Raw genomic sequence first — 72089 nt, 5'->3', positions numbered from 1 at the left:
GGGTAATCATCTAGGGATGTACTGAGCATTTTGATCCCGCAGGTGTTTAATAGATTGTATTAGAATGAGGCAGTGAAAATGAAAAAAAAATTTTTTTTCCACAAGGAGTAATAGGAGAAAAAACAATACATAATTTGTTACCCAATTTCTCCCGAGCACGGCAATACCCCATGTGTGGCCCTAAACTGCTGTTTGGGCACATGGCAGAGCTCAAAATGGAAGGAGTGCCATGTGGCTTTTAGAGCACAGATTTTGCTGGACTGGTGTATGGGCGCCATGTCGCATTTGCAGAGCTCCCTTAGGTACCAGAGTAGAATGTAAAACCATGAGAAGTGACCCCATTTTGTAAACTACATCCCTCAAGGCATTTATAATTTGCCTGGACATATGACAGGGCTTAGGAGTGAACGGCGCATGTGAGACCTATTTTGGTGATTTTCACAGCATTAGCCCACAATGGCAGGGCTCTGGGGTCAAATAGTAAAACAAACCCCCAAGTAGTGACCCCCATTTTGGAAACTGCACCCCTGATGCATTTTATTAACGGGTGTAGTGAGCATTTTGACCACACAGGTTTTTTTTTTCTATAATAAATGAATGCTCAGTGGATGGTGCAAAGTGAAAATTGCAAATTTCCACAGGTATATGCCATTTTAGTGCACAATATTTTGTGCCCAGTTCATGCCACTGAAGACAAATACCTCAAACTGTTAAGCGGGTTCTCCCGGGTATGGCGAAGCCATATATGTGGTCATAAACTGCCCGTTGGGCACGCTGCAGGGCTCAGAAGGGAGGGAGCGCCATTTGGCTTTTGGAGCGCAGATTTTGGCTAGTGGTAGTTTTGTTTGGGGTTTTGCTGGTATTTCAGTTTATGATGTGGGGGCGTATGTAAGCTGTGCGGAGTACATCAGGGGCATAATAAGAGGGTATAATAATGGGGTGAATAAATAATAATTCATAGATATGTGGCCGTGTCGCACTGATAAATGGTGCCAGATCTTATCCGCTTTTGGAACACTCTGCACATTTTGCATCACCATATTCTGAGAGCCAGAACTGTAGTTTTCATTGGTACCATTTTGGGGTACATGCGATTTTTTTGATCACTTTGTATTTAATTTTTTTTGGCAAGCAGGGTAACCAAAAACCTGCAATTCTGATGTTTTTTATAAAAAAAATTTTACGGCGTTCGCCATGCGCTATGGCAATTTTACTTTATTCTGGGGGTCGGTACAATTACGGCAGTACCAGATGTATATAGTTTCTCTTATGCTTTGCAGCGTCTGCACAATAAAATCACTTTTGTTTCAAATAATGAATTTTTTGTGTCACCATATTCTGAGAGCCGTAACTTTTTTATTTTTCCGTCAAAAAAGCTGCGGGAGGGCTTGTTTTTTGCGGGACAGGCTGCAGATTTTAATGGTATAATTTTGGGGTACATGCAACTTTTAGATCCCTTTTTTTATTCTGTTTTGCGAGGGGTAGTGACTAACAAACAGCGATTCTGGAATAGTTTTTTATAAAAAATTTTATGGTGTTCACCGTACGGGTAAAATAGCGTGATATTTTTATAGTTTGGGTCGTTACGGACGCGGGGATACCACATATGTGTACTTTTTTTTATATTTTTTTGTTTTTCCTATAATAAAAGACTTATAGGAAAAAAGGCTGTTATAGTGTTTTTTTAAACGTATTTTTTTCATGAAACTTATTTTTTTTTACTTTTTTACAACATTTTTATTATCTTGTTTTAACTTTTTTTGTGTCCCACTAGGGAACTTGAAGGCATGAAGCCCTGATCGCTATTCTAATACACTGCACTACCTACATAGTGCAGTGTATTAGAGCTGTCAGCTATTCACTGACAGCCAGCCTATTAGGCTTCGCCTCCCGGCGGGGCTTAATAGGCTTCCGTACTAGGAAGCGATAGTTAGGCTACGGTTCCCATAGCAACCATCAGAACACCCGATGGTTGTCATTAGCAACAATAGCGTGCAATCTAATAACTTAGATGCAGCGATAGCTGCATCTAAGGGGTTAATCGGCCTGATCGGAGCCTAGCTCCGGTCCTGGCCGTTAGAGTACGATGTCAGCTGTGACAAACAGCTGACACCCGCGCCCGTGGCAACCATCGTGGTTGCCGACAGGCTACAAGACACTTCGATGCATCGATCGCGTTGATCGATGCATCAAAGGAGTTAATCGGCCGGATCGGATCCTAGCTCCGGTCCTGGCCGTTGCAGAGGGGTGCCGGACAGCTGATTACATGGCGGTGATAGCGCTGGCTCAAGCTGAGCCAGCGCCATCACATACACCACGTCATGGAGCTGTGATTGGTCCCCTGCCGTCTTACTGTGCCGGTCAACTGTCATAAACAGTTGACGGCACAGTTCTGTCACCTTGTCCTTTGACAGGGTAACAGTTTTTAGCCAGGACGCACCGGTACGCCCTGGTGCCTTAAAGCACTTTAATGCAGGACGTACCGGTGCGTCCTGGTGCGGTAAGGGGTTTAATAGGTTGCTGGAAGTATTATTAAAAAAGCATTACTAACCTGTTAGGGTATGTGCACACAACCTTTTTGTCAGACGTAATTCAGGCGTTTTACGCCTGAAAAGATGGCCCCAATAAGTCTGCAAACATCTGCCCATTGCTTGCAATGGGTCTGACGATGTTCTGTTTAGACGAGGTGTAATTTTACGCGTCGCTGTCAAAAGACGGCGCGTAAAATTATGCCTGCATCAAAGAAGTGCAGGACACTTCTTGGGACGTTTTTGGAGCCGTTTTTCATTGACTTCAATGAAGAACAGCTCCAATTACGTCCGTAAAAGACGCCGCGAAAAACGCGAGTACATGCAAAAACGTCTGAAATTCAGGAGCTGTGTTCGCCTGAAAACAAATCCGTAATTTCAGACGTATTTTGCGTGGTCATGTGAACATACCCTAACTCTAATGCCTTACTTTGTCGGCGGACACACATCAGCCCCGCAGGGGCAAGGATGCTCATGAAACTCGCTGCTAATCAGCGGGGGACGCCCTTGGCACAGGGGAGAGTCTCTCTCTGTGTGCGGCCGCTTCACACTACCACGGATGAAAGAAATAAATTCATAAAGAAGAGGGGGAATGAATGTGAAAGCACAGCAGGTATTTGCATTGGGGGGGCGCAATCACCAGCAGCCTCCCTCCTTACCGATTGACTGCAGCGGTCATGTGGCTGTATGGTATGTCATCGCTCCAGGAAAATAAAGACCGTCAGGGACCATCGAGCAGTGGTGCTGGAGCGGCAGGGGTTGTCTTTTCACTGTGGTCATTAAGGGGCTTATTCTAGGCCGCTGCTATTTCATGGTGGCCTAACATAAGTCCTGCACGGCTGTACCGTGCAGGCTGGAGCAGGGCTCCTGCTCCAATGGTAGTGATTGAAGTTTCCTTAGATCACGACTGTTTAACCCTTCAGATGCCGCGGCCATTAGCGACTGCTGCATCTGAGTAGTTTACAGAGGGAGGGAGCTCCCTCTGTCACCCATCGGCGGCTTGCAAATGCGATTGTGGGCCGCCGATGTGTTGCCATGGCAGCCGGAGGCCTAACAAAGGCCTCCCCTGGCTGTTTGCCAATTAGGCTGTGCCAGAAGCATGGCCTGATAGATGCCCATCAGTTTTACACTGACAGGCAATAATGCTTTGGTATACTAAGTATACCAAAACATTATATAAGCGATCAAAAGTCCCTAGTGGGACTAAAAAAAGAATTAATGTAAAATAAAAATTATTAATAAAGGTACACAGAAAAAAATAAAACAATTTTTTTCCATAAAACATGGTTTTATTTTGTAAAAATGTAAAAAAGAAATTAAAAATACACATATCTGGTATCGACGTAATCGTAATGACACAAAAAATAAACCTTGCATATTATTTAAACCGCAAGGTGAACGCCGTAAAAAAAAAAACAACGCAAAAACCAACGGCAACATTTCTTTTTTTTCCATCCCCCCCCCCAAAAAAAACAATAATAAAAGTTAATTAATAAGTCCCATGTACCCTAAAATGGTAGCAATGAAGTCCCGCAAAAAAGAAGCCCCCATAGGCAACATCGATGGAAAAAGTTATGGTTTTTGGAAAGCGGCGATGCAAAATAAAAGTATTTTGGAATAATATTTTGAAACCTCGTAATTTTACGGCCACAGAATAAAGATAGCATAATATTTACGCTGCATGGTGAACGGTGTAAATTTATAATGCATAGAACAATGGCTAAACTGCTGTTTTTTTATACACCCCCCAAAAAAAAAAGTTCATAAAAAAATTCTATATACAGTAAACCCGAAGCGGTGCAATTGGAAAATACAACCCATCCTGCAAAAAACAAGTCCTTAAGCAGCCATGTCAACGGGAAAATTAAAAAGTAATAGCTCTTTGAATGTGACGATGGAAAAACAAAAAATTGCTTGGTGATTAAGGCCCAGAATGAATGCAGGGGGAAGGGGTTAATATCTGAAACTCTCGGATAACCCATCTAACAACATTTACTGGCAACTGCATACCTACCAACTGTCCGGGATCCGGCGGGACAGTCCCGGTTTCTCACCGCTGTCCCGGGCGGTCTGCAAAATGTCCCACTGGGTGTTGCATCAAAACAGCTGATCGATCAGAAGAAGGCAGGAATGTTGCGGCGTTGTTCTCACTAGGATCGATGCCGGCCCGGGAGTGGACCCCTGACCTGTCATCTGACCTCGCCGGTCAGGTGACTGGACTGGTCCACTGCTGGGACTCCTTCCTTCTTCTGACGGTGAGTGATTTCAAAGCAGAGCGGAGAGTGGCAGCAATAGGGCCAGCTACCACTACCGCTCTCCGCACTGGCGACAATGTGGCACAAAGTATAAGGGGGCTGTGTGTGGCGCTATCTACAGGGCGGCTGTGTGTGGCGCTATCTACAGGGGGGTTGTGTGTGGCGCTATCTACAGGGGGCTGTGTGTGGAGCTATCTACAGGGGGTTGTGTGTGGCGCTATTTACAGGGGGCTGTGTGTAGTTCTATCTACAGGGGGCTGTGTGTGGAGCTATCTACAGGGGGGGCTGTGTGTGGCGCTATCTACAGGGGAGCTGTGTGTGGCGCTATCTACAGGGTGCTGTGTGTGGCGCTATCCACAGGGGGCTGTGTGTGGCGCTATCTACAGGGGGCTGTGTGTGGCACTATCTACAGAGGGGCTGTGTGCGGCGCTATCTACAGGGGGCTGTGTGTGGCACTATCTACAGGGGGCTGTGTGTGGCGCTATCTACAGGGGGGCTGTGTGTGGCGCTATCTACAGGTAAGCTGTGTGTGGCATTATCTACAGGGAGCTGTGTGTGGCGTTATCTACAGAGGGCTGTATGTAGCACTATCTACAGGGGGCTGTGTGTGATGCTATCTACAGGGGGGCTATGTGTGGCGTTATCTAAAGGGGGCTGTGTGTGGCGCTATATACAGGAGGGCTGTGTTTGGCGTTATCTACAGGGGGCTGTGTGTGGCGCTATTTACAGGGGGCTGTGTGTGGTGCTATCTACAGGGGGTTGTGTGTGGCGCTATCTACAGGGCATTCTGTGTGGCGCTATCTACAGGGGGCTGTGTGTGGAGCTATCTACAGGGGGCTGTGTGTGGAGCTATCTACAGGGGGGCTGTGTGTGGAGCTATGTACAGGGGGCTGTATCTGGCGCTATGTACAGGGGGGCTGTGTGTGGAGCTATGTACAGGGGGCTGTGTGTGGCTCTATCTACAGGGGGCTGTGTGGTGCTATATACAGGGGGGCTGTGTTTGGCGTTATCTACAGGGGGCTGTGTGTGGCGCTATCTACAGGGGGCTGTGTGTGGCGCTATTTACAGGGGGCTGTGTGTGGCGCTATCTACAGGGGGCTGTGTGTGGAGCTATCTACAGGGGGGCTGTGTGTGGAGCTATGTACAGGGGGCTGTATCTGGCGCTATGTACAGGGGGGCTGTATGTGGTGCAATCTACAGGGGGCTGTGTGTGGAGCTATCTACAGGGGGCTGTGTGTGGAGCTATCTACAGGGGGGCTGTGTGTGGAGCTATGTACAGGGGGCTGTATCTGGCGCTATGTACAGGGGGGCTGTGTGTGGAGCTATGTACAGGGGGCTGTGTGTGGCTCTATCTACAGGGGGCTGTGTGGTGCTATATACAGGGGGGCTGTGTTTGGCGTTATCTACAGGGGGCTGTGTGTGGCGCTATCTACAGGGGGCTGTGTGTGGCGCTATTTACAGGGGGCTGTGTGTGGCGCTATCTACAGGGGGCTGTGTGTGGAGCTATCTACAGGGGGGCTGTGTGTGGAGCTATGTACAGGGGGCTGTATCTGGCGCTATGTACAGGGGGGCTGTATGTGGTGCAATCTACAGGGGGACTGTGTGTGGAGCAATCTACAGGGGGGCTGTGTGGAGCTATGTACAGGGGGCTGTGTGTGGAGCTATCTACAGGGGGGCTGTGTGGAGCTATGTACAGGGGGCTGTGTGTGGAGCTATCTACAGGGGGGCTGTGTGTGGCGTTATCTACAGGGGGGCTGTGTGTGCAGCTATCTAAATGGGGCTGTGTGTGGCGTTATCTACAGGGGGGGCTGTGTGTGGAGCTATCTACAGGGGGCTGTGTGTGGAGCTATCTACAGGAGGTTGTGTGTGGTGCTATCTACAGGGTGTTCTGTGTGGCGCTATCTAAAGGGGGCTGTGTGTGGAGCTATCTACAGGGGACTGTGTGTGGAGCTATCTACAGGGGGGCTGTGTGTTGAGCTATCTACAGGGGGCTGTGTGTGGAGCTATCTACAGGGGGGCTGTGTGTGGAGCTATGTACAGGGGGCTGTGTGTGGCTCTATCTACAGGGGGCTGTGTGGCGCTATATACAGGGGGGATGTGTTTGGCGTTATCTACAGGGGGCTGTCTGTGGCGCTATCTACAGGGGGCTGTGTGTGGCGCTATTTACAGGGGGCTGTGTGTGGCGCTATCTACAGGGGGTTGTGTGTGGCGCTATCTACAGGGCGTTCTGTGTGGCGCTATCTACAGGGGGCTGTGTGTGGAGCTATCTACAGGGGGGCTGTGTGTGGAGCTATGTACAGGGGGCTGTGTGTGGCTCTATCTACAGGGGGCTGTGTGGTGCTATATACAGGGGGGCTGTGTTTGGCGTTATCTACAGGGGGCTGTGTGTGGCGCTATCTACAGGGGGCTGTGTGTGGCGCTATTTACAGGGGGCTGTGTGTGGCGCTATCTACAGGGGGTGCTGTGTGGCGCTATCTACAGGGCGTTCTGTATGGCGCTATCTACAGGGGGCTGTGTGTGGAGCTATCTACAGGGGGCTGTGTGTGGAGCTATCTACAGGGGGGCTGTGTGTGGAGCTATGTACAGGGGGCTGTGTGTGGAGCTATGTACAGGGGACTGTATCTGGCGCTATGTACAGGGGGGCTGTATGTGGAGCTATGTACAGGGGGCTGTGTGTGGAGCTACGTACAGGGGCCTGTATCTGGTGCTATGTACAGGGGGGCTGTGTGTGTGGCGCTATGTACGGGGGGCTGTGTGTGGCGCTATCTACAGGGGGCTGTGTGTGGCGCTATCTACAGGGGGCTGTATCTGGCGCTATGTACAGGGGGGCTGTGTCTGGTGCTATGTATAGGGGGCTGTGTCTGGCGCTATGTATAGGGGGCTGTGTCTGGCGCTATGTACCGGGGGGCTGTGTGTGGCGCTATCTACAAGGGGGATAATTTTTCCATTGACCGGTAGCAGAGTTACACAACTGGGAAATAAAGAAAAACCCCATCATGTAACTCTGCTACCTGTCAGCTGAAAAGTCATCCGCCGCAGGGTCTCCTTCTTGAGTTTCATTGTTCTCAGTCTTTTGGTTTGTCCTGCAGCTGCTGCCATGATGAGCAAATGTTAGGGTATGTGCACACACACTAATTACGTCCGTAATATACGGACGTATTTCGGCCGCAAGTTCCGGATCGAACTCAGTGCAGGGAGCCGGGCTCCTAGCATCACAGTTATGTACGATGCTAGGAGTCCCTGCCTCGCTGCAGGACAACTGTCCCGTACTGTAATCATGTTTTCAGTACGTGACAGTTGTCCTGCAGCGAGGCAGGGACTCCTAGCATCGTACATAACTATGATGCTAGGAGCCCGGCTCCCTGCACTGAGTTCGGTCCGGGACTTGCGGCCGAAATACGTCCGTCAATTACGGACGTAATTAGTGTGTGTGCACATACCCTTATACCCAAGATAGGAAAAGTAACACAAAGACGATATAACCTGATCCATAATATCTGTGATATCCAGACAGTCTAGAGATCCGCAGTGAGAATGTGCGCGCGTTATTTGCAGAAGGACCTGGCCGTGATTTGATGTGTTGATGCGGGATATTGGGCGTGGTTAGGGGCGTGGCTTAAAATTTCCCTCTTTTCCGAATTCAAAAGTTGGGAGGTATGCAACTGACCTACATAAACTCTGAACAATTGTATAGTAAGCACATAATTCTGCTCACATACCTCTCTTATAGTGCATGAGGCCCCTGTAACAGTAGAATTAGTCCTATGTAATGCATCCACAGGCTAAATGAATATGACTAAACATGGCGTCAGACATTTGACCCCCTCCCTACGCACATCATGTGACCCCGAGAATTCAGTTAGGAACAGGGTTACATGACATACATGTGTGGGAGCCACATAGAGGACACATCCATGGGCAAAGTGTATAGGACTAATGGTGGTATAATGACGAACAACTACTTCACTGTGCCTGTATTCACTGTCTCTAGATGATGTTTAAAATGGATGTTGTTAACCCCTTAATGACCAGCCTATTTTAAACCTTAATGCCCAAGCCATTTTTTTAATTTTTCCATCGTCGCATTCCAAGAGCTATAACCTTTTTATTTTTGCGTCAACATAGCTGTATAAGGTCTTGTTTTTTGCGGGACAAGTTGTATTTTTTAATAGCACCATTTTGGGGGACATAATATTTATTGATTAACTTTTATTAACTTTTATTTTGGGGGAAATAGAAAAAAAACTGAAATTTCGCCACTCTTTTTCGCGTCTTAAATCTACGCCGTTTACCATGTGATATAAATAACACAATATCTTTATTCAGCGGGTTGTTACAATTGCAACAATACCAAATTTGTATAGTTTTTGTATGTTTTACTACTTTTACACAGTAAAAACGCTTTTTTTTCAAAATTATTTGTTTTTGTGTCTCCATATTTGAAGAGCCGTAACGTTTTTATTTTTTCGCCGATGCGGTTGTATGAGGGCTTTTTTTTGCGAGAAGACTTGTAGTTTTTATTGGTACCATTTAGGAGTAGATGCGACTTTTTGATCACTTTTTATTAAATTTTTTTAAAGTCAGGATTCACAGAAAACAGCAATTTTTCCATCGTTTTTTATTACATTTTTTACGGCGTTCACCGTGCGGGTTAAATAATGTAATAGATTTATAGTCGGGGTCGTTACGGACGCGGCAATACCAAATATGTGTAACTTTTTAACTTTATTTTGTTTTTTTAATAGTAAAGCATTTTGTAAGGGGAAAAGCTGGGTTTTTCATTTTTTTTCACTTTTTTTTAAAATTAACTTTATTAAACTTTTTTTTTACTTTTTGACTAGTCCCACTAGGGGACTATAATATGCGATTCTGCGATCGCATTTGTAATACACTGCAATACTTTTGTATTGCAGTGTATTACTGCCTGTCCGTTTAAAACGGACAGGCATCTGCTAGGTCATGCCAGAGACATGACCTAGCAGGCATTCATTACAGGCAGACCTGGGGGCCTTTATTAGGCCCCCGGCTGCCATGGGAGACACAGACACTCGGCGATCGTATCGCCGGGTGTCGGTGGGGGAGAGAGGGAGCTCCCTCCCTCTCTCCAAAACCACTCAGATGCGGTGCACGCTATTGAGCACCGCATCTCATGGGTTAAACGGGTGAGATCGATACTAATATCGATCTCACACGGCAGAGCAGGGACGCCCCCAGCCCTCAGCTACCTCTGGCAGCTGAGAGCAGGGAGATTTGACAGCTCCCTGCTCTGTTTACTTATTCCGATGCCGCAACGAAAAAAGTCTATGGCATCGGAATAAGGCCCGTTAGTGACCTACGTAAAAAGACTATGGGCCGGTCACTAACGGGCTAATAAAGTTGAATATTAAAAAAACAACAACAACAACAACAGACTGGGGAGACATAGGGAAGAATGTAGGAGCTGCTCCTCACATACACTGACAGACATCATGAGATGTTGCTGTAGGTAGAAATACTTTATAACTTCTGCTCCTCAATAACCTATTATTCACTTGTTATATACCTGGACAGTGTTACCTGAATGCCAGGGGTCACATGATGTGGGTCACATGACTGCCGTATCTGTAGTCCATTCAGTTATCCTATGGATACATTTCTACGGAGGAATCTGTGGGCTGTACCAGTTCTTTATTTATTTTTGACAGAGGCAACTGCACTGATATAAGAAGGGTATGTGATCCGAATATTAACCCCTACACGTCGCTGCAGCTGATACCCCGTGCTTCAGAGTGTATTCATGTGGGAGTGCTAATCGCCAGCAGCCTGGTGTAGGAGTATTGTTAGGGACTTCCCCTATCATAACGGAACAAATTGGTTTTGTTATCATCACCATTATAAATTAACTATTTATTATGATCACAGTGATTTGAATACTACTTCTGAATCGCGATGTGATTGCGCTGTTAGAAGCAGTTCAGCGCCAGCTCCTCCATGCAGGGCTAATGTCAGGGCTGATCAGTCAGTGTGTTCAGTGTAACTTCATTGGGCCTGTTCATATCAGTCGACTGTGCTATTGATTCCGTCGAAAAACGAAAACCTGCTGGAATGGTGACAAACGGAAACCATTAGCAAAGTTTCCGTCACCATTGATATCAATGGTGATGCAAATGGAAGCTAAGGTTTCCATTTTACTTTCCGTTGAGGGGTTCCACGACAGAAACCTCTGACGGAACCCCTCAACGGAAAGCCAATGCTGATGTGAACCGGCCCTTTATTAGTTTTTATTAAAAATGTATTTTACGTTTTTAGATACAGCTTTTCTTGATATTCCAGGAGTAAGGACACGAGCGTTGTCCGAAACGCGTAGGCACAACTATTATTGGAAACCACCCCTGTATTATGGAATATTAAAACAACCTTTTTTTAAATAAAATTGGAACTTTTTGCTTCCTTTTAAAATGATTTGGCGCTGGATCAGTTTTCTCTAGTTCTTCGATACAGCTGTTCTCTATTCTCTATACAGAACAGCTGTATCTAGCCCTAACTCTGGTTCCCGTCAGCGCTAACTCCGGTTTCCGTAAGGTCCGCGTTCAGTGAGAGCGGGTCCTGCGTGTCTCTGGCACATTTTTAACTTAACAACCAAGAAACAAAGGGGACATAGCACCCAATATATATACCTATGAATGTATAACTGACACGTATCTTCATAAAATATATAAATCTTTATTGGTACATAATGAATAACGATACGTGATAACAGAAATATTGACAATGGTAAAATAAGTCAGATTCCAAGAACAGCATCAGAGTGGTATAGATGTAATAATACCTGAGGGTATACCGAAAAACCTATCCAGAGAAAATGATGCCAAAATCACATAGACACCATGTAATATAAAGGACATGTGCAGCTGTAAAAACCAGCATGAATACACAGCCCAAGCAAAAGTTGTAACTATAGGTAAGTATAAATATGTAACTACAGCCCTATATTGAAAGCTATCAAATAGGGAAAAGGCATATCACCAAGGAGAATAAAGCATACCTATAGACATAGTGGAAGGAGATGGACATCAGCCTGGATATGGCACAGAAACAAAAGCACCTCGACGCGGGTTTCCAGGCGATATGGTATATGGGGTACAAAGATAGTGGGGCCATTCTTCATCAATGGAAACCTCAAGGCCACGGAATATCTGAAATTGCTACATGATGATGTGTTTCCCTCTTTATGCACTGAAGCTGGCACGTTCCCTGAGTTTTTCCAGCAAGATGGTGCACCACCACATTATGGGTGTCAGGTCCGAGCATTCCTAGATGAACAGTTTCCTGGAAAGTTGATTGGTCGTCGTGGGCCAGTTGAATGGCCCCCTAGGTCTCCCGATCTGACCCCCTTAGACTTTTATCTTTGGGGTCATCTGAAGGCAATTGTCTATGCTGTGAAGATACGAGATGTGCAGCAACTGAAACTACGGATACTGGAAGCCTGTGCTAGCATTTCTTCTGCGGTGTTGCTATCAGTGTGTAAAGAGTGGGAGAAGAGGGTTGCATTGACAATCCAACACAATGGGCAGCACTTTGAACACATTTTATAAGTGGTCAGAAACTTGTAAATAACTCATGAAAGAATAAAGTAACATTAAAACCAAGCACACCATTGTTTTTCTTGTGAAATTCTCGATAAGTTTGATGTGTCACATGACCCTCTTCCCATTGAAAAAACTAACGTTGGATACAAAATGGCCGAATTCAAAATGGCCACCATGGTCAACACCCAGCTTGAAAAGTTTCCCCCCTCCCATATACTAATGTGCCACTAACAGGACGTTAATATCACCAACCATTCCCATTTTATTTAGGTGTTGTAATGACGGGGGTGGGGAGACAGACAAGTGAGCCCTAATCTACCCGCCACTCAGTCCCTGCCTACTTGCAACGACCCGCCCTAGACGACGGGGTACAACTGGGCGACGGTCCCTATGCTCAATGAGTGCACGACAGACAAACAGACAAGGGTACACAGAGCTAGGGGGAGAAAGGGGCTGTAATGGCAGGGGGTTGGGAGACGGACAAGTGAGCCCTAATCTACCCGCCACTCTGTCCCTGCCTACTTGCAACGACCCGCCCTAGGGGACGGGGTACAACTGGGCGGCGGTCCCTGCGCTTAATTGTGCACGACAAACACGACAAACATACAAAGGAACACAAGCAAGGAAAAGGGGCCGTTGCCCACGGCAACACCGTGAGCAACCAGAGTGGTGAACGAGCCGAGTCAAGCCAGGAGTGTGCGAGGTACAAAACGAAAAGCAGAAGAGTAGTCGGTAAGCCAGGGTCTGTATGGAGCAGGATCAAAAATAGCAGGAGCTGTAGCTGGGCCAGGAAACCACAAGGAAAGAATCACAAGCACCGAGGGACAGGAAGGGCAGGCTTAAATAGACCGAGGGCGGCAGCTAGCTGAGTCTGGCCAGGTTACGATAGGCTCTCCCACTCCTAAGCCTGCCAGCCTGAATGGTGGAAGCAGGAGTCAGTCTCAGGGATGTATTCTCAGGTGCTGACTGATTAGTTCTGGGAGTTAACCCCGAAGCTGTGCCTGGCAGATCCTTTACAGTACCCCCCCTTTTATGAGGGTCCACCGGACCCTTTCTAAGTGGACCTGGCTTACTGGGGAAACGCAGGTGGAACCTCCTGACCAATACCCCAGCGTGAACATCCCGGGCGGGTACCCAAGTCCTCTCCTCGGGCCCGTATCCTCTCCAATGGACCAGGTACTGGAGGGAGCCTTGGACCATCTTGCTGTCCACAATCCTGGCCACCTCGAATTCCACCCCCTCAGGGGTGAGGATGGGAACAGGAGGTCTCCTCGAGGGAGCCAAGGACGGGGAGCAGCGTTTGAGGAGGGAGGCATGAAACACGTCGTGTATCCGAAAAGACGGGGGTAACTCCAGCCGGAAGGAGACAGGATTGAGGACCTCAATGACCTTATACGGCCCAATAAACCGGGGAGCAAACTTCTTGGACGGAACCTTGAGACGCAAGTTCCTAGACGACAACCACACCAGATCCCCGACCATAAACAGGGGGTTAGCAGAACGTTTTTTATCAGCCTGAGTTTTTTGTACGCTCTGGGACATCTCTAGGTTTTTCTGAACCTGGGCCCAGACTGTGCCCAGTTCCCGATGAACGACCTCTACCTCGGGATTGTTGGAACTACCAGGTGAAACGGAGGAAAACCGTGGATTAAACCCAAAATTACAAAAAAAAGGAGAGACCCCTGACGAGTTACTGACCCGGTTATTAAGGGAAAATTCGGCGAGGGGAATGAAAGAGACCCAATCAAATTGACAGTCAGAGACAAAACACCTTAAGTATTGTTCTAGAGATTGATTAGTCCTCTCCGTTTGGCCATTGGTTTCAGGATGGAAGGCAGAGGAGAAGGACAGATCAATCCCCAACTTCATACAGAAGGCTCTCCAAAACAATGAAACAAATTGTACCCCTCTGTCCGAAACAATATTGACAGGGACCCCATGGAGACGCAGGATGTGTTTGACAAACAAGGTAGCCAACGTTTTGGCGTTGGGTAGTTTCTTGAGGGGCACAAAGTGGCACATCTTACTGAAGCGGTCCACCACCACCCACACCACCGACTTGCCTTGGGATGGAGGCAAATCGGTGATAAAATCCATGGAGATATGTGTCCAAGGTCTCTGGGGAATGGGCAACGAACGCAGTAAGCCCGCTGGTCGGGACCTGGGAGTCTTGGACCTAGCACAAACCTCACAAGCAGCGACGTAGGCCTTAACGTCTTTAGGCAACCCAGGCCACCAATAATTTCTGGTAATGAGGTGTTTGGTACCCAGGATGCCTGGATGGCCAGATAGTGCGGAGTCATGATTTTCCCTAAGTACCCTTAGCCGGAATTGCAGGGGAACAAACAGCTTGTTCTCAGGAAGGTTCCCGGGAGCTGCACCTTGATCAGCAGCAATATCAGAGACTAAATCAGAATCGATCGAGGAAATAATTATACCTGGAGGCAAAATACAAGCAGGATCTTCCTCCGAAGGAGGGCTGGCCATGAAGCTATGCGACAGTGCATCAGCCTTAATATTTTTAGACCCAGCCCTATAGGTAACCAAAAAATTTAATCTGGTAAAAAATAACGCCCATCGAGCTTGTCTCGGGTTTAGCCTCCGGGCAGATTCTAGGAAAACCAGATTCTTGTGGTCGGTAAGGACCGTTACCTGGTGCCTAGCCCCCTCCAGGAAGTGGCGCCACTCTTCAAATGCCCATTTAATGGCTAAGAGTTCGCGGTTGCCAATATCATAGTTACTTTCAGTTGGCGAAAACTTCCTAGAGAAGTAGGCACAGGGGCGGAGATGGGTGAGGGACCTGGTACCCTGGGACAAGACAGCCCCCACTCCTACCTCAGATGCGTCAACTTCCACGATAAATGGCTCCATTTGGTTGGGCTGAACCAGCACCGGGGCCGAGACAAAGCACTTCTTAAGGACCTCAAAAGCCTGGACAGCCTCAGGAGGCCAGTGGAGGAGATCAGCACCTTTGCGAGTGAGGTCCGTAAGGGGCTTAGCGATGACCGAGAAGTTAGCAATAAATCTCCTGTAATAATTAGCGAACCCCAAAAAACACTGTAACGCCTTCAGAGAGGCAGGTTGGACCCATTCCGCCACAGCCTGAACCTTGGCGGGGTCCATGCGGAATTCAAGAGGAGTGAGGATTTGACCCAAAAATGGAATCTCCTCTACCCCAAACACACATTTTTCGGTTTTGGCAAACAGTTTGTTTTCCCGAAGGACCTGGAGCACCTTCCTGACATGCTCAATGTGGGAGGACCAGTCCTTGGAAAACACCAGTATGTCATCAAGGTACACTACCAGAAAAATCCCCAGGTAATTTCTCAAAATCTCATTTATGAAATTCTGGAAGACCGCAGGGGCATTACACAACCCAAAGGGCATGACGAGGTATTCGAAATGGCCTTCGGGCGTGTTAAACGCAGTCTTCCACTCATCCCCCTCTTTGATGCGAATAAGGTTATACGCCCCCCGTAGATCCAATTTAGAAAACCATTGGGCCCCCTGAACCTGATTAAAGAGATCAGGAATCAAAGGAAGGGGATACTGGTTCCTTACCGTGACCTTATTCAGGCTACGGTAGTCAATGCATGGCCTAAGACCACCATCCTTCTTCCCCACGAAGAAGAAGCCAGCACCTACCGGAGAAGAAGAGGGACGAATGTAACCCTTGGCCAGGGATTCCTGGATATACACTCTCATAGCTTCACGTTCGGGACAAGAAAGATTAAATATCCTACCCTTAGGAAGCTTAGCTCCTGGTACCAATTCGATAGCGCAATCGTATTCTCTATGAGGAGGTAACACTTCGGAGGCCTCCCTAGAGAAAACATCAGCGAAGTCCTGAACAAACTCGGGTAGCGTATTCGCCTCCTTAGGGGGAGAAATAGAATTAACAGAAAAACATGACGTACAACATTCATTACCCCATTTGGTTAGCTCCCCAGTATTCCAGTCAAACGTGGGATTATGCAACTGCAACCAGGGAAGACCTAGAACCAAATCGTACGATAATCCCTGCATCAACAGTACAGAGCATTGCTCCAAATGCATGGAGCCAACAAGGAGTTCAAAAACAGGGGTATGCTGTGTAAAATAACCATTAGCAAGAGGAGTGGAGTCGATACCCACTACCGGGACAGGTTTAGGCAAATCAATCAGAGGCATAGCAAGGGACATAGCAAATTCCACAGACATGATATTAGTAGAGAACCCTGAATCCACGAAGGCACTGCCGGTAGCAGACCTACCACCAAAAGAGACCTGAAAGGGAAGCAAGATCTTAGTACGTTTCATATTTACGGGAAATACCTGTGCGCCCAAGTGACCTCTCCGATGATCACTTAGACGCGGAAGTTCTCTGGCTGCAATCTTACGCTTAGGACAGTTGTTCACTTGATGCTTGTCGTCCCCACAGTAGAAGCAGAGACCATTCTTCCTGCGAAATTCTCTACGTTGTTGGGGGGACACGGAGGCCCCGAGTTGCATAGGTATCTCTGAATCTTTCGCGGAGGAACGAAGCAACGGAGCTTCGGGAGGCATCATGGGGGAGTCGGAGGAGAAAACACATAAACGTTCACGTTGTCGTTCCCTGAGACGTCGGTCAAGTCGTACCGCTAAAGCCATAACCTGGTCTAGGGAGTCAGAATAGGGATAGCTAACTAGCAGGTCTTTCAGGGCATTTGACAGACCCAACATAAACTGGCACCTTAAGGCAGGGTCATTCCACCGAGAAGCTACGCACCACTTCCGAAAGTCAGAGCAATACTCCTCAACAGGTCTCTTACCCTGACTTAAGGTCACCAGCTGACTCTCGGCAAAGGCAGTCCTGTCAGTCTCGTCATAAATAAGTCCGAGAGCAGAAAAGAAACAATCAACGGAGGAAAGTTCAGGGGCGTCAGGAGCCAAGGAGAAGGCCCACTCTTGGGGCCCTTCCTGGAGCCGGGACATAATTATACCCACCCGCTGGCTCTCAGAACCTGAGGAATGAGGCTTTAAACGAAAGTAAAGCCTACAACTCTCCCGAAAGGAGAGAAAAGCCCTCCGGTCCCCTGAAAACCGGTTGGGCAACTTGAGGTGGGGTTCAAGAGGTGCGGTGAGGGGAACTACCAGGGTAGCATCAGGCTGGTTGACCCTCTGAGCCAGGGCCTGGACCTGTAGGCAGAGACCCTGCATTTGCTGAGCCAGGGTCTCACGGGGATCCATAGTGGTGTCAGGGACCAGGGGTAGACTAGGTATGGGCTTGTGATTATGTAATGGCAGGGGGTAGGGAGACGGACAAGTGAGCCCTAATCTACCCGCCACTCTGTCCCTGCCTACTTGCAACGACCCTAGGCGACGGGGTACAACTGGGCGGCGGTCCCTGCGCTCAGTAAGTGCACGACAAACACGACAAACATACAAAGGAACACAAGCAAGGAAAAGGGGCCGTTGCCCACGGCAACACCGTGAGCAACCAGAGTGGTGAATGAGCCGAGTCAAGCCAGGAGTGTGCGAGGTACAAAACGAAAAGCAGAAGAGTAGTCGGTAAGCCAGGGTCTGTATGGAGCAGGATTAAAAATAGCAGGAGCTGTAGCTGGGCCAGGAAACCACAAGGAAAGAATCACAAGCACCGAGGGACAGGAAGGGCAGGCTTAAATAGACCGAGGGCGGGAGCTAGCTGAGTCTGGCCAGGTTACGATAGGCTCTCCCACTCCTAAGCCTGCCAGCCTGAATGGTGGAAGCAGGAGTCAGTCTCAGGGATGTATTCTCAGGTGCTGACTGATTAGTTCTGGGACTTAACCCCGAAGCTGTGCCTGGCAGATCCTTTACAGGGGCAGTTGCCCACGGCAACACCGTGAGCAACAAGAGAAGTGAACAAGCCGAGTCAAACCAGGAGAGTACGAGGTGCCAAACGCAGAGCAGAAGAGTAGTAAACAAGCCGAGTAAAACCCGGAGTGTTCGAGGTACCAAACACAGAGCAGGAGAGTAGTCAGCAAGCCGGGGTCAATATGAAGCAAGGACAATAGTACAAGAAGCTGCAGCAGGGCCAGGAAACCAAACGAGAAGAATCACAAGCAAAGGAGGAACAGGAAAGGCAGGTATAAATAGACAGAGGGCGGGAGCTAGCTCCATCTGGCCAGGCTCTGATAGGTTCTCCCACTCCTAAGCCTGCCACCCTGAGTGGTGGAAGATGGAGTCAGTCTCACAGACATAGAAGCAGGTGCAGACTGATTATCTATGGGCGTTAACCCCGTAGCTGTGCCTGGCAGATCCTTTACAGTACCCCCCCTTTTATGAGGGGCCACCGGACCCTTTCTAAGTGGACCTGGTTTACTGGGGAAACGAAGGTGAAACCTCCTGACCAATATCCCAGCGTGAACATCCCGAGTGGGTACCCAAGTCCTCTCCTCAGGCCCGTATCCTCTCCAATGGACCAGGTACTGGAGGGAGCCTTGGACCATCCTGCTGTCCACAATCTTGGCCACCTCGAATTTTGCCCCCTCAGGGGTGAGAACAGGGACCGGAGGTTTCCTCGAGGGAGCCAAGGACGGGGAGCAGCGTTTAGGGAGGGAGGCATGGAACACGTCGTGTACTCGAAAAGATGGGGGCAACCCCAGTCGGAAGGAGACAGGATTGAGGACTTCAATGGCCTTGTACGGCCCTATAAACCGGGGAGCAAACTTCTTGGACGGGACCTTAAGGCGCAAATTTTTAGACGATAGCCTCAGCAGATCCCCGACCATAAACAAGGGGTTAGCAGAACGTTTTCTATCTGCCTGAGTTTTTTGTATGCTCTGGGACGCTTCTAGGTTCTTCTGAACCTGAGCAGCGTTTGAGGAGGGAGGCATGAAACACGTCGTGTATCCGAAAACACGGGGGTAACTCCAGCCGGAAGGAGACAGGATTGAGGACCTCAATGACCTTATACGGCCCAATAAACCGGGGAGCAAACTTCTTGGACGGAACCTTGAGACGCAAGTTCCTAGACGACAACCACACCAGATCCCCGACCATAAACAGGGGGTTAGCAGAACGTTTTTTATCAGCCTGAGTATTTTGTACGCTCTGGGACACCTCTAGGTTTTTCTGAACCTGGGCCCAGACTGTGCACAGTTCTCGATGAACGACCCCTACCTCGGGATTGTTGGAACTACCAGGTGAAACGGAAGAGAACCGTGGATTAAACCCAAAATTACAGAAAAAGGGGGAGACCCCTGACGAGTTACTGACCCGGTTACTAAGGGAAAATTTGGCGAGGGGAATGAATGAGACCCAATCATATTGACAGTCAGAGATAAAACACCTTAAATATTGTTCTAGAGACTGATTAGTCCTCTCAGTTTGGCCATTAGTTTCAGGATGGAAGGCAGAGGAGAAGGACAGATCAATCTCCAACTCTTTACAGAAGGCTCTCCAAAACAATGAAACAAATTGTACCCCTCTATCAGAAACAATATTGACAGGGACCCCATGGAGACGCAGAATGTGTTTGACAAACAAGGTAGCTAACGTCTTAGCATTGGGTAGTTTCTTGACGGGCACAAAATGGCACATCTTACTGAAGCGGTCTACTACAACCCACACCACCGACTTGCCTTGAGATGGAGGCAAATCGGTGATAAAATCCATGGAGATATGGGTCCAAGGTCTCTGGGGAATGGGCAAAGAACATAGTAAGCCTGCTGGTCAGGACCTGGGAGTCTTGGACCTAGCACGAACTTCGCAAGAGGCGACGTAGGCCTTAACGTCTTTATGCAACACAGGCCACCAATAGTTTCTGCCAATGAGGTGCTTGGTACCCAGGATGCCTGGATGGCCAGATAGTGCAGAGTCATGATTTTCCCTAAGTACCCTTAGCCGGAATTGCAGGGGAACAAACAGCTTGTTCTCAGGAAGGCTCCCGGGAGCTGAACCTTGATCAGCCGCAATTTCAGAGACTAAATCAGAATCAATAGCGGAAATGATTATACCTGGAGGCAAAATACAAGCAGGATCTTCCTCCGAAGGAGGGCTGGCCATGAAGCTACGTGACAGTGCATCAGCCTTAACATTTTTAGACCCAGCCATATCGGTAACCACAAAGTTTAATCTGGTAAAAAATAACGCCCAACGAGCTTGTCTCGGGTTTAGCCTACGGGCAGATTCTAGGAAAACCAGATTCTTGTGGTCGGTAAGGACCGTTACCTGGTGCCTAGCCCCCTCCAGGAAGTGGCGCCACTCTTCAAATGCCCATTTAATGGCTAAGAGTTTGCGGTTGCCAATATCATAGTTACTCTCAGTGGGTGAAAACTTCCTGGAGAAGTAGGCACAGGGATGGAGATGGGTGAGGGACCTGGTACCCTGGGACAAGACAGCCCCCACTCCCACCTCGGACGCGTCAACCTCCACGATAAATGGCTCCATTTGGTTGGGCTGAACCAGCACCAGGGCCGAGATAAAGCACTTCTTAAGGACCTCAAAAGCCTGGACAGCCTCAGGAGGCCAGTGGAGGAGATCAGCACCTTTGCGAGTGAGATCCGTAAGAGGCTTAGCGATGACCGAGAAGTTAGCAATAAACCTCCTGTAATAATTAGCGAACCCCAGGAAGCATTGTAACGCCTTCAGGGAGGCAGGTTGGACCTATTCCGCCACAGCCTGGACCTTGGCAGGGTCCATGCGGAATTCATGAGGAGTGAGGATTTGGGCCAAAAATGGTATCTCCTGTACCCCAAACACACATTTTTCGGTCTTCGCAAACAGTTTGTTTTCTCGAAGGACCTGGAGCACTTTCCTGACATGCTCAATGTGGGAGGACCAGTCCTTGGAAAACACAAGTATGTCATCAAGGTACACTACAAGAAATACCCCCAGGTAGTCTCTTAAAATCTAATTTATGAAATTCTGGAAGACCGCGGGAGCATTACACAACCCAAAGGGCATGACAAGGTATTCGAAATGACCTTCGGGCATGTTAAACGCAGTCTTCCACTCATCCCCCTCTTTGATGCGGATAAGGTTATACGCCCCCCGTAGATCAAACTTAGAGAACCATTGGGCTCCCTGAACCTGATTAAAGAGATCAGGAATCAGAGGAAGGGGATACTGGTTCCTTACAGTGACCTTATTCAAGCTTCGGTAGTCAATGCATGGCCTAAGACCACCATCCTTCTTCCCTACGAAGAAGAAGCCAGCACCTACCGGAGAAGTAGAGGGGCGAATGTAACCCTTGGCCAGGCATTCCTGGATATACTCTCTCATGGCTTCACGTTCAGGACAAGAGAGATTAAATATCCTACCCTTAGGGAGCTTAGCTCCTGGTACCAAATTGATTGCGCAATCATATTCTCTATGAGGAGGTAACACTTCGGAGGCCTCCTTAGAGAAAACATCGGCGAAGTCCTGAACAAACTCAGGTAGCGTGTTCACCGCCTCAGGGGGAGATATAGAATTAACAGAAAAACATGACGTCAAGCATTCATTACCCCACTTGGTAAGGTCCCCAGAATTCCAGTCAAACGTGGGATTATGCAACTGCAACCAGGGGAGGCCTAAAACCAAATCGGACGATAATCCCTGCATAAACAGTACAGAGCACTGCTCCAAATGCATGGAGCCAACAAGGAGTTCAAAAACAGGGGTATGCTGTGTAAAATAACCATTACCAAGAGGAGTGGAGTCGATACCCACTACCGGGACAGGTTTAGGCAAATCAATCAAAGGCATAGCTAGAGACATAGCAAATTCCACAGACATGATATTAGCAGAAGACCCTGAATCCACGAAGGCACTGCCGGTAGCAGACCTACCACCAAAAGAGACCTGAAAGGGAAGCAAGATTTTATTACGTTTCATATTTTCGGGAAATACCTGTGCGCCCAAGTGACCTCCCTGATGATCACTTAGGCGCGGAAGTTCTCCGGCTGCATTCTTACGCTTAGGACAGTTGTTCACTTGATGCTTGACATCCCCACAGTAGAAGCAGAGACCATTCTTCCTGCGGAAATCTCTACGTTGTTGGGGGGACACGGAGGCCCCGAGTTGCATAGGTACCTCCGAGTCTTCCGGGGAGGAACGAAGCAACGGAACCTCTGGAGGCATCATGGGGGAGTCAGAGGAGAAAACATCAAGACGCTCAAGTCGTCGTTCCCTGAGACGTCGGTCAAGTCGTACCGCTAAAGCCATAACCTGGTCTAGGGAGTCAGAAGAGGGATAACTAACTAGCAGATCTTTCAGGGCGTTCGACAGACCCAACCTAAACTGGCACCTTAAGGCGGGGTCATTCCACCGAGAAGCTACGCACCACTTCCTAAAGTCAGAGCAATACTCCTCAACAGGTCTCTTACCCTGACGTAAGGTCACCAGCTGACTCTCGGCAAAAGCAGTCTTGTCAGTCTCGTCATGGATGAGTCCGAGAGCAGAAAAGAAAAGATCAACGGAGGAAAGTTCAGGGGCGTCAGGAGCCAAGGAGAAGGCCCATTCTTGGGGCCCTTCCTGGAGCCGGGACATAATTATACCCACCCGCTGGCTCTCAGAACCTGAGGAGTGGGGCTTCAAATGAAAATAGAGCCTACAACTCTCCCGAAAGGAGAGAAATGTCTTCCGGTCCCCTGAGAACCGGTCGGGCAACTTGAGGTGGGGTTCAAGAGGTGAGGTGAGGGGGACTACCATGTTAGCATCAGGCTGGTTGACCCTCTGAGCCAGGGCCTGGACCTGTAGGGAGAGACCCTGCATTTGCTGAGCCAGGGTCTCCAGGGCGTCCATAGTAGTGTCAGGGACCAGGGTAGACTAGGTATGGGCTTGTGATTATGTAATGACGGGGGTGGGGAGACAGACAAGTGAGCCCTAATCTACCCGCCACTCAGTCCCTGCCTACTTGCAACGACCCGCCCTAGGTGACGGGGTACAACTGGGCGACGGTCCCTACGCTCAATGTGTGCACGACAGACAAACAGACAAGGGTACACAGAGCTAGGGGGAGAAAGGGGCAGTTGCCCACGGCAACACCGTGAGCAACAAGAGAAGTGAACAAGGCGAGTCAAACCGGGAGAGTACGAGGTGCCAAACGCAGAGCAGAAGAGTAGTAAACAAGCCGAGTAAAACAAGGAGTGTACGAGGTACCAAACGCAGAGCAGGAGAGTAGTCAGCAAGCCGGGGTCAATATGAAGCAAGGACAATAGTACAAGAAACTGCAGCAGGGCCAGGAAACCAAAGGAGAAGAATCACAAGCAAAGGAGGAACAGGAAAGGCAGGTATAAATAGACAGAGGGCGGGAGCTAGCTCCGTCTGGCCAGGCTGTGATAGGTTCTCCCACTCCTAAGCCTGCCACCCTGAGTGGTGGAAGATGGAGTCAGTCTCACAGACATAGAAGCAGGTGCAGACTGATTATCTATGGGCGTTAACCCCGAAGCTGTGCCTGGCAGATCCTTTACAGGTGTATCCATATAAATGGCCCACCCTGTATGTATACACAGTGTATATATATATATATACACAGTATATATATATATATATATATATATATATATATATACACTAAATATACAGTGCAATACACTGTATCCTCCCTGTTCCACTTTTTTCAATATATACCTTAAAGTATACCCTGGGATGTCAATTTTCCTCGTTGGTGGATTTTTTGGACAGATTCGGATGTTTTACCACCATTGGTTAATTGCAAAGTCACTAAGGGGTCAAACAGCTGCGTAACTAGGAAACACTGGGCCCCGTAGCAAACTTTTGACTGGGCCCCCCTCCCCTGAATGCAACACACAGCCCACCCTTGTAGATAGTGCCCCCCTGTAGATAGGGCAATACAACCCCCCTCTTGTAGATTGTGCCATACAGCCCCCTGTAAACAGTGCTATACAGCCCCCTGTAGGCAGTGCTATACAGCCCTCCCTGTAGACAGTGCTATACAGCTCCCCCTGTAGACAGTGCTATACAGCCCCCCATGTAGACAGTTCTATACAGCCCCCCTGTAGACAGTGCTATACAGCCCTCCTGTAGACAGGGCTATACAGCGCCTCCTGTAGACAGTTCTATACAGTCTCCCCATACAATGCAATACAGCCCCCCTGTAGACAGTGCTACACTTTCAAGTAACACACAGAGGGACAACCAATGCGGCGCGCAGCACGTCATGGCAATTTTTTTTTACAAATTTTAAGCCACACCTCTAATACCACCAATCCCCACCCATACACACCGGTTCAGCCCACACAGTATCATGCTTCCATAGTGCCTCCCACACAGTAATACCAAACCACACAGTATAATGCCCTCTAGCTGCCACCATACAATATAATGGCCCCATAGCTGCCACTATACAGTATACTGACCCATAGATGCCCCATACAGTATAAGGCCAACACAGATGCCCCATACAGTATAATTCCCACGCAGATGCCTCATACAGTGTTATGCCCACACAGATGCCCCCATACAGCATAATGGCCCATAGCTGCCCCCATGCAGCGTAATGCCCTCCATAGCTACCCCATGCAATATAATGCCCCTATAGCTGACCCATACAGTATAATGCCTCATAGCTGCCCCATACAGTATAATACCAAATACCTGCCCAACACAGTATAATGCCCTCTAGCTGCCACCATACAGTATACTGACCCATAGATGCCCCATACAGTATAACACAAACACAGATGCCCCATACAGTATAATTCCCACGCAGATGCCCCAAACAGTATGATGGCCACAGATGCCACCATACAGTATAATGCCCACACAGATGCCCCCATACACCGTAATGTCCCATAGCTGCCCCATGCAGCGTAATGCCCCCCATAGCTACCCCATACAGTATAATGCCCCATAGCTGCCCCATACAGTATAATGCCTCCTAGCTGCCCCATACAGCTTAATGCCCCCAAAGCTGGCCCCATGCAGCTTAATGCCCCCAAAGCTGCTCCAATAGGGTATAATGCCCCCTAGCTGCCCTTATGCAGTATAATGCCTCCTTAGCTACCCCTAGTGCCAGTGCCCTTCTAGATAGTGCCCCTATATAGTGCCACAGTGTCTATGTAGATAGTGCCACACCCCCTTGAAAATAGTGCCACACTCCCGCCCATAGATAGTGCCATTGGGACTTCCTCTAGGAGCGGAATCCACAGCCAGAGCATAGGCCGGGGATTCCTAGAGGGAATATATGGACAGTGACGTCAGTGGCTACTCCTTGAGCGGAATCCCCGTTGCTGACTCTGGCTCCAGGAGGAGCCCCTGACGTCACTGTTCATATATGGACAGTGACCTCAGGGGTTTCTTCTAGGAGCGGAATCCCCAGCCAGATCATCGGCAATTGGGATACCGCTCTAGGAGTAGCCACTGACGTCACTGTCCATATATGGACAATTACATCAGGGCTTCCCCGAGCACATCGCTTAAAGTAGTGCTGTGCCCGGGGAGTCCTCGGCGAGCGGCGGAGCTCCCTCTACTCCTCCGCTCTGAATTAATTCTGAAGCAGGGAGCTGATGGTTCCCTGCTTCAGAATTGAGTTCAACTTAATCTGCGTCCTGAGGACACAGGTACAGTTGACAGCCGGAAATACCCCTGGCCGGGACACCCCGCAGGACGGTTGGGAGGTATGTGTACCCTATGAGAGAGCAGGGAGATAGCACCCTGTGCTGTTATAGCGTTCAATACTATTGAATGTGGCGTCGCTGCAGCAGCCAAAGCGGCTTCAAATGGAGCCTCCGCGTGCCCCGCTAGCTGCGGGCCCCGTAGTAGCTGCTATGACTATTACAGAGGTAGTTACACCACAGGGGTCATAAAATAAGCCGTGCAAAAAATACTTCTGAAAACCAGAAATGTACTTGGTGATCAATTACCATATTTTTCAGACATTAAGACTCAGTTATTAGCAAGAATAATTCTGGCTAAAAAGTCCCTGCGTCTTATAGCCCGCAGTCAAGGGACCCGGCATCGGGCACCATGACTGCTTCATTACTTAACCCCTTCACGACCTATGACGTGTCGGCACATCATGGAGCTTGAGGGGGGTGATGTATGGAGCGGGCTCACGCACTGAGCCCGCTCCATACACTACAGGTGTCAGCTTTAACTGATGTTCCTGGCAGTTTAAAGGGGTTGTGCCATAAAACACATGTATCCCCTATCCACAGGATGGGGGATACATGTGTGATCGATAAGGGGAACGGGGACCGAAAGTTACCAAGACCGCTGCACGAGAAGCTGTGACTTCCGCTTTCTGTGTCCGGCAGCTTCATAGAGATCAATGGGATTATTCTGCGCATGAACGAGCGGCTCTCCATTGATCTCTATGGAGCTGCGGAACGGATAAGCCGGACACAGAACCCGGAAGTCCAGTCTTCTCACCTAGCGCTCTGGGTGACTTTCGCTCCCCTGTTTTCCCTATTGCTGGGGGTCCCAGCGATCGGACCCCCAGCGATCTCACATGTATCCCCTATTCTGTGGGTAGGGGATACATGTGTTTTATGGCAAACCCCTTTAACTAGTTAAATGCCGTGGTCAATAGCGACCGTGGTATTTCTAGGGGTTTTTCTATGAAGGACATTTATGACATATCCACAGGATATGTCATAAATGTCAGATAGATGCAGGTCCCACCTCTGGAACCCGCACCTATCTCTAGAATGGGCCCCCCTAAACCCCGTTCTAGCTGTCTGTGCTCTCCCGGCCACTTGATTACATGTGGAGTTACTGTAACAGCGTAACTCGCGGAGCTACGCTGTTTCCGTAACACCCATAGAACTGAACAGTAGTTACGGACACAGCGTAGCTCGCATGCTACGCTGCTTCGGTAACTGTCATTCACTACTATGGGAATTAGGGAAACAGCGTAGTTACACTGTTTCAGTAACTCCACATGTAACCAAGTGGCCGCTGGTTCAAGTCCCCTAGTGGAGCTAATAATGTGTAAAAAATAAAAAATGTTAGATACATTTTTAGGAGTGTCAAAAAAAAAACCTTTTCCCTATTTTCCCCAAGCACAATGTAAAAAATAAAATAATTTCGTCCCACAACAAAATAAGCCCTTTAAGTGCGGGCTCGTCGGGGTCATGCTTGGCGGTACGAGAGGACTAAACCACCGCGATCCCAGCTGTTCGATCTCCTGCATCTCGCACGCAAGTGGTTTCAGCCCAAAATCCTAAATCCTAGGGAGATGGTGGAAAGAGTGGTGATGGACCGCTACATGAATAGCCTGCCAAGAGAGTTGTATCGCTGGGTTGCCCAGGGAGCCCCCCAGACTCTAGACCAAATGCTTTCGGCAGTCGAGAGGTATACCTCTACTGAAGATTTTCTTGCCCCTGAACCAAAAGTGCGACCTCCTGAGCAAAGCTACGAGGTAACCCTGCTGCGGTCGGAGCGAATCCGGTCCCTAGGACCCGAATGGCAGAGTTGCCACGAGGAGGGAAACTAAAGTTTAAACCCCTAGCACCAGGCACCCAACAGTTCCAGTCTCCAATCCGGAGTAGACCTGACTTCCTCTGTTGGAGGTGCCAGCAGCCAGGCCCATTTGGCCTGCAGTGCTGGTACCTGACAGGATGAGGGACTACAGGAGCGACAAGTCCTTGTGAATGGGGCCGTTGTCACAGCCCTCCTGGACTCAGGGAGTCTGGTCACACTCTTGCGGGCCACCCTACCACATGTACTGGTTAACCCGGAAAGGCGGATGGGGGTGATATGTGTACATGGGGACACCAAGGACTACCCGGTGGCCAACGTCACTAAAGAGACTGACTGTGGGTCTCAGGCCCATGAGGTCGCGGTTGTAAATAATTTGATTCATGCCTTTATCATTGGCCGTGACTTTCCCTTGTTCTGGGAGCTGTGGGACCACAGGTCGGCTAGGGGGGGGGCAGGAATATGGTTGATATTTTGTCTTTGCACCCTGTTCCTTTAAATTAGGATGGGCCCACTGAGGCAGTAGCGGAAACAGAAAAGGGGGCCGACAATTGTCCTCTGGCGGTTTTAGCAGGAGAAGAGGGTGAGCCTGCAGGTCCTGAGGCAAATCCCCCTGATCTTGAGGTATCCCGGGACAACTTTGGAACAGCTCAACTGAGAGACCCCACCCTAAAAAATGCCTTCGGAAATGTGGCCGTCATTAATGGTGTTCCGCAGGGTCGTAATGCGGATAAATGTTTTCCCCATTTTGCTCTTAATGGGGATCTACTGTATTGGGTCACACAAAACAGTGCAAAGTACCCTGCAGAAAATGACTGCTGCAGATGATGTGGAGGCATATATAACCATGTTTGAAAGGTTGGCCGAGCGAGAGAAACTCCCTCTGAAAGAGTGGGCAGAGGTCCTGGCACCATTTTTAGTGGGAGAACCACAAAAGGCATACTTCGACCTGACACAGGAGCAAGCCAATGACTATCATCTATTGAAAGCAGAGATACTGGCTCGGTTGGGGGTTACCCTTTAAGTGCGGGCTCGTCGGGTTCATGCTTGGCGGTACGAGAGGACTAAACCACCGCGATCCCAGCTGTTCGATCTCCTGCATCTCGCACGCAAGTGGTTTCAGCCCAAAATCCTAAATCCTAGGGAGATGGTGGAAAGAGTGGTGATGGACTGCTACATGAGTAGCCTGCCAAGAGAGTTGTATCGCTGGGTTGCCCAGGGAGCCCCCCAGACTCTAGACCAAATGCTTTCGGCAGTCGAGAGGTATACCTCTACTGAAGATTTTCTTGCCCCTGAACCAAAAGTGCGACCACCTGAGCAAAGCTACGAGGTACACCCTGCTGCGGTTGGAGCGAATCCGGTCCCTAGGACCCGAATGGCAGAGTTGCCACGAGGAGGGAAACTAAAGTTTAAACCCCTAGCACCAGGCACCCAACAGTTCCAGTCTCCAATCTAGAGTAGACCTGACTTCCTCTGTTGGAGGTGCCAGCAGCCGGGCCCATTTGGCCTGCAGTGCTGGTACCTGACAGGATGAGGGACTACAGGAGCGACAAATCCTTGTGAATGGGGCCGTTGTCACAGCCCTCCTGGACTCAGGGAGTCTGGTCACACTCTTGCGGGCCACCCTACCACATGTACTGGTTAACCCGGAAAGGCGGATGGGGGTGATATGTGTACATGGGGACACCAAGGCCTCCCCGGTGGCCAACGTAACTAAAGAGACTGACTGTGGGTCTCAGGCCCATGAGGTCGCGGTTGTAAATAATTTGATTCATGCCTTTATCATTGGCCGTGACTTTCCCTTGTTCTGGGAGCTGTGGGACCACAGGTCGGCTAGGGGGGGGGGGGCAGGAATATGGTTGATATTTTGTCTTTGCACCCTGTTCCTTTAAATTAGGATGGGCCCACTGAGGCAGTAGCGGAAACAGAAAAGGGGGCCGACAATTTTCCTCTGGCGGTTTTAGCAGGAGAAGAGGGTGAGCCTGCAGGTCCTGAGGCAAATCCCCCTGATCTTGAGGTATCCCGGGACAACTTTGGAACAGCTCAACTGAGAGACCCCACCCTAAAAAATGCCTTCGGAAATGTGACTGTCATTAATGGTGTTCCGCAGGGTCGTAATGCGGATAAATGTTTTCCCCATTTTGCTCTTAATGGGGATCTACTGTATCGGGTCACGCAAATAAGGGAGACCCTAGTTGAACAGTTGCTGGTACCCGCCCCATATAGACGTATGGTACTGGACATGGCTCACACCCATGTGCTAGGTGGTCATTTAGGTACAGATAAGACCCAGGAAAGGATCCTACAAAGATTGTACTGGCCAGGCTGTTATAAAGAGGTTGCGAACTATTGTAAATCATGCCCAACCTGTCAGTTAACTACTACGGTAGCCCACTTTAGGAGCCCGTTGCTTTACCCAGTGGACGCAAACTCTGTACAAAAAGGATCTGTCTGTTTGGTGCACATAAAAAGTAGCAAACCGAGCAATGCCCCAAATTGTGGCAATGGTCACAGTGACTGATATAATAAACCAGAAAGAGAAGAAAAGTCACGACCAAGTATTTGCAAAATTACAAACAATCTTTATTTCAGTGAAAAATACACAGAAAACACATTACAACTATACACAGTAAAAAGAATGAACCCTCATAAAGAGATGGAATCCGAACATAAAAGCAGCCTGGTCCCCCAAATGTTAAAATGGTCAAAAGATCCCACAAAGAGCATAAATCAATATTATTAGGCAGGTGCTAAGCATAGTACATTTGCACAGATAGATACCTAAAAAAATATACTGTTAGGGATCTGCCAGGTACTTCATCTAGGTATACTCCTGGGATTAATCAATCCACACCTGAGGCCAGACCTGTTCGACTGACACCATCTCCCACCAACCAGGGTGGCAGGCTCAGGAGTGGGAGAGCCTATCGCGGCCTGGTCTGTCGGAGTTAGCTCCGCCCCCTGTCCTTTATTACCTGCCCTGTTCTCTCCCTCAGTGCTTGTAATTCTTTTGGATTCCTGGCCCCACTGCTGCTTGCTCCAGCCTGCTTCTGCCGTGCTTCTGCCTTGCTGCAGTTCTGCTTGACCTGCTTTGCTTTGCCCCTGGCTTGCTTCTGTCTCCGTGCCCGCTTGGGTGTACTCACTTCGTCCTGGTCCTGACTTTCGTTCGCCGCTCCGTTTCCTTGTGGCGTTCCGTGGCTACTGCCCCTTCCCTTGCGTGTTCCCTGTTTGTTTTCCTGTGCACTTAGACAGCGTAGGGACCGCCGCCCAGTTGTACCTCGTCGCCTAGGGCGGGTCGTTGCAAGTAGGCAGGGACAGGGCGGTGGGTAGATTAGGGCTCACTTTCCCTTCACCTCCTTTCTGCCATTACATAATTACAAGCCCTTACCTAGTCTACCATTTCTCCTACGCTGACGCTATCATGGACCCCCTTGAGACCCTGACCCAGCAGATGCAGGGCCTCTCCCTACAGGTCCAGGCCCTGGCCCAAAGGGTCAATCAGGGTGACGCTGCTTTAGTAGTACCCCTCACCTCACCTCTAGAACCCGACCTCAAGTTACCTGACCGGTTCTCAGGGGACCGTAAGACGTTTCTCTCCTTCCGGGAGAGTTGCAGACTGTATTTCCGCCTAAAGCCCCACTCCTCAGGTTCCGAGAACCAGCGGGTGGGTATCATCATATCCCGACTCCAGGAAGGGCCCCAAGAGTGGGCCTTCTCCTTGGCTCCTGACGCCCCTGAACTTTCCTCTGTTGATCGTTTTTTCTCTGCCCTCGGACTCATTTACGACGAGACTGACAGGACTGCTTTAGCCGAGAGTCAGCTGGTGACCTTACGTCAGGGTAGGAGACCGGTTGAGGAATACTGTTCTGATTTTAGGAAGTGGTGCGTAGCTTCTCAGTGGAACGATCCGGCCCTAAGGTGCCAGTTTAGGTTAGGATTATCTGACGCCCTGAAGGATCTGCTGGTTAGCTACCCCTCGTCTGACTCCCTTGACCAGGTTATGGCCCTAGCAGTATGACTTGACCGACGTCTCAGGGAACGTCAGCTAGAACGCTTCAGTGTGCTCCCCTCTGACTTTTCTGCGATCCCCCCCCGAGGTCCCGTCTCCTCGCCCCTCCACGGAGGACTCGGAGGTACCTATGCAACTCGGGGCCTCCATGTCCCCTCGACAACGTAGGGAGTTTCGCAGAAGGAATGGTCTCTGCTTCTACTGTGGGGACGACAAGCATCTACTGAACACCTGTCCCAGGCGCAAGAATAAGAAGCCGGAAAACTTCCGCGCCTAAGTGATCATCGGGGAGGTCACGTGGGCGCACAGGTATTTCCCGTTAATGTGAAACGCAATAAAATTTTGCTTTCCTTTCAGGTCTCGTTTGCTGGCCTGTCTGCCACGGGCAGTGCTTTCGTGGATTCTGGCTCATCTGCTAATATCATGTCTGTGGAATTTGCTATGTCTCTAAAGATGCCTTGTATTGATTTACCTTATCCTATCCCTGTAGTAGGTATCGACTCAACTCCCCTTGCTAATGGTTATTTTACTCAGCATACCCCTGTTTTTGAACTCCTGGTTGGCTCCATGCATTTGGAGCAGTGCTCTGTACTGGTGATGCAGGGATTATCGTCTGATCTGGTTTTAGGCCTTCCCTGGTTGCAGTTGCATAATCCCACGTTTGATTGGAATACTGGGGACCTTACCAAATGGGGTAATGAATGTCTTATGTCATGTCTTTCTGTTAACTCTATTTCTCCCCGGGAGGAGGTAAACACGCTTCCTGAGTTTGTTCAGGACTTCGCCGATGTGTTTTCTAAGGAGGCCTGCGAGGTGTTGCCCCCCCATAGAGATTACGATTGCGCTATCGATTTGGTGCCTGGTGCCAAGCTTCCTAAGGGTAGGATATTTAATCTTTCATGTCCTGAACGTGAAGCTATGAGGGTGTATATCCAAGAATGCCTGGCCAAGGGTTTCATTCGCCCCTCGACTTCTCCTGTAGGTGCTGGCTTCTTCTTCGTGGGGAAGAAGGATGGTGGTCTTAGGCCGTGCATTGATTATCGTAACCTGAATAAGGTCACCGTAAGGAACCAGTACCCACTTCCTTTGATTCCGGATCTTTTTAATCAGGTTCAGGGAGCCCAATGGTTTTCTAAGTTCGATCTACGGGGGGCATATAACCTTATCCGCATCAAAGAGGGGGATGAGTGGAAAACTGCGTTCAACACACCCGAGGGTCATTTCGAATACCTGGTCATGCCCTTTGGGTTGTGTAATGCCCCTGCTGTCTTCCAGAATTTTATTAATGAAATCCTGAGAGAGTACCTGGGTAATTTTCTTGTTGTGTACCTTGATGACATACTGGTGTTTTCCAAGGACTGGTCCTCCCACGTGGAGCATGTCAGGAAGGTGCTCCAGGTCCTTCGGGAGAATAATCTGTTTGCTAAGACTGAAAAATGTGTCTTTGGGGTGCAGGAGATACCATTTTTAGGGCAAATCCTCACTCCTCATGAATTCCGCATGGACCCTGCCAAGGTTCAGGCTGTGGCGGAATGGGTCCAACCTGCCTCCCTTAAGGCGTTACAGTGTTTTTTAGGGTTCGCCAACTATTACAGGAGATTTATTGCCAACTTCTCGGTCGTCGCTAAGCCTCTTACGGACCTTACCCGCAAGGGTGCTGATATCCTCCATTGGCCCCCTGAGGCCGTCCAGGCCTTTGAGACTCTCAAGAAGTGCTTTATCTCGGCCCCCGTGCTGATTCAGCCCAACCAAGAGGAGCCATTTATTGTGGAGGTTGACGCTTCCGAGGTGGGAGTGGGGGCCGTCTTGTCCCAGGGTACCAGCTCCCTCACCCATCTCCGCCCCTGTGCTTACTTCTCTAGGAAGTTTTCGCCCACGGAGAGTAACTATGATATTGGCAACCGCGAACTTCTAGCCATTAAATGGGCTTTTGAGGAGTGGCGGCACTTCCTGGAGGGGGCCAGACACCAGGTAACGGTTCTTACGGATCACAAGAATCTGGTTTTCCTAGAATCGGCCCGGAGGCTTAATCCTAGACAAGCTCGGTGGGCACTATTCTTTACCAGATTTAATTTCTTGGTTACCTATAGGGCTGGGTCCAAGAATATTAAGGCTGATGCTCTGTCACGTAGCTTCATGGCCAATCCTCCTTCCGAGAAGGATCCTGCTTGTATTTTACCCCCTGGTATAATCGTCTCTGCCACGGATTCTGATTTAGCTTCTGATATCGCGGCTGATCAGGGTGCAGCTCCCGGGAACGTCCCTGGGGACAAACTGTTTGTTCCCCTGCAATACCGGCTGAGGGTACTCAGGGAAAACCATGACTCCGCTCTATCTGGTCATCCTGGCATCTTGGGCACCAAACACCTCATTACCAGAAACTATTGGTGGCCTGGGTTGCCTGAAGACGTTAGGGCTTACGTCGCCGCTTGTGAGGTTTGCGCTAGGTCCAAAACCCCTAGGTCCCGACCTGCGGGCCTACTACGTTCCTTGCCCATTCCCCAGAGACCTTGGACCCATATCTCTATGGATTTTATCACCGATTTGCCTCCATCTCAGGGCAAGTCGGTGGTGTGGGTGGTAGTCGACCGCTTCAGCAAGATGTGCCACTTTGTGCCCCTTAAAAAGCTACCTAACGCCAAGACGTTAGCTTCTTTGTTTGTGAAACACATCCTGCGTCTCCATGGGGCCCCAGTCAATATAGTTTCTGACAGAGGGGTACAATTTGTTTCCTTATTTTGGAGAGCTTTTTGTAAAAAGTTGGAGATTGATCTGTCCTTCTCCTCCGCCTTCCATCCCGAAACTAATGGCCAAACGGAAAGGACCAACCAATCCCTGGAACAATATTTAAGGTGTTTCATCTCTGACTGTCAATTCGATTGGGTCTCATTCCTTCCCCTTGCTGAATTTTCCCTGAATAACCGGGTCAGTAACTCGTCAGGGGTCTCCCCGTTTTTCTGTAATTTCGGGTTTAACCCAAGGTTCTTCTCCGTCTCCCCTGGTTGTTCCAATAATCCTGAGGTAGAGGATGTTCATCGGGAACTGTGCACTGTCTGGGCCCAGGTTCAGAAGAACCTAGAGGCGTCCCAGAGCGCACAAAAGATTCAGGCGGATAGTAGACGTTCTGCTAACCCCCTGTTTGTCGTCGGGGATTTGGTCTGGTTGTCGTCCAGGAACTTGCGCCTTAAGGTCCCGTCCAGGAAGTTTGCTCCCCGATTTATTGGACCTTATAAGATCATTGAAGTCCTCAACCCTGTATCCTTCCGTCTGGAGCTCCCCCCATCCTTTCGCATACATGATGTCTTCCATGCCTCCCTCCTTAAACGCTGCTCCCCGTCCTGGTCCCCCTCGAGGATACCTCCTGTTCCCGTTCTCACCCCTGAGGGGGTGGAATTCGAGGTGGCCAAGATTATGGACAGTAGGATGGTCCAGGGCTCCCTCCAGTACCTGGTCCATTGGAGAGGATACGGGCCGGAGGAGAGGACTTGGGTACCTGCCCGTGATGTTCACGCTGGGGTATTGATCAGGAGGTTCCACCTTCTCTTCCCCACTAAACCGGGTCCCCTTAGTAAGGGTCCGGTGGCCCCTCATAAAAGGGGGAGTACTGTTAGGGATCTGCCAGGTACTTCATCTAGGTATACTCCTGGGATTAATCAATCCACACCTGAGGCCAGACCTGTTCGCCTGACACCATCTCCCACCAACCAGGGTGGCAGGCTCAGGAGTGGGAGAGCCTATCGCGGCCTGGTCTGTCGGAGTTAGCTCCGCCCCCTGTCCTTTATTACCTGCCCTGTTCTCTCCCTCAGTGCTTGTAATTCTTTTGGATTCCTGGCCCCACTGCTGCTTGCTCCAGCCTGCTTCTGCCGTGCTTCTGCCTTGCTGCAGTTCTGCTTGACCTGCTTTGCTTTGCCCCTGGCTTGCTTCTGTCTCCGTGCCCGCTTGGGTGTACTCACTTCGTCCTGGTCCTGACTTTCGTTCGCCGCTCCGTTTCCTCGTGGCGTTCCGTGGCTACTGCCCCTTCCCTTGCGTGTTCCCTGTTTGTTTTCCTGTGCACTTAGACAGCGTAGGGACCGCCGCCCAGTTGTACCTCGTCGCCTAGGGCGGGTCGTTGCAAGTAGGCAGGGACAGGGCGGTGGGTAGATTAGGGCTCACTTTCCCTTCACCTCCTTTCTGCCATTACATATACATGCAAAGTGCAGTCATAGGCAAACTAATGAGCAGTATACCTACACCTACGTAGTGGAAAATGAGCAGGAGATCAGGACCGGGAGGGGAGACCGCTGCCAGACCCGACGCGCGTTTCGCTGGTACTTCGTCAGGGGTGAAAAAGTACCCGCTGTGTCTGTTTTACCCTGTTTCCGTGTGCGTGACTGCCCAATACAGCAACCCCAGGGGGACGCCAGCTCACACTATCTATATCTATCTATCTATCCATCTATCTATATACACTACCGTTCAAAAGTTTGGGGTCACCCAGACAATTTTGTGTTTTCCATGAAAACTCACACTTATATTTATCAAATGAGTTGCAAAATGACTAGAAAATATAGTCAAGGTATTGACAAGGTTAGAAATAATGATTTTTATTTGAAATAATAATTTTCTCCTTCAAACTTTGCTTTCGTCAAAGAATGCTCCATTTGCAGCAATTACAGCATTGCAGACCTTTGGCATTCTAGCTGTTAATTTGCTGAGGTAATCGGGAGAAATTTCACCCCATGCTTCCAGAAGCCCCTCCCACAAGTTGGATTGGCTTGATGGGCACTTCTTGCGTACGGTCAAGCTGCTCCCACAACAGCTCTATGGGGTTGAGATCTGGTGACTGCGCTGGCCACTCCATTACAGATAGAATACCAGCTGCCTGCTTCTTCCCTAAATAGTTCTTGCATAATTTGGAGGTGTGCTTTGGGTCATTGTCCTGTTGTAGGATGAAATTGGTTCCAATCAAGCGCTGTTCACAGGGTATGGCATGGCGTTGCAAAATGGAGTGATAGCCTTCCTTATTCAAAATCCCTTTTACCTTGTACAAATCTCCCACTTTACCAGCACCAAAGCAACCCCAGACCATCACATTACCTCCACCATGCTTGACAGATGGTGTCAGGAACTCTTCCAGCATCTTTTCAGTTGTTCTGCGTCTCACAAATGTTCTTCTGTGTGATCCAAACACCTCAAACTTCGATTCGTCTGTCCATAACACTTTTTTCCAATCTTCCTCTGTCCAATGTCTGTGTGCTTTTGCCCGTATTAATCTTTTCCTTTTATTAGCCAGTCTCAGATATGGCTTTTTCTTTGCCACTCTGCCCTGAAGGCCAGCATCCCAGAGTCGCCTCTTCACTGTAGACGTTGACACTGGCGTTTTGCGGGTACTATTTAATGAAGCTGCCAGTTGAGGACCTGTAAGGCGTCTATTTCTCAAACTAGAGACTCTAATGTACTTGTTTTGTTGCTCAATTGTGCAGCGGGGCCTCCCACTTCTCTTTCTACTCTGGTTAGAGCCTGTTTGTGCTGTCCTCTGAAAGGAGTAGTACACACCGTTGTAGGAAATCTTCAGTTTCTTGGTAATTTCTCGCATGGAATAGCCTTCATTTCTAAGAACAAGAATAGACTGTCGAGTTTCACATGAAAGCTCTCTTTTTCTAGCCATTTTGAGAGTTTAATCGAACCCACAAATGTAATGCTCCAGATTCTCAACTAGCTCAAAGGAAGGTCCGTTTTATAGCTCCTCTAAAGAGCAAAACTGTTTACAGCGGTGCTAACATAATTGCACAAGGGTTTTCAAGTGTTTTCTAATCATCCATTAGCCTTCTAACACAGTTAGCAAACACAATGTACCATTAGAACACTGGAGTGATGGTTGCTGGAAATGGGCCTCTATACACCTATGTAGATATTCCATTAAAAACCAGACGTTTGCAGCTAGAATTGTAAAGGATCTGCCAGGCACTATGTCTGTGGAGACTCCCAGGGTTAATCAGTCGACACCTGAGGCCAGACCTCTTAGACTGACACCGGCTCCCACCAATCAGGGTGGCAGGCTCAGGAGTGGGAGAGCCTATCGCGGCCTGGTCAGTCAGAGTTAGCTCCGCCCCCTGTCCATTTATACCTGCAGTTTTCTCTTCCTCATTGCTTGTTATTCTTTTGGATTCCTGGCCCCACTGCTGCTTGCTCCAGCCTGCTTCTGCCGTGCTTCTGCCTTGCTGCAGTTCTCCTTGACTTGACTTGCTTTGCTTTGCTTTGCCCCTGGCTTGCTTCTGTCTCCGTGCCCGCTCGGGTTACTCACTTCGTCCTGGTCCTGACTGTTCGTTCGCCGCTCCGTTTCCTCGTGGCGTTCCGTGGCTACTGCCCCTTCCCTTGCGTGTTCCCTGTTTGTTTTCCTGTGCACTTAGACAGCGTAGGGACCGCCGCCCAGTTGTACCTCGTCGCCTAGGGCGGGTCGTTGCAAGTAGGCAGGGACAGGGCGGTGGGTAGATTAGGGCTCACTTTCCCTTCACCTCCTTCCTGCCATCACAGAATAACAAGCCCTTACCTAGTCTACCATTTCTCCTACGCTGTCGCTATCATGGACCCCCTTGAGACCCTGACCCAGCAGATGCAGGGCCTCTCCCTACAGGTCCAGGCCCTGGCCCAAAGGGTTGGGCGCACCACCTCACCTCTAGAACCCGACCTCAAGTTACCTGACCGGTTTTCAGGGGACCGTAAGACGTTTCTCTCCTTCCGGGAGAGTTGCAGACTATATTTCCGCCTTAAGCCCCACTCCTCAGGTTCCGAGAACCAGCGGGTGGGTATCATCATATCCCGACTCCAGGAAGGGCCCCAAGAGTGGGCCTTCTCCTTGGCTCCTGACGCCCCTGAACTTTCCTCTGTTGATCGTTTTTTCTCTGCCCTCGGACTCATTTACGACGAGACTGACAGGACTGCTTTAGCCGAGAGTCAGTTGGTGACCTTACGTCAGGGTAGGAGACCGGTTGAGGAATACTGTTCTGATTTTAGGAAGTGGTGCGTAGCTTCTCAGTGGAACGATCCGGCCCTAAGGTGCCAGTTTAGGTTAGGATTATCTGACGCCCTGAAGGATCTGCTGGTTAGCTACCCCTCGTCTGACTCTCTTGACCAGGTTATGGCCCTAGCAGTACGACTTGACCGACGTCTCAGGGAACGTCAGCTAGAACGCTTCAGTGTGCTCCCCTCTGACTTTTCTGCGATCCCCCCCGAGGTCCCGCCTCCTCGCCCCTCCACGGAGGACTCGGAGGTACCTATGCAACTCGGGGCCTCCATGTCCCCTCGACAACGTAGGGAGTTTCGCAGAATGAACGGTCTCTGCTTCTACTGTGGGGACGACAAGCATCTACTGAACACCTGTCCCAGGCGCAAGAATAAGAAGCCGGAAAACTTCCGCGCCTAAGTGATCATCGGGGAGGTCACTTGGGCGCACAGGTATTTCCCGTTAATGTGAAACGCAATAAAATTTTGCTTCCCTTTCAGGTCTCGTTTGCTGGCCGGTCTGCCACGGGCAGTGCTTTCGTGGATTCTGGCTCATCTGCTAATATCATGTCTGTGGAATTTGCTATGTCTCTAAAGATGCCTTGTATTGATTTACCTTATCCTATCCCTGTAGTAGGAATCGACTCTACTCCCCTTGCTAATGGTTATTTTACTCAGCATACTCCTGTTTTTGAACTCCTGGTTGGCTCCATGCATTTGGAGCAGTGCTCTGTACTGGTAATGCAGGGATTATCGTCTGATCTGGTTTTAGGCCTTCCCTGGTTGCAGTTGCATAATCCCACGTTTGATTGGAATACTGGGGATCTCACCAAATGGGGTAATGAATGTCTTATGTCATGTCTTTCTGTTAACTCTATTTCTCCCCGGGAGGAGGTAAACACGCTTCCTGAGTTCGTTCAGGACTTCGCCGATGTGTTTTCTAAGGAGGCCTCCGAGGTGTTGCCCCCCCATAGAGATTACGATTGCGCTATCGATTTGGTGCCTGGTGCCAAGCTTCCTAAAGGTAGGATATTTAATCTTTCATGTCCTGAACGTGAAGCCATGAGGGTGTATATCCAGGAATGCCTGGCCAAGGGTTTCATTCGCCCCTCGACTTCTCCTGTAGGTGCTGGCTTCTTCTTCGTGGGGAAGAAGGATGGTGGTCTTAGGCCGTGCATTGATTATCGTAACCTGAATAAGGTCACTGTAAGGAACCAGTACCCACTTCCTTTGATTCCGGATCTTTTTAATCAGGTTCAGGGAGCCCAATGGTTTTCTAAGTTCGATCTACGGGGGGCATATAACCTTATCCGCATCAAAGAGGGGGATGAGTGGAAAACTGCGTTCAACACACCCGAGGGTCATTTCGAATACCTGGTCATGCCCTTTGGGTTGTGTAACGCCCCTGCTGTCTTCCAGAATTTTATTAATGAAATCCTGAGAGAGTACCTGGGTAATTTTCTTGTTGTGTACCTTGATGACATACTGGTGTTTTCCAAGGACTGGTCCTCTCACGTGGAGCATGTCAGGAAGGTGCTCCAGGTCCTTCGGGAGAATAATCTGTTTGCTAAGACTGAAAAATGTGTCTTTGGGGTACAGGAGATACCATTTTTAGGGCAAATCCTCACTCCTCATGAATTCCGCATGGACCCTGCCAAGGTTCAAGCTGTGGCGGAATGGGTCCAACCTGCCTCCCTTAAGGCGTTACAGTGTTTTTTAGGGTTCGCCAACTATTACAGGAGATTTATTGCCAACTTCTCGGTCGTCGCTAAGCCTCTTACGGACCTTACCCGCAAGGGTGCTGATGTCCTCCATTGGCCCCCTGAGGCCGTCCAGGCCTTTGAGACTCTCAAGAAGTGCTTTATCTCGGCCCCCGTGCTGATTCAGCCCAACCAAGAGGAGCCATTTATTGTGGAGGTTGACGCTTCCGAGGTGGGAGTGGGGGCCGTCTTGTCCCAGGGTACCAGCTCCCTCACCCATCTCCGCCCCTGTGCTTACTTCTCTAGGAAGTTTTCGCCCACGGAGAGTAACTATGATATTGGCAACCGCGAACTTCTAGCCATTAAATGGGCTTTTGAGGAGTGGCGGCACTTCCTGGAGGGGGCCAGACACCAGGTAACGGTCCTTACGGATCACAAGAATCTGGTTTTCCTAGAATCGGCCCGGAGGCTTAATCCTAGACAAGCTCGGTGGGCACTATTCTTTACCAGATTTAATTTCTTGGTTACCTATAGGGCTGGGTCCAAGAATATTAAGGCTGATGCTCTGTCACGTAGTTTCATGGCCAATCCTCCTTCCGAGAAGGATCCCGCTTGTATTTTACCCCCTGGTATAATCGTCTCTGCCACGGATTCTGATTTAGCTTCTGATATCGCGGCTGATCAGGGTGCAGCTCCCGGGAACGTCCCTGGGGACAAACTGTTTGTTCCCCTGCAATACCGGCTGAGGGTACTCAGGGAAAACCATGACTCCGCTCTATCTGGTCATCCTGGCATCTTGGGCACCAAACACCTCATTACCAGAAACTATTGGTGGCCTGGGTTGCCTAAAGATGTTAGGGCTTACGTCGCCGCTTGTGAGGTTTGCGCTAGGTCCAAAACCCCTAGGTCCCGACCTGCGGGCCTACTACGTCCCTTGCCCATTCCCCAGAGACCTTGGACCCATATCTCCATGGATTTTATCACCGATTTGCCTCCATCTCAGGGCAAGTCGGTGGTGTGGGTGGTAGTCGACCGCTTCAGCAAGATGTGCCACTTTGTGCCCCTTAAGAAGCTACCTAACGCCAAGACGTTAGCTTCTTTGTTTGTGAAACACATCCTGCGTCTCCATGGGGCCCCAGTCAATATCGTTTCGGACAGAGGGGTACAATTTGTTTCCTTATTTTGGAGAGCCTTTTGTAAAAAGTTGGAGATTGATCTGTCCTTCTCCTCCGCCTTCCATCCCGAAACTAACGGCCAAACGGAAAGGACCAACCAATCCCTGGAACAATATTTAAGGTGTTTCATCTCTGACTGTCAATTCGATTGGGTCTCATTCCTTCCCCTTGCTGAATTTTCCCTGAATAACCGGGTCAGTAACTCGTCAGGGGTCTCCCCGTTTTTCTGTAATTTCGGGTTTAACCCAAGGTTCTCCTCCGTCTCCCCTGGTTGTTCCAATAATCCTGAGGTAGAGGATGTTCATCGGGTACTGTGCACTGTCTGGGCCCAGGTTCAGAAGAACCTAGAGGCGTCCCAGAGCGCACAAAAGATTCAGGCGGATAGTAGACGTTCTGCTAACCCCCGGTTTGTCGTCGGGGATTTGGTCTGGTTGTCGTCCAGGAACTTGCGCCTTAAGGTCCCGTCCAGGAAGTTTGCTCCCCGATTTATTGGGCCTTATAAGGTCATTGAAGTCCTCAACCCTGTATCCTTCCGTCTGGAGCTGCCCCCATCCTTCCGCATACACGACGTCTTTCATGCTTCCCTCCTTAAACGCTGCTCCCCGTCCTGGTCCCCCTCTAGGAAACCTCCTGTTCCCGTTCTCACCCCTGAGGGGGTGGAATTCGAGGTGGCCAAGATTGTGGACAGTAGGATGATCCAGGGCTCCCTCCAGTACCTGGTCCATTGGAGAGGATACGGGCCGGAGGAGAGGACTTGGGTACCTGCTCGAGATGTTCACGCTGGGGTATTGGTCAGGAGGTTCCACCTTCTCTTCCCCACTAAACCGGGTCCTCTTAGTAAGGGTCCGGTGGCCCCTCATAAAAGGGGGAGTACTGTAAAGGATCTGCCAGGCACTATGTCTGTGGAGACTCCCAGGGTTAATCAGTCGACACCTGAGGCCAGACCTCTTAGACTGACACCGGCTCCCACCAATCAGGGTGGCAGGCTCAGGAGTGGGAGAGCCTATCGCGGCCTGGTCAGTCAGAGTTAGCTCCGCCCCCTGTCCATTTATACCTGCAGTTTTCTCTTCCTCATTGCTTGTTATTCTTTTGGATTCCTGGCCCCACTGCTGCTTGCTCCAGCCTGCTTCTGCCGTGCTTCTGCCTTGCTGCAGTTCTCCTTGACTTGACTTGCTTTGCTTTGCTTTGCCCCTGGCTTGCTTCTGTCTCCGTGCCCGCTCGGGTTACTCACTTCGTCCTGGTCCTGACTGTTCGTTCGCCGCTCCGTTTCCTCGTGGCGTTCCGTGGCTACTGCCCCTTCCCTTGCGTGTTCCCTGTTTGTTTTCCTGTGCACTTAGACAGCGTAGGGACCGCCGCCCAGTTGTACCTCGTCGCCTAGGGCGGGTCGTTGCAAGTAGGCAGGGACAGGGCGGTGGGTAGATTAGGGCTCACTTTCCCTTCACCTCCTTCCTGCCATCACAAGAATAGTCATTTAGCACATTAACAATGTATAGAGTGTATTTCTGATTAATTTAATGTTATCTTCATTGAAAAAAACTGTGCTTTTCTTTCAAAAATAAGGAAATTTCTAAGAGACCCTAAACTTTTGAACGGTAGTGTGTGTATATATATATATATATATATATATATATATATATATATATATATATATATATATATTCTGCTTTAGACAAAAGAAGCAAAATGTAATTTTTTTCCACACACTACACCATTTTTTTGCTTTTAACGGAAAAAATATTCAGCTTATTTAACAAATAAGGCTACTTATTTCAAGCCTTATATGTTCTTAAAAAACATGGTAAAAATAGCAGATATCTGTCTGTAGTAAATGCCTGCTAGGTCGTGCCAGACAGGGCCGCCATCAGGGGGGGACTGGGGGTACTGCAGTGAGGGGCCCGGGCATAAATTTAAAAAAAAGGGGCCCGCACTCTGCCGCTGGAATTAATATCCTCACGGCAGTGTGGCTCTTACGAATTCATTTCTGTGAAAGGAACAAGTCCCATCACGAAGCAGGGGCCCGTTCATTACATCAGAATAAAATCGTAAGGGCCCGCTGGAGAGTGACATGTGCCCGCCCCTCCTCCTCCACAACAGCGTGACAGCGTGCGGGGAGGAGACATCACAGCAGCGGGAGTTATGAGCTCAGCCTCGGAGGATACGTCCAGCAGCAGCAGCAGTCGTCGTCGTCTTCTTCTTCAGACACAGTGAGTACTAACTTATGTCTGTGTCCGGCTGCTGCTGCCCGGAGCCTCCTGAAAAAATCTCCTCCTGCCCCCATAGAAAGTAAATATCTTACCCACGTCTGTATTATGTTAACACTGCAGCATAGGATTGTATCAGCTCTACAGCTCTTATCTCCCGTCCTGTGTAACATGTGACAATAAACCTGTCTTCTCCCTCTGTTTACACAGGACAGGAGAAAAGAGCCGTCGTGGAGCTGATAGTGATACAATCCTATGCTGCAGTGTGAACCAATACAGACGTGGGGAAGATTTTTGCTTTCTATGGGGATGGGGTAGAGTTAGATGATAATGGGGGCAGGGAGATGATAATGGGGGCAGGGAGATGATAATGGGGGCAGGGAGATGATAATGGGGCAGGGAGATGATAATGGGGCAGGGAGATGATAATGGGGGCAGGGAGATGATAGTGGGGGCAGCGAGATGATAATGGGGGCAGGGAGATGATAATGGGGCAGGGAGATGATAATGGGGGCAGGGAGATGATAATGGGGGCAGGGAGATGATAATGGGGCAGGGAGATGATAATGGGGCAGGGAGATGATAATGGGGCAGGGAGATGATAATGGGGGCAGGGAGATGATAATGGGGCAGGGAGATGATAATGGGAGCAGGGAGATGATAATGGGGCAGGGAGATGATAATGGGGGCAGGGAGATGATAATGGGGGCAGGGAGATGATAATGGGGCAGGGAGATGATAATGGGAGCAGGGAGATGATAGTGGGGGCAGCGAGATGATAATGGGGGCAGGGAGATGATAATGGGGCAGGGAGATGATAATGGGGGCAGGGAGATGATAATGGGGTAGGGAGATGATAATGGGGCAGGGAGATGATAATGGGGCAGGGAGATGATAATGGGGGCAGGGAGATGATAATGGGGCAGGGAGATGATAATGGGGGCAGCAAGATGATAATGGGGCAGCAAGATGATAATGGGGCAGGGAGATGATAATGGGGGCAGGGAGATGATAATGGGGCAGGGAGATGATAATGGGAGCAGGGAGATGATAATGGGGCAGGGAGATGATAATGGGGGCAGGGAGATGATAATGGGGGCAGGGAGATGATAATGGGGGCAGGGAGATGATAATGGGGGCAGGGAGATGATAATGGGGGCAGGGAGATGATAATGGGGGCAGGGAGATGATAATGGGGGCAGGGAGATGATAATGGGGCAGCGAGATGATAATGGGGGCAGGGAGATGATAATGGGGGCAGGGAGATGATAATGAGGCAGGGAGATGATAATGGGGCAGTGAGATGATAATGGGGGCAGGGAGATGATAATGGGGGCAGGGAGATGATAATGGGGGCAGGGAGATGATAATGGGGCAGTGAGATGGCATTGGGTAGGGAGGGAAATGATGCTAGAGTGGGAAGGAGATAATAATGGAGGGCGGATGGCACTTGAGTAGGGATGCACGATGCATCAAAACTTCGATACGGTTTCGATACCGTGCACCCCCAAACGGTTCAATACCGTTATTTCATGTATTTTGATACTAAGCTGTGCGGCCGCACAGCTCAATATTGTAATACATGAATGTATGAGAGCGGAGCTGCGGCTGTGTAACACAGTCACGGCCCTGCTCCGGAGTCCCGACATGTGCGCGCCGCCAGGATTATGTGATGCGGCCAGCGCTGCACTAATGAGCGGCGGCACTGAAAACAGAACATGGTGGGCGCACTACAAAACACCCCCACATCTTCTGTCTTCAGTGCCTGAACCGCCGCTCATTAGTGCAGCGCCGCCCGCATCACCTCGTGCTGACCGCGTGCGGGGCGGGGCAATGGTTGTATTACACAGCCGCAGACCCACTCTATAAAGGCAGAGATCAAAGAAACCTCTCATCTCTGTCGCTATTCCCCTGAATGCTGCGATCAAAGCTGACTGCAGCATTCAGGGGAAAATAAGAAGGGGGGATGCCCCTTGGATCACGTCACAGGAATCCCTGTGACGCGATTGAGGGACATACCATATATGGGCAGACAGCCCAAGGTCCAATGAAGGACCCCAGGGCTGTCTTACCATATTTCCTGTTAGGGCATACTCAGGTCTGTCCTAACAACTGCCTGTGTACTATCCGTATATAGATATATACCAGTACATTAAAGTTTCAAAAAGAAAGTAAAAACATAAAGTAATGTTAAATTAAAAAAAAATACACATACAACTTTTTTACAAAACACATTAAAATAAGTCTCAATACATAAAATATTCACATTCAGTATTGGCGCGCCCGTAATAACCTGCAAAACAATTTTATTGCATCATTTATGATGTGTACGTTGTAAAAAATAAAATAAAAACTTCTTTCACTTATTAATGTGAGGCGCGAGGTATTATGAATTTTGAACCTCCATGTGCCTCACATTAATAGTAATTAACCCCATCATGTACCTTACACATTAACCCTTTATAATTGAGGAACATGATGGGGTTAATTACTATTAATGTGAGGCACATGGAGGTTAAATTTACCATCACACCTCGCGCCTCACATAAGAAATGGAAGAACTGTTTTTTTTTATTATTATTGTTGGCAAAGTATCGCTTTGTTATCGAAATCGCAATACTACACAAAGCATCGGTACCGAAGTCCAAATTCTGGTATTGTGACATCCCTCCACTGGAGGAGGCATTATACAATGGGGGGGGGGGGGGTAATAATTGGGTGAAAAGTGATGATATCTGAAGGGAGGGGAGAAATTATACATGGGGAGGGGTAGAGGAAGGAGAGAGTATACCTGGGTAGGGGGAGAAAGCTTATACCGGAGGCATAGTTAGCAACAGTCCTGAATTTGCAGGGACTGTCCTGAATCTAAAGAGGCAGTCCCGGCAAATTACTGTCCCAGACGTGTCTCAGCCACTGCCATATTCAATTGTATCTGCGTCCACAGGATGCAGATACAATTGAATACTATGGCAGAGCAGGAAAGTATCAGCTTCCTGCTCTGCCATTCACCCATCCAGGAGCGGAATCCCCGGCCAGAGAGTTGCCGACACTCTGGTTGGGGATTCCTCTCCTAGAGGTAGCCCCTGAGGTCACTGTCCATATATGGACAGTGAGGTCAGGGTCTCCTCCTGGACTGGAATCCCCTGTAGAGAGTGCCACACACTCCCCTGTAGTTAGCGCCGAACATACCCCCTGTAGATAGCGCCACACACACACTCCCCTGTAGATAGTGTCACACACTGCCCCCTGTAGATAGCACCACACAATCCCATGTAGATAGCGCCACACAATCCCATGTAGATAGCGCCACACCCACCCTGTAGATAGGGCCACACACCCCCCCTGTAGATAGCGCCTCACCCACCCCTGCAGATAGCGCCACACACAGCCCCCTGTAGATAGCGCTACACACAGATAACGTGTGTGCAGCGTGTGAAGAGAATGCAAAAGCATCATCCAGACATGCCCGTGGCGGTGGGAGATCTTAGGGACTACATTTTGGTGAGTGACTCTGCTGTGTATAGGGCTTCAGTGCAATGATTTTTGTTTATATTGCCCTCCTACACCCTGACAGATTCTACATACACACACACACACACACATACACACACACTCACTTTCCCTTTTTGCCCCCCACAGAGCCGCTGTCTCTTGTCTCTTCCTTGTCACTCCACAGAGCCCCTGTGAGGTTGTGTCTCCCCCCTGGCTACCACTGCTACCTTCAGTTCTCCCAGCCCTGGCACTTAGTTTCTCCCCTTTGCCCTCCGACACCCACCTCCTGTCTCTGCCCTGCTCCTCCAAAGAGTTTTCTTTTTAATGTGCCCTACCTCCCGCCCCTTTACATTTCATCCCCCCTCCTAATAACGAGGGGGGCGGGGGCCCAGACTAATTGGCAGTATGGGGCCCAGAAATTCCTGATGGCAGCCCTGGTGCCAGAGGCTCAATGCAATCTCTATATAAAACAATATAAACATATGTCTCAACAGGAAAGTGGTTATCAAGGTTAGACCACCAGCAAGTGCCGTGTTAGGCCTCCTACTGTCGGAATAGAGACTCCAAAATAATTATGGAAAACACTGAGAACAAAGGAGTCATACACTATTGGGATAAAGTTTGCCAGTGGCATAGAAAAATAAACTTTATTAGGACAATACAAATTACATAAAATTTAAAACTAGACTGCAAATCCAAGACCTGTACACCTCCCAAGTGGAATAGAGGAACCACTCCTTATAGATGCAGCTAAGGGAAGAAAAAGGTCTTTCTGACAAATAATGACAGCTAGGGCTGAAGCAAAAATTTAATGCGATTGAGTAGCAATAAAGGCAAAAAGCCAGAGTATATAATTTAGATAAATTGCATCGTACACACAGCCAGACTCATAGTAATATTCTAGGTAAGTAATTGTAAGCTGGACTATAGTAGTGACCAAAAAAGTGCTTCCATAAGCCCACATAGAGCAAGACGAGTCTTCCCAGCAAGTATAGCCACAAGAAAGAAAGGCAAGTGAAAAATATAGGGCACAGTATAGAATGTTACTAACCCATATGGTTCCTGTAGTTCAGTGACTTCCCGAGTGCGGAGAGACCCCCAAGCGCGTTTCGCGTGGATGGCTTTTTCAGAGGGGTATACTATCTTTTACCTAGTCTTTCTACTTTAAATACACTGATCAATCCAGTCAGCTGCTACAGATTGGCCAATGAGATCACCACGGCCGTGCCTGTCAGACTGAGACATCGCGAGACTCGCGCACCTGACAGCCGAGTCCCCACTACGCATGCGCGGCTCCGGAAACCACGCACGCGCAGAGGAGTACAATCGGCAGACAGAGCTAAAGCCAGCGATGACGTACATGACAGGCAGGGCCGGTGTGCAACATCAAAAGATGAAAAAAAGGGGGGGTGAGTTTAAAAACAGATTTTAGTGCTATATTGAAGGTGCACTAAATCGTGTCAAGTGTCTCTACACGTCGTTGGGATAATCTACTGCATTGTTTAATTATTTTTTTGTCATCACTGTTGTATATATGCTATTCCATATGCACTTTGATAGCTTGGGATATGGCTGGAGAAAATATACAATGTCACTGATTAATTTATATTGTGTTCCACTTTATAGTGGGATTCTCTTAATTTGTTATTTTTTTCACTGTTGATTAATTCCAGCATTGCATGTTGACAATATAACATTAATATGCTATTATAACATGGATTGTTGTTTAGTGCACCTTCAATATATTTATATATAGACTTATATTATTTAATTATTTCTAATTGATGACCTCTTTGTCACCAAATTTTTCTTTCCATGCATTACATTTACCAATTGTCCACAGCACCTTGGGTTTTCACCTGTTATTTAGTATTTAATTTTTTTTGCGATTTTTGGTTTACCATATCGATCCTTCTTTACTTATTATATTATGATCGATTTCAATGAGAACCTTTTTGGACCAATGCGCGTTATAACATCTGCGCTAAATAAACTTACTGTCACTTATAACTTTGTAGCACTAAAATCTGTTTTTAAACTCACCCCCCCCTTTTTTTCATCTTTTGATGTTGCACACCGGCCCTGCCTGTCATGTACGTTATCGCTGGCTTTAGCTCTGTCTGCCGATTGTACTCCTCTGCGCGTGCGTGGTTTCCGGAGCCGCACATGCGTAGTGGGGACTCGGCTGTCAGGTGCGCGAGTCTCGCGATGTCTCAGTCTGACAGGCACGGCCGTGGTGATCTCATTGGCCAATCTGTAGCAGCTGACTGGATTGATCAGTGTATTTAAAGTAGAAAGACTAGGTAAAATATAGTATACCCCTCTGAAAAAGCCATCCACGCGAAATGCGCGTCGGGGTCTCTCCGCACTCGGGAAGTCACTGAACTACAGGAACCATATGGGTTAGTAACATTCTATACTGTGCCCTATATTTTTCACTTGCCTTTCTTTCTTGTGGCTATACTTGCTGGGAAGACTCGTCTTGCTCTATGTGGGCTTATGGAAGCACATTTTTGGTCACTACTATAGTCCAGCTTACAATTACTTACCTAGAATATTACTATGAGTCTGGCTGTGTGTACGATGCAATTTATCTAAATTATATACTCTGGCTTTTTGCCTTTATTGCTACTCAATCGCATTAAATTTTTGCTTCAGCCCTAGCTGACATGTCATTATTTGTCAAAGACCTTTTTCTTCCCTTAGCTGCATCTATAAGGAGTGGTTCCTCTATGCCACTTGGGAGGTGTACAGGTCTTGGATTTGCAGTCTAGTTTTAAATTTTATGTAATTTGTATTGTCCTAATAAAGTTTATTTTTCTATGCCACTGGCAAACTTTATCCCAATAGTGTATGACTCCTTTGTTCTCAGTGTTTTCCATAAAACAAGGATCCTTTGCCTCTAATTTCTGAGTGAATATTTTTACCAAGCTAGATTTATGTGGATCATAAAATTTGATTCGCAATCATGAAGAAGATGACTTTTAACAGTAATCCTCCAGCTGTGTTTCAAAAATAAATAAATAATATGTCATAATGAAAATTCAGGGTTCCCGGGCTGCCTGGCACCACTTTCAACGGAATCTGAATTTAATATGCAGGTGTATGAAAATACCATTATTTAGGCAAAAATTGTAATTTAGTCAAGTAGGTAAACATCATCACTCACTGACATGGCCGCCGGCACGTCATTGTGTTTGAAACCCATCCTAGAATTTATCAAAACGGGTTGCATGAACGTAACCCAATTCCTGACTGGCAGCTCCAATGTGAACGTGCATTACTGAGCATGTGTGTTCTTCTCAGTCAGCCTGCCAGGATTAAGGCTTCATTCACATCTGCATCAGGGCTTCGTTCCATTGGAGCTTTTCGTCGGAACGGAGCCCTGACTGACACAAACGGAAACCGTTTCAATGGTGACGGATCCGGTGCCAATGGTTTCAGTTTGTCTCTGGTGTGCAAGGGTTTGGCCAGATGAATACCGTAGTCGACTACGCTACTCAAAACGATGGAACCCTTGCACAACGGAGACAAATTGAAATCATTGACACCGGATCCGTCACCATTGAAATCAATGGTGATGGAAACGGAAACCTACGGTTTCAGTTTGTGTCAGTCAGGGCTCCGTTTCGACGGAAAGCTCAGACGGAACAGAGCCCTGATACAGATGTAAACATAGCCTTAGCTAGTCCCTGACACGGTTGTGACAGTGAGGGTAAATAAAATAAAAAACCATCTCCTCGACTGACTGAGCATGCAAGTTCTGCTCAGTCAGTCTGATAGGATTTAGCTTGCTCCGTCAGCCATTCGGGACTTGCTTATCCTGTCATGCTGACTCAATAGAATGGGCATGTTCAGTCAGCCTAGGAGAGATTTTACTGCCACAACTGCCATCTGTGACATTCTAATTTCTGTCAGGGTATCTTGACACGGCTTATTTTCGAATGTTTTTTGGGCTGTAAATGGTCGAAAAACGGCCGAAAAATCGGAAGCAGAACACCTCCAAACATCTGTCCATTGATTTAAATTGTAAATACGGCGTTCTGTTCCGACGGGGCGTTTTTTTACGCAGCCATTTTGAAAAACTGCTTGTCACTTCTTGAGACATTTTTGGAGCAGTTTTTCATTGACTCTATTGAGAAACAGCTCCAAAAATGGCAGTAAAAAACGCTGCGAAAAACGTGAGTTTGCTTAAAAAACTTCTGAAAATCAGGAGCTGTTTTCCCTCGAAAACAGCTCCGTATTTTCAGATGTTTTTTTAGTAAGCATGTGCACATACCCTGAGGCTGACTGATCAGAAAGCATATTCTTAGCCCGGAACTTGCTAATCCTGTCAGGCTAAATGAACAAAAAGCGCATGCTTAGTTAGCCTAGGATAGTTTTGACTGCCGCAGCCGTCATCTGGGACTTTATTATGTTGTCAGGCTTACTGAACAGCTTAAGAGAGTCTTCACTGCTGCAGCTTTCTTCAAAGGCACGCTAAATGCTGTCAGGCTGACTAAGCAGAATGCGCTTGATCAGTCGGCCTAGGATAGTACCTACTGCTGCAGCTGCCGTCTGGGATATGCTAATCATTTCAGGCTGACAGAACCGAACGCGCATGCTCAGTGAGCCAAGGAGAGTCTCCACTGCCGGAGCCTCTGTCTGAGGCATGCTAAAACCTGTCAGGCTGACTAAGCAGAATGTGCATGCTCAGTCCGACTAGGAGAGCCTTTACTGCCACAGCTGACAACCGAGGCAAGCTAAATCCTGTAATGCTGACTGAGCATGCTTAGGCCCCATTCACACGACCGTATTTTCATCTATCCAGAAATACTGCCCGTAAATACGGTCCGTATTCCACTGGTATATACGGATCCGTAAAAACAGAGGGAGAATGCAAATAATGTCATCAGCATGTTGCATAGCAACACTTCTGTAAATACGGGCAGTATACAGATGCACATCCGCAGCCGTCCGTATTTACGGAAACTCCCATAGATTTCTATGGGAGAGTCCTTGCCATAATTACTGACAAGAATAGGATAGGTTCTATAATTTTTTCAGCACAGACACCCATCAGTAAAAATACTGAAAGGTGTACATGGCCAATAGAAATGAATGGGTCAGTAATTACTGTCCGTAATTACTGTCCGTAATTACTGATGAAAAATACGGTCGTGTGACTAGTATAGAGCTATATAAGTCGTCAAACTAGTTTTCACTGGTGTTCCGCCCCTTTGATCTTTTCTATTAGGTGGCTCCCCAGACCACGCCCTTCCGGTTAAGGTTGAAATATTGATCCGCCCCTTCCGGATCCGTCTTACACCCGCTTCCGGTTCCGGTATTCTTCCCCGTCCCTTCCGGAACCGCATCATATGACGCACACGTAGAAGGATTTTTATTGGTGCTCGCTGTAATGATGATATGATTGGTGCATACGGCATTGTGGGCGTGTTCATGCCCGTAGAATGAATGTGATTGGTGTGTACTGAGTTGTGGGCGTGTACATTCAACAGAAACATGTCGCGACATGCCTGGAACGCGTCCGAACATGTTTTCTGCAGTTTTCGGAAACTTTAAGTATACCTGTGCGCATGACAGGGTTACATTTTGAATAATGATTGTGATTGGTGCTCGCTGTAACTAAGGCATGACCGGGGTTATATTTCAACACATTATTCACAACTTATTTGAATAACAGCTCAAGTTGTTCTTTTTGTATAAACACATAAAATTGCTGGGTATATTTATTGTAAAAAAAAAAAAAAAATGTAAAAGCTTATACGCCAATTGGATTTTTAAGCCTGCTATAGGATGGGTAATATGGAAATAGAATAATATGAAGAAGTATATTAAGGAGATGATTGAGATGGAATATTAGTTCAGGCGTAGCTAACATTGCGCAGCAATGTACATTTGATGTAGTCAACCATTAAGGTAATGTCAAAAGCAAATAAAAAGCAGACGTATATTTCAACATACATTAGTGTATTTTATAAAAACAAAAGCGTATTACAGTTGAAAAGGTAGTTATAAATATATGTCAGGCAAATAATGACACTTCTATAAAAAGAGACCTTTAGTAAATATTTACAGAACAAATACATGTACAGATCAAAATAAACAGGCACAACAAATATTTGCAGCGAAACAATGACAGCCACCATCTGTTCTGATGTAGGGGGTCTCGTAGATTAATATAATTTCTGGCGGGGTTTAACCCCTTCCCCCTGCTTGCATTCTGGGCCCTAATGACCAAGCCATTTTTTAAGTTTTTCCATCGTCACATTCGAAGAGCTATAACTATTTTATTGTTCCGCCAATGCAATTGTATGAGGGCTTGTTTTTTGCGGGACGACTTGTAGTTTTTATTGGTACCATTTGAGAGTAGATGCGACTTTTTGATCACTTTTTATCAAATTTTTTTAAAGTCAGGATTAACAGAAAACAGCAATTTTTCCATTGTTTTTTATTTTATTTTTTACAGCGTTCACCGTGTGGGTTAAATATTGTAACAGCTTTATAGTTGGGGTCGTTACGGACGCGGCGATACCAAATATGCATAACTTTTTTGCTTTATTGTGTTTTTCTTAATAATAAAGCAGTTTGTAAGGGGAAAAAGTGGGTTTTTCATTTTTTTTTCACATTTTTTTTATTAACTTTATTAAACTTTTTTTTTTTACTTGTCCTACTAGGGGACTTTCATATGCGATCATTCGATCATTCGATCACATTTATAATACACTGCAATACTTTTGTATTGCAGTGTATTACTGCCTGTCCGTTTAAAACGGACAGGCATCTGCTAGGTCATGCCTCCGGCATGATCTAGCAGGCATTCATTACAGGCAGACCTGGGGGCCTTTATTAGGCCCCCGGCTGCCATCGCAGACACAGACACTCGGCGATCTTATCACCGGGTGTCAGTGGGATGAGAGGGAGCTCCCTCCCTCTCTCCAAAACCACTCAGATGCGGTGCACGCTATTGTGCACCGCATCTGAGGGCTTAAACGGGTGAGATCGATACGAATATCGATCTCACCCGGCAGAGCAGGGACGCCCCCAGCCCTCAGCTACGTCTGGCAGCTGAGAGCAGGGAGATTTAACAGCTCCCTGCTCTGTTTACTTTATTCTAATGCAGCGCCGTGGAATGGCCAAAGGGGCTTATTAGCAGCATTGCCCATACCCCCTTGACAATGACCATATATGGGCAATGCTGCTAATAAGCCCCTTTTATGCTCGTTGTCAAGGGGGTATGGGCAATGCTGCTAATAAGCCCCTTATATGCTCGTTGTCAAGGGGGTATGGGCAATGCTGCTAATAAGCCCCTTTTATGCTCGTTGTCAAGGGGGTATGGGCAATGCTGCTAATAAGCCCCTTTTATGCTCGTTGTCAGGGGGTATGGGCAATGCTGGTAATAATGGCCACCATTTATGCTCGTTGTCATGGGGGTTCTGGGCAATGCTGGTAATAATGGCCACCATTTATGCTCGTTGCCAAGGGGGTAATACTGCTCACGCACGTGGCATGCTCGTTGCCGAGGGGTGATGTCCAGTCTTTTCAATAAAAGTCCAATGCTCGTTGCAAATCGGGGACACCATTAACAAAAAGAATATGCTCGTCTCTAGGGAGTTCACTAGGCTTACATGCAAACGCCGATGCTGCTGCAGATTCAACTGTAGCCTCTGACGCCTGGTGCCGATGTGTCCTCGCTCGTCCCACGAGATGAAGGACCTGGGGCAGGAAGTGACGTCACATCGTGATCTCGTGAGAACACGCTGTGTGTCTGTGCACTGCCAGAAGCTGGGTGGTAACGAAGAGAAGTGTATGATGCTGATTTGTCAGCATCTTACACTTCTATTCACAACGCCCAGCTAGTAAAACAAGTAAACACGCCCAGATGTAACAAACACAATACACTCCCAGTTGGAAATAAGATTACATTTTTGAATGCCGTGGTCAATTTACTGCAGAGTAACGCTGAACTTATCGGGAACTGGACATTAAGACTGGTTGTTATAATTGTTAGAAACAGAGTCGGTGGTGTTATGACCCACAGACGGCTCAGATCGACTCCTTACAGCCAAATTATTAAAACAAAGAGACGTCGGCTTTATCTTTTATACAACGCAGATAACAATTTATGTCTGGCTGCCAGTCTCTGTGCCCTTTTAGACACGAAAATGTTGCGGACTCTGTATTGTTGGCGAGGGCCTCTGAAATTCATAGGACTGATGACCGGCTAGTCAGTTTTAGCGACATACCTGCGTTTGAAAAGCATTTGAATGTGACCATTAAGATCTATTATCATCACCAGTGTGAACAGCAGTGTTTCCATCCGGAAACTCACTGCAAAGACAAAGTTCTGTTTCTATTACATGATGCAGAGCATTACTACGGTATCAAAAACGTAAAAGCGTTCTTTGGCTTTAACTACTTTTGCGACTATTGCCACACGCCTTTTCATCACAAAAATAACCATTCATGCCGTTATTTTTGTACAGCTTGTCAAAGAAAGACATGTGTTGAGGAAAAGGGCATGTATCCTAAGTGCCCCAGCTGCCGTACATTTTGCCGTTCACACGATTGTTTAAAGGTCCACATAAATCTTGTCCGCCGGGAAAAAATATATTGTAAACTTAAGGAATACTACGATTCGTGCGGCAAATACGTTTCTAAGATAAACCAGCACGAATGTGTAGGTTTAACCCCTTCCCGACATCCGCCATATATATACGGCGCTGTCGGGAAGGTGTTCCCTCAAAGCGCAGTACAGTTACGGCGCAGTGATGGTGCGGGCTCAGGAGCAGAGCCGGCACCATCACCGCGGGGTGACAGCTGTATTATACAGCTGCACCCTCCTGTAACTGCCAGGACCGGAGCTGTTCTCCGAACCGGCAGACTAACCCCTCAGATGCTGCGCTCAATAGAGTTTTAACCCGACTGGCAGCCCAGTGACGCAATCGCTGGGTTGCTGTGGCAATCAGACGGCAGAAAATGGCGACCGAGTCTGCCTTGTACGGGAGCCGATGAGGACCCGCCTGCGGCGCGTCCTCATAAGCTTGCTGTCAGTGAATAACTACGTATGTAGTGCAGTGTATTAGAGTAGCGATCGGGGCATCAGGCCCTCATGTCCCCCAGTGGGACAAGTCAAAAAAGTAGAAAAAAGTTAATAAAAATGTGGTAAAACAATAAAAACACACACATTTCAAATAAAAATAAAGCTAAACTGACTTTTATCCCATAGTAAGTCTTTTATTATGGGAAAAACCGTAAAAATTAAAAAAAACTATACATAATTTGTATCGCCGCGTCTGTAACGGCCAAAACTACAAAACTATTATGTAATTTATCCCGCACGGTGAACGCCGTAAAAAAAAAAAAACATGAAAAACAACGCCAGAATATTTGTTTTTAGGTCACATCTCCTTCCAAAAAATGCTATGAAAAGCGATCAAAAAGTCACATTTACTCCAAAATAGTACTAATAAAAACTACAATCCGTCCCGCAAAAAATAATCCCTGACACCGCTTTGTGCACGCAAAAATAAAAAAGTTATGGGTCTCAGAATATGGCGACACAGAAAACAAATGATTTTATAAAAAAATGTGATTTTATTGAGCAAAAGCTGCAATACATAAAAAAAACTATATAAATTTGGTATCGGCGTAATCGTATCGACCCGCAGAATAAAGCTAACATGTAATTTAGGGCGCACTGTGGATGCCGAAAAAAACCCCAATAAAAAACGATTCCAGAATTGCTTGTTTTTTGTAATTTCCTTTACCAAAAAATGAAATAAAAAGTGATCAAAAAGTCGTATGTGTTCTAAAATGGTACCAATAAAATCTACAGCCCGTCTCGCAAAAAACAAGCCCGCACACCGCTCAATCAACTGAAAAACAAAAAAGTTATGGCACTAGTAATGCGGTGATGAAAAACAGCTCAATGCGCAGGCCGGAGGAGAACATTCCTTCAGTTTCAGGGCCCTAGTATTTAGGAACTAGGAAAGGGAAGGGACATAGCACATCCGCTGGAAGTGAGGGTGCCCGTATTATACTAGCACAAAACTTTCCCAGCAATATTTCCCAAACTACGAAGGAGAAAAAGTCCCCAAAAGGTGCAGAGCGTTACAAAAGGGGGATAAGAAAGAAAACCGTTTATCAGTGTGACACCGGCCTGTGCATAACGGATCGCTTCACAGCGTAACACACATCTATGGATAATTGTATTATTTACCCCATTATTATACCCTCTTATTATGCCCTGATGTACTCCACACAGATTACATATGCCCCCACATTATAAACTGAAATACCAGCAAAACCCCAAACAGAAATCCATGCTCAAAATGGCGGTCTTTCCCTTCTTAGCCCTACAGTGTGCCCAAACAGCAATTTATGGCCACAAGTAAGGCATTACCATATCCGGGAGAACCCGCTTAACAATTTATGGGGTAAGATAGGGGCACAACATATTGTGCGGTGAATGGGCAGATCAGTGGAAAAATTGCAATTTTCACTTTGCACCATCCACTGCGTATTCATTTCTGAAAAACACCTGTGGAGTCTAAATTCTCACTACACCCCTTGATAAATGCCTTTAGGGGTGTAGTTTCTAAAACGGGGTCACTTTTGTTTGGTACATCAGTGGTTTTGCAAATGCAACATGGCGTCCGCAAACCATTCCAGCAAAATCTACGCTCCAAAAGATAAATACCGCTCCTTTTCTTCTGAATGCTCCCATATATGTAAACAGCTGATTATAACCACATATGGGGTGTTACCGTACTCGGGAGAGATTACTTTACAAATGTTGGGGTGCTTTTTCTTCTCTATTCCTTGTAAAAATAAAAAATGTTGATGTAAAACTACATCTTGTTGGAAAAAAAAATATTTTTCATTTTCATGGCTTAATTCTAATTAATTCAGCAAAAAACCTTTTGGGCTCAAAATTTTCACTATACCCCTAGATGATTCCTCAGGGGGTGCAGTTTCCCAAATGGAGTAACTTTTGGGGTGTTTCCACTGTACTAGTACTACAGGGGCTCAGCAAATGTGACATGGCGCCCAGAAACCATTCCAAAATCCAAATGGTGCTCCTTCCATTCTGAGCCATACCGTGTGTCCAAACAGATGTTTGTGACCACATGTGGGGTATTGTTTTACTTGGGAGAAGTTGCTTTACAAATCTTATGGTGCTTTTTCTCCTTCAGTCCTTGTGGAAATGAAAAAAAAATACCTAAACCTACATTTTCTTTGAAAAAATGTAGATTTTCATTTTTACGGCCTACTTCCAATAAGTTCTGTAAAACACTTGGGTTGGGGTCAAAATGCTCACTGTACCCCTAGATAATTTCCTCATGGGGTGTAGTTTCCAAAATGGGTTCACTTGTTGGGGGTTTCCACTATTTTGTCCCCTCAGGAGCTTTGCAAATGCAACATGGCCTCCGCAAACCATTCCTGCTAAATTTGAGTTCCAAATGGCGCTCTTTCTCTTCTCAGCCTCGCCGTGTGTCCAGACAGCTGTTTTTTTACCACATGTGGGGTCTTTTTTTACTCGGGAGAAATTTCTTTACAAATTTTATGGTGCTTTTTCTCCTTTAGTCCTTGTGGAAATAAAAAAAAATTAGCTAAACCTACATTTTATTTGAAAAAATTTAGATTTTCATTTTCACAGCCTACTTCCAAAAATTTCTGCAAGAAACCTGTGTTGTCAAAATGCTCACTATACCCCTAGATAATTTCCTCAAGGGGTATAGTTTCCAAAATGGGGTCACTTGTTGGGGGTTTACACTGTTTTGTCCCCTCGGGGGCTTTGCAAATGCGACATGGCCTCCGCAAACCATTCCTGCTAAATTTGAGCTCCAAGAGCCAAATGGCGCTCTTTCCCTTCTCAGCCCTGCCGTGTGTCCAAACAACCGTTTATTACCACATGTGGGGTATTGTTTTACTCGGGAGAAATTGCTCTACAAATGTTGTGGTTCTTTTTCTACTTTAGTTCTTTTGGAAATGAAAAAAATTAGCTAAACCTACATTTTATTTGAAAAAATGTAGATTTTCATTTTCATGGCCTAGTTCCAAAAATTTTTGCAAAAAAAACTGGCCGGTCAAAATGCTTGCTACACCCCTAAATAAATTCCTCGAGGGGTGTAGTTTCCCAAATGGGGTCACTTTTGGGGCGTTTCCACTGTTTTAGTTCCACAAGACCTGTTCAAAGCCGACATGGTGCCTAAAATATATTCTAATAAAAAGGGGGCCCAAAATCCACCAGGTGCTCCTTTGCTTCTGAGGCCGGTGCTTCAGTCCAGTAGCACACTAGAGCCACATGTGGGATATTTCCTAAAACTGCAGAACCTGGGCAATAAATATTGAGTTGCATTTCTTGGGTAAAACATTCTGTGGTACAAAAAAAATGGATTCAAAATGAATTTCAGGAAAAAAATAATGAACTTTGTAAATTTCACCTCTACATTGCCTTAATTCCTGCGCAATGTCTAAAGAGTTAAGAAACTTTCTAAATGCTGTTTTGAATACTTTGAGGGGTGCAGTTTTTAAAATGGGGTGACTTATTGGGGGTTTCTAATATCTAAGGACCTCAAAGCCACTTCACAACTGAACTGGCCCCTGTAAAAATAGCATTTTGACATTTTCTTGAAAATGTGAGAAATTGCTGCTAAAGTTCTAAGCCTTGTAACGTCCTAGAAAAATAAAATGATGTTCAAAAAACGATGCCAATCTAAAGTAGACATATGGGGGATGTTAATTAGCAACAATTTTGTGTGGTATAACTGCCTGTCTTACAAGCAGATACCTTTAAATTGAGAAAAATGCTAATTTTTGCAATTTTTTGCTAAATTTTGGTGTTTTTCACAATTAAATACTGAATGTATCCGGCAAATTTTGCCAGTAACATAAAGTCCAATGTGTCACGAGAAAACAATCTCAGAATCGCTTGGCTAGGTAAAAGCATTCCGGAATTATTACCACATAAAGTGAAACATGTCAGATTTGAAAAATGAGGCTCTGTCAGGAAGGTCAAAAGTGGCCAAAGAGGGAAGGGGTTAAAGGCTTTAGATAAGAACCCTCCATTAGACATTTAAGCAGTTTGATAGAAATACTGTTAAGGATCTGCCAGGCACAGCTTCTGTATCTACGCCCATAGGTAATCAGTCTGCACCTGCTTCTATGTCGGTGAGACTGACTCCATCTTCCACCACTCAGGATGGCAGGCTTAGGAGTGGGAGAGCCTATTACAGCCTGGCCAGACGGAGCTAGCTCCCGCCCTCTGCCTTTCCTGTTCCTCCTTTGCTTGTGATTCTTCTCCTTTGGTTTCCTGGCCCTGCTGCAGTTTCTTGTACTATTGTCCTTGCTTCATATTGACCCCGGCTTGCTGACTACTCTCCTGCTCTGCGTTTGGTACCTCGTACACTCCTGGTTTGACTCGGCTTGTTCACTACTCTCCTGCTCTGCGTTTGGTACTTCGTACACTCCTGGTTTGACTCGGCTTGTTCACTACTCTCCTGCTCTGCGTTTGGTACTTCGTACACTCCTGGTTTGACTCGGCTCGTTCACCACTCTTGTTGCTCACGGTGTTGCCGTGGGCAACTGCCCCTTTTCCCTTGCTTCTGTGTACCCTTGTCTGTTTGTCTGTTGTACACTTATTGAGCGTAGGGACCGTCGCCCAGTTGTACCCCGTCGCCTAGGGCGGGTCGTTGCAAGTATGCAGGGACTGAGTGGCGGGTAGATTAGGGCTCACTTGTCTGTTTCCTTACCCCCATCATTACATAATCACAAGCCCTTATACCTAGTCTACCCTGGTCCCTCACACTACTATGGACCCCCTTGAGACCCTGGCTCAGCAAATGCAGGGTCTCTCCTTACAGGTCCAGGCCCTGGCTCAGAGGGTCAACCAGCCTGACGCTACCATGGTAGTGCCCCTCACCTCACCTCTTGAACCCCACCTCAAGTTGCCTGACCGGTTCTCAGGGGACCGGAAGACTTTTCTCTCCTTTCGGGAGAGATGTAAGCTCTATTTTTGCTTAAAGCCCTACTTCTCAGGTTCTGAGAGTCAGCGGGTGGGTATAATTATGTCCCTGCTCCAGGAAGGGCCCCAAGAATGGGCCTTCTCCTTGGCTCCTGACGCCCCTGAACTTTCCTCCGTTGATCTTTTCTTTTCTGCTCTCGGACTCATTTATGACGAGCCTGACAGGACTGCCTTTGCCGAGAGTCAGCTGGTGACCTTACGTCAGGGTAAGAGACCTGTGGAGGAGTATTGCTCTGACTTTAGGAAGTGGTGCGTAGCTTCTCGGTGGAATGACCCTGCCTTAAGGTGCCAGTTTAGGTTGGGTCTGTCGAACGCCCTGAAAGACCTGCTAGTTAGCTATCCCTCTTCTGACTCCCTAGACCAGGTTATGGCTTTAGCGGTACGACTTGACCGACATCTCAGGGAACGACAACGTGAACGTTTTTGTGTTTTCTCCTCTGACTCCCCCATGATTCATCCCGAGGTTCCGTTGCTTCGTTCTTCCATGGAAGACTCGGAGGTACCTATGCAACTCGGGGCCTCCGTGTCCCCCCAACAACGTAGAGAGTTCCGCAGGAAGAATGGTCTCTGCTTCTATTGTGGGGTTGACAAGCATCAAGTGAACACCTGTTCTAGGCGTAAGAATAAGCAGCCGGAAAACTTCCGCGCCTAAGTGATCATCGGGGAGGTCACAGGTATTTCCCGTAAATATGAAACGTAATAAAATCTTGCTTCCCTTTCAGGTCTCTTTTGGTGGTAGGTCTGCTACCGGCAGTGCCTTCGTGGATTCAGGGTCATCTGCTAATATCATGTCTGTGGAATTTGCTATGTCTCTAGCTATGCATTTGATTGATTTGCCTAAACCTGTCCCGGTAGTGGGTATCGACTCCACTCCTCTTGCTAATGGTTATTTTACACAGCATACCCCTGTTTTTGAACTCCTTGTTGGCTCCATGCATTTGGAGCAGTGCTCTGTACTGTTGATTCAGGGATTATCGTCCGATTTGGTTTTAGGCCTTCCCTGGTTGCAGTTGCATAATCCCACGTTTGACTGGAATACTGGGGATCTTAATAAATGGGGTAATGAATGCTTGACGTCATGTTTTTTTGTTAATTCTATTTCTCCCCCTGAGGAGGTGAACACGCTACCTGAGTTTCTTCAGGACTTCGCTGATGTTTTCTCTAAGGAGGCCTCCGAAGTGTTACCTCCTCATAGAGAATACGATTGCGCTATCGATTTGGTACCAGGAGCTAAGCTCCCTAAGGGTAGGATATTTAATCTCTCTTGTCCCGAACGTGAAGCCATGAGAGAGTATATCCAGGAATGCCTGGCCAAGGGTTACATTCGCCCCTCTACTTCTCCGGTAGGTGCTGGCTTCTTCTTCATAGGGAAGAAGGATGGTGGTCTTAGGCCATGCATTGACTACCGTAACTTGAATAAGGTCACTGTAAGGAACCAGTATCCCCTTCCTTTGATTCCTGATCTCTTTAATCAGGTTCAGGGGGCCCAATGGTTCTCTAAGTTTGATCTACGGGGGGCGTATAACCTTATCCGCATCAAAGAGGGGGATGCGTGGAAGACTGCGTTTAACACGCCCGAAGCTCATTTCGAATACCTCGTCATGCCCTTTGGGTTGTGTAATGCTCCCGTGGTCTTCCAGAATTTCATAAATGAGATTTTAAGAGATTACCTGGGGGTATTTCTTGTAGTGTACCTTGATGACATACTTGTGTTTTCCAAGGACTGGTCCTCCCACATTGAGCATGTCAGGAAGGTGCTCCAGGTCCTTCGGGAAAACAAACTGTTTGCGAAGACCGAAAAATGTGTGTTTGGGGTGCAGGAGATACCATTTTTGGGTCAAATCCTCACTCCTCATGAATTCCGCATGGACCCCACCAAGGTCCAGGCTGTGGCGGAATGGGTCCAACCTGCCTCCCTGAAGGCGTTACAGTGCTTCTTGGGGTTCGCTAATTATTACAGGAGATTTATTGCTAACTTCTCGGTCATCGTTAAGCCTCTTACGGACCTCACTCGCAAGGGTGCTGATCTCCTCCACTGGCCTCCTGAGGCTGTCCAGGCTTTTGAGGCCCTTAAGAAGTGCTTTATTTCGGCCCCGATGTTGGTTCAGCCCAACCAAATGGAGCCATTTATCGTGAAGGTTGACGCGTCTGAGGTGGGAGTGGGGGCTGTCTTGTCCCAGGGTACCAAGTCCCTCACCCATCTCCGTCCCTGTGCCTACTTCTCCAGGAAGTTTTCGCCCACTGACAGTAATTATGATATTGGCAACCGCGAACTCTAAGCCATTAAATGGGCATTTGAAGAGTGGCGCCAATTCCTGGAGGGGGCTAGGCACCAGGTAACGGTCCTTACCGACCACAAGAATCTGGTTTTCCTAAAATCTGCCCGGAGGCTAAACCCGAGACAAGCTCGATGGGCGTTATTTTTTACCAGATTCAACTCTTTGGTTAACTATAGGGCTGGGTCTAAAAATATTAAGGCTGATGCACTGTCGCGTAGCTTCATGGCCAGCACTCCTTCGGAGGAAGATCCTGCTTGTATTTTGCCTCCAGGTATAATCATTTCCTCTATTGATTCTGATTTAGTTTCTGAAATTGCTGCTGATCAAGGTTCCGCTCCCGGGAACCTTCCTGAGAACAAGCTGTTTGTTCCCCTGCAATTCCGCAGTCATGATTTTCCCTATCTGGTCATCCAGGCATCCTGGGTACCAAGCACCTCATTGCCAGAATCTATTGGTGGCCTGGGTTGCCTAAAGACGTTAAGGCCTACGTCGCCGCTTGTGAGATTTGTGCTAGGTCCAAGACTCCCAGGTCCTGACCAGCGGACTTACTACGTTCTTTGCCCATTCCCCAGAGACCTTGGACCCATATCTCCATGGATTTCATCACCGATTTGCCTCCATCTCAAGGCAAGTCGGTGGTGTGTGTTGTAGTAGACCGCTGCAGTAAGATGTGCCACTTTGTGCCCCTCAAAAAACTACCCAATGCTAAGACGTTAGCTACCTTGTTTGTCAAACACATCCTGCGTCTCCATGGGGTCCCTGTCAATATTGTTTCTGACAGAGGGGTACAATTTGTTTCTCTGTTTTGGAGAGCCTTCTGTAAAAAGTTGGAGATTGATCTGTCCTTCTCCTCTGCCTTCCATCCTGAAACTAATGGCCAAACTGAGAGGACTAATCAGTCTCTAGAACAATATTTAAGGTGTTTTATCTCTGACTGTCAATATGATTGGGTCTCATTCATTCCCCTCGCCGAATTTTCCCTTAATAACCGGGTCAGTAACTCGTCGGGGGTCTCCCCCTTTTTCTGTAATTTTGGGTTTAATCCACGGTTCTCCTCCGTTTCACCTTGTAGTTCCAACAATCCCGAGGTAGATGTCGTTCATCAGGAACTGTGCACAGTCTGGGCCCAGGTTCAGAAGAACCTAGAGGCGTCCCAGAGCATACAAAAAAGTCAGGCAGATAGAAGACGTTCTGCTAACCCCTTGTTTATGGTCGGGGATCTGGTGTGGCTATCGTCAAAGAACTTGCGCCTTAAAGTCCCGTCCAAGAAGTTTGTTCCCCGGTTTATAGGGCCGTACAAGGTCATTGAAGTCCTCAATCCTGTCTCCTTCCGACTGGAGTTGCCCCCATCTTTTCGAGTACACGACGTGTTTCATGCCTCCCTCCTTAAACGCTGCTCCCCGTCCTTGGCTCCCTCGAGGAAACCTCCTGTCCCCGTTCTCACCCCTGAGGGGGCAGAATTCGAGGTGGCCAAGATTGTGTACAGCAAGATGGTCCAAGGCTCCCTCCAGTTCCTGGTCCATTGGAGAGTATACGGGCCTGAGGAGAGGACTTGGGTACCCGCCCGGGATGTTCACGCTGGGGTATTGGTCAGGAGGTTCCACCTTAGTTTCCCCAATAAAGCAGGTCCATCTAGAAAGGGTCCGGTGGCCCCTCATAAAAGGGGGGGGGGTACTGTTAAGGATCTGCCAGGCACAGCTTCTGTATCTACACCCATAGGTAATCAGTCTGCACCTGCTTCTATGTCGGTGAGACTGACTCCATCTTCCACCACTCAGGATGGCAGGCTTAGGAGTGGGAGAGCCTATCACAGCCTGGCCAGACGGAGCTAGCTCCCGCCCTCTGTCTATTTATACCTGCCTTTCCTGTTCCTCCTTGCTTGTGATTCTTCTCGTGTAGTTTCCTGGCCCTGCTGCAGCTTCTTGATCTATTTGACCCTGCTTCATATTGATCCTGGCTTACTGACTACTCTCCTGCTCTGCGTTTGGTACCTTGTACACTCCTGGTTTGACTCGGCTTGTTCACTACTCTTCTGCTCTGCGTTTGGTACTTCGTACACTCCTGGTTTGACTCGGCTTGTTCACTACTCTCCTGCTCTGCGTTTGGTACTTCGTACACTCCTCGTTTGACTCGGCTCGTTCACCACTCTTGTTGCTCACGGTGTTGCTGTGGGCAACTGCCCCTTTTCCCTTGCTTCTGTGTACCCTTGTCTGTTTGTCTGTCATGCACTTATTGAGCGTAGGGACCGTCGCCCAGTTGTACCCCGTCGCCTAGGGCGGGTCGTTGCAAGTAGGCAGGGACTGAGTGGCGGGTAGATTAGGACTCACTTGTCTGTTTCCTTACCCCCATCATTACAAATACAGTGTAATTATTGCTGTTAATATGGTGCCTTTAAAATCAAATCAATGTTCTATGTACCCCGAGTTCTCAGCAAATTACTTGTTATTAAAGGAATTTGTATTTGTCTTCCTCTAATATATGATTTATAAGCACACCAGAGAATGTAATCGTTTACCTCATTGTTGTCATTGGCTGGAAAGAAACAATCCAACATTTTAGAAACTTGTAGCCTATTCTCAGATGCAAGTAATAACATTTTATATAACTGGTTGCCGCATCAGGCCGAGCATACTTATCCTGCTGATCGCACAGGCACAGCAAGCGTGGCCGTGCAGGGCAACGATTGTAATACACAGCCGTAGCCCCGCTTTAACTGTGAAGATCAGAGAAACCTCTGATCTCCGTCGATAACCCTTTGAATGTCATGATCAAAGCTGATCTCGACATTCAAAGGGAAAGAAATAAAACAATTATGTCCGCCGGGATGCAAAGAAAAAAAAATCAACAAATTATTCCTGTCCTCAAGGCCAAAATTGTACTGGTCCTTAAGGGGTTAATCACCAGATTGTTTTTTCCTTATGTCCAGACATGGCTGATAAATTTCCCGGCGAATTCTGCATGTCGTACAAGGGTGAAAATCCATGGCTTTTTTGCACAAGAATTAGCATGCTGGGGTTTTGAAAATCCATTTTTCCAATCCATTTGAAAATAGATTTTTCCCATCCATATGCATTAAACTGGAAATTGCTGCGGATTCTGTGCCACAAACCGACAGAAAATCTCCTACGTCCGGACCCGGCCTTTTTCCTGTTTCACCCTCTTGTTTTTCTCCAGGCTATGCGTCGCCTGGTATTGTGACAGGCAACACTAAATTGTAAACTTTCGGCCCCCAAGGAAATCATACAAAAAATGTCAGCCAGATGCTTTATAAATATTGGGCACATGTTTCCGTTATTTTCAACTTCATATGTACTCAATAAAACTGTACACTCTATTCCTTGATTTGAAAGTGCAAAGAAAGACAATGAAGCAGCTTCGACATCTAGTGGTAAAAGATTTGTAGTACAAGGTTAATCCTTATTCTCTATAATAAATGTGTTATAATGTGCACTAAGAATTAACATTATTCTCATGAATGATTTATACTAATATAACAGTAAGCTATACCCAGACTTTATTGTTACCTGATTAAATTAAGATAAGTTTAGTTTTACGACTTTGACGAGTGACATTTCTTTAAGCTCTTATGGACAGGGTTCTTTCTCCTTATGTCTCATTGTTGATGAGCACTTGTTCTCATTACTTAGCAAATAAACACAAAGATGTATCAGCACCCTGCGGGTACTAAGGTACGTGCATTTAATGTTTTTATTATTTTAAATTGCATTACTGCTATATTTACTATTCTTATAAATGTGAGGTTCTTAGCGCACATTTGGATGCGAGCCAACCTGCCTAGACAAGACAACCTCATTCAGATGGGTCCTTACACTAAAAGTTGTACTTGTACAAAAGGAGACATATTTCTCTCTCTTAAGCCTAGGTCTACAACATTTATTCAGGAAAGGTAGGAACCAGTTTTGTTCTATACTAAATAAAAACCGCCATGGACAGATGGGAGGAGGGCACGACCAAGAGGCAGTCATAACGCCCAAAAGTACAATGCAAAAGACAAAGTTAGTCAGCACCTCATAACAAAGTGAAATAAATGGGCAGCTGCAAAGCAAACCAAATAAACACAAAGATGCAGCAGCACTCTGCGTAGGTAAATGCAAACTTTTAATATTCTTATTAGTTGTCATGACCAGCTTTGTCTTTTACATTGTATATACCCTATAAATCTTAAATGGAACAATAAAATAAATGCCACATAGTCAAGATATCATGAATAACAACTGACCTTTAAACAAGATGCAAAAATTGCAATATATCAAGTTAGTCAATGTTATTATATCAATATATTACAAATACTTGTACATAGCAATAACTAGCACCCTACAGACAAAACAAAAGATAAAAAATAAAGGGGAAGTAGGAACATCCAACAAGACCCCGTACAAGATAATACTATACTTGTGTTCTATATTTTGTATATAGGCGATACAATTATTAGAATCAGCAAAGCTCTATCACACATAAAGTGCAATGTACACTCTGAACACAAACCAAATAATAAAGTACCAAATCAGACATTGTTTGTTTTAACAGATTTTACCATGCTGTATAACTACATGTTAACTTTGTTGTGTGGGTAACTACTTACTACTTTTAATAAAAACAACTTATGTGTTGCCGCATTTACAGTCTCATAAAATGAAACATTGTTATTTTTCGGTTGACGGAACTATAGAGCTTGTTTTTTTCAGGACGACAAGTGATACCATTTTGGTGTACATACAACTTTTTGGGGACGCGGGATTAAAAAAAACCAGCAATTGCCTTTCAATATTTTTTTCCGACGTTTACCATGTGGGATAAATTACATTATAACGTTATAGTATGGGTCCTTAATCCCTTCCCGACATTTGTCGTATGGATACGTCATGGAAAGCTATTGCTTTCCGCATTTTGCCGTATCCATACGACAAATGGTGGACACCGCCTCAGAAGCTGAGTCGGTGCCACTATCGCCGGATGTCAGCGTTATCTTACAGCTAACATCCGGCTGTAATGGCGGGGACCAAAATTTGTGTCAATCCCCACCATTAACCCCTTAAATGCAGCGCTCAAACGCGATCGCTGCATTTAAGCTGTTTGCAGCTCATCGGAACCCCAGCAAATTGAAATTGCTGGGGTTCTGGTGGCTTCAATGGCAACCAGAGCCTAATACTAGCCTCCCGGTCTGCCTAGCATGGAAGCATTCCAGGATCCGCCCGGCAGCGGAGCCTGAAAGGCTTCTGTAGCCGACGGCAAGATGGCGCCGGCTCAGGAGCTGAGCCGGCGTCATCAGAGGTGGATGTCAGCTGTATGTTACAGCTGACATTCACCTGTAATGGCAGAAACTGGTTGCTGCATCTTATATGTTGCTAGCAGATAGCCAGCCCTGCCATGCAATCAGGGCTGGCGACTGCTGCTATGGCAAGAGGAGACCTAACAATAGCTTCCTGCTCTGCCATTACGGAAGCCGATTAGGCCACGCTGGGAGGGGAAGCCTAAATGGCTTGCTGTCAGTGAATGACTGACAGATCTAATATGTTGCACTACATAGTGTAGGTAGTGCAATGTATTAGAATAAAAAAAAAATCTGACAGTTGGACCTTCAAGTCCCCTAGTGGGACTTAAAAAAAAGTGTAAAAAAAGTTTTAAAACACATAATAGAAGTTTCAAGTAATAAAATAAAACACAATCGCCCTGTTCCCTTATCAAGTCCTTTATTATTGAAAAAAAAAAGAAAACAAAAAATAGTGTTGTTTCACCACATTATCAGAGCCATACATTTTTTATTTTTCCGTGCACTGAGCGGTGTGAGGGCTTATTTTTTGCGGGACAAGCTGTAGTTTTTATTGGTACCATTTGTTAGTACATAAGACTTTTTGATCACTTTTTATTAAAAAAATTTTGGGACCTTAGTTGACCAAAAAGCAGCGATTTTGTAGATTTACAGTTTTAATTTTGTTTTCAGCGTTCATCATGCGCGTTAAATAACACTTTTACGGATGCAGCAATACCAATTTTGTTTACTTTTTTTAATTTTTACATTACTTTAGATTAAAAATTGGAAAAGGTTTTTTTTTTTAACTTAATTTTTTTTATATATTTTTTTCACTACTAAATACTGCTTAGAGTTGGTTTTTGTTTTGGCTTCTTTATTCCATTTACGGCAGAGGCGGACCCGGTTATGTCACGTAATTTGAAGTCGGCTGTGGAGTTTCCAGATGCCATTAGGGAGAAGGTGGGAAAAGAAGTTGAGCTGGGCCGGATGGCCGGCCCATTTTCTGATTTGCCCTTTCCTAATCTTAGAGTGTCGCCCCTGGGGGTGGTTCCTAAGAAGGAGGCTGGAAAGTTCCGTCTGATTCATCATCTGTCCCATCCTAAGGGGCGGTCGGTGAATGACTGGATCGACAGCGAGCTGGCGACGGTCTCATATGTTTCGTTTGATCGGGCAGTCGATTTGGTGTGTCAGGCGGGGGCGGGTGCCCTTATGGCCAAGTCCGATATTGTGTCCGCTTTTCGTTTGTTGCCTGTTCATGCAGATTTTTTTCATTTGTTGGGCTGTGCTTTGGAGGGGTTTTTCTATTATGATATGTGTTTGTCTATGGGCTGTTCGATTTCTTGTTGTTATTTCGAGGTGTTTAGCTCAATTTTGGAATGGGTGGTGCGGGATCTTACTGGTTCTGGGTCCGTGACTCATTACCTGGATGATTTTTTGTTTGTGGGGCCCGTTTCCTCTGGGCACTGTCAGTTTTTGTTGAGGTCCTTTCAATTTCTTGCTCAGCGTTTTCGGGGTCCCCCTTTCTGAAGAGAAGACTGAGGGACCGGTGATGGTATTGTGTTTTCTGGGCATTGAAATAGATTCGGTAGCTATGGTCTTTCGCCTCCTGGCGGAGAAGGTGGTGCAATTGCGTGCCGCATTGGATATGGCCTTGGCTGCGCGTAAGTTGGAGTTGCGGCAGATTCAATCTTTGTTGGGTTTGTTGATCTTTGCGTGTCGTATTATGCCCATGGGGCGGGTGTTTGCCAGTAGGTTGTCCTTGGCTACAGTGGGTGTTTCAGTACCTTCTCATTGTGTTCGGATTTCTAGTTCTGTTAAGGCGGATTTGCGCGTCTGGCGTACTATCTTGGAGGATTACAATGGGCGTACGTGTTGGAGGGCGCCACCGATTTCTAGCGTGGACCTGGAGTTGTTTACGGACGCGGCTGGTGCGGTGGGATTTGGGGCGTTGCTGGGTTCGGCGTTGTGCTCTGAAGCTTGGCCTGCTTCCTGGCGGGACAAGGGTTGGTGTATAAATTTGACGTTGTTGGAGCTCTTTCCCATAGTTGTCGGCGTTGAATTGTGGGGGGCGCGCCTCTCCGACAGGTCTGTGGTGTTTTGGTCTGATAATATGAGTGTTGTTTTTGCTGTTAACCAACTTACTTCTTCCTCAGGTCCGGTTTTGGCCTTGCTTCATCATTTGGTGTTGCGTTGCTTGCAGTGTAACATCCGTTTTCGAGCTTGCCATATTCCAGTTGTTCACAATGTTATTGCTGATGCCTTATCTCGATTTCATTGGCAGTTTCTTTGCTCCCTTTGCCCGCAGGCGGAGCTGGAGGGGGCCAGCTGCCCGGAGTTATTGTGGAGGCTGCTGGATCGGAGTTAGTGCCGTTGGTGAGGTCGTCCCTTGCACCCTCTACATGGGCTACTTACGGTAATGTGTGGAAGGTATGGTTGAGTCCTGCGGGGGATAGACCCGTTGGGGAAGTACCGGGGCTGTGCACGACTGTGATGCTTGAATATTTGTCAGCTTTGTGCGAGCGTGGTGTTTCGGGGGTGGTGGCTCAGCGGCGTCTGGCCGGGGTTGCTTTCTTTTCTAAGTTAAGGGGGTGGTCGGATGTTACTAAGTCCTTTTTTATTTTGCAAGCATTAAAGGGTTGGAAGAAGTTGGCCTCCAGGAGGGAGTCGCGTCGTCCTGTGTCCTTTTCTTTATTGCAGGAACTTATAGCGGTGCTGCCGTCGGTTTGTTCTTCCCTTTATGAATCCGTTTTATTTTCAGTGGCTTTTTCTAGCCTGTTCATGTCTTTGACAGTGGGCAAACTTACAAAATCAGCAAGGGATGAAATACTTATTTCCTTCACTGTATGTGTTTGGGTGGGGTTGTTGGGTTTCGCTTCGGCCAGTCCCGGGCGCGGCTTGTCCGGTGGCGGCGGTGGCGGATTTCCTGGGGGTGCGTAGATCGGGGGTTAAATTTTTGGCGCATTTGGATAGGAGGCCGCTTACTAGGTTCCAGTTTTCTTCTATTTTCCGTAAGGCTCTGGTTCAGGTCGGCAAGCCCCCGGGGGAGTATGGGACTCATTCTTTCCGTATTGGGGCAGCCACTATGGCCAGTGAATTGGGGTTATCTGATGCGGCAGTGAGGCGCATCGGTAGATGGAAGTCGGGTTGTTTTGCTGGTTATGTTTGCCCTGATCTTATTTTGCATTAATTCAATTTTCATTTTAGGTTGAAGACCCTCGGTGTGGATTGTCGGGC

This window comes from Rhinoderma darwinii, chromosome 5, assembly GCF_050947455.1.
Source record: "Rhinoderma darwinii isolate aRhiDar2 chromosome 5, aRhiDar2.hap1, whole genome shotgun sequence".
Lineage (NCBI taxonomy): Eukaryota > Metazoa > Chordata > Amphibia > Anura > Rhinodermatidae > Rhinoderma > Rhinoderma darwinii.
The sequence above is the reverse complement of the archived record's forward strand: the minus strand, read 5'-3'. Positions refer to the sequence as shown.